Source organism: Corvus kubaryi, unplaced genomic scaffold (assembly GCF_017639235.1).
Source record: "Corvus kubaryi isolate FWS band 111438036 unplaced genomic scaffold, C.kubaryi_AGA036_p1.0 37385, whole genome shotgun sequence".
NCBI classification, from domain to species: Eukaryota; Metazoa; Chordata; class Aves; order Passeriformes; family Corvidae; genus Corvus; species Corvus kubaryi.
This window is the reverse complement of record NW_024581127.1, coordinates 5,641,217-5,713,305: the sequence shown is the minus strand read 5'-3', so window position 1 is coordinate 5,713,305 and position 72,089 is coordinate 5,641,217. Positions and strand designations below refer to the sequence as shown.

The 72,089-nt window shown below is 37.3% G+C and overlaps 1 long non-coding RNA gene across 1 annotated transcript; it reads left to right on the top strand.

The window, feature by feature from the left end:
* Positions 1 to 26,994: 26,994 nt before the first annotated feature.
* Positions 26,995 to 61,701, top strand: LOC121668575. Its single transcript, XR_006017463.1, has 5 exons — positions 26,995 to 27,095; positions 37,492 to 37,594; positions 48,323 to 48,358; positions 53,581 to 53,718; positions 56,285 to 61,701. It is a non-coding gene; the product is annotated as an uncharacterized LOC121668575 (long non-coding RNA).
* The last annotated feature ends 10,388 nt before the right edge of the window (positions 61,702 to 72,089 follow it).

Sequence of the window (72,089 nt, the reverse complement as noted above, 5' to 3'; positions counted from 1 at the left end):
CAGAGAAGAATAGTTACAATTACTCTCAGACTAAAAAAGCCTGGCTTTTTTAGTGAAACAAATTTATTGTGACAGTCAAATATAAACCTATAGGTACAACAGTAGGGTAGATATTAAAGAAAGAAAAGAGAATATTAGGTCAACAGAAAATCTGATGCATTTATACAAATAGTTTAATACATAATCCATAGGGCAGAAAGAAAATAGATTAAATAGGTTTGGGCACTATTTAAAATTATTTTAAAAACATTTTATTCCTTAAGTGTTGCAACCCCAAAGATATTCCAAATAAAATAACTCATGCTAAAAACAAATTCATGTATAACATACAAATATTTATCAAAAATCAGTCTTCTGGCTAAGCATTCCTGTTAAAATTTTTAAAACATATAGTTAGTTAATGATAACATATCTGCAAAAAGTGTCACCTTGTAGTTTCTGGGTTTGGATTTGGGAAAAAACCAGAAAATAAAAGAAACTGAAAAGGGAAAAAAACTAAGAGTTAATCAGAAGGCAAGCTTTGTTTATCAAACTAATGATCATATATCAGGTTACTGCATACATTTTCATTACACAAAATTACATCTTCTTAAATTAAAATTAATTAAATATGATTAATTAAAGTAAAATAATTCTTTAATGATAAATGGGGCTTCTATTGTTAATGTGACATTGCTTTTCTTCAGCATTTTGACCAAGGCATTATTGGACCAAGCATTTTTTTCTTTAATCTTTAACTATAATACATTTTCCAATTTAGATGCAGTCACCTCTTCAGTGATAGAAAAAAAAAGAGGAGACCGTAAAATCTCTGTCAGAAAACCACATTTGTATCATAACTGATACAGTGGAGTTCTGCATGTATATACCTGAGAAATGAAAGAGGTAGAGGTACAACTGACAGACGTGCTGATCTTCTGGGAAACCAAGAGAACAAAATGATACCATGCACTAAAAAAAGCCACTTAGTAGGAGTGGTTTTATGTATGGAACGCTACAGGGATGTGAAACACTGCACTTGGCTGAAATATGTAACACCAAACTTGTCCCCAGAAGAGACTATCAACTGTTATGTTCTTCCAGCTCCTACAGGCAGTTAAGTTCCATAATAACATTGCTGTTTGGTTATTTGGTGCCAGTTGTTCCAAGACAAAGCACTTCCAGGTTCTGGTTCACAAATGTTCTTCACACTTAGAATGGAAATTTTTATCATGAAATCAAGTCATAGTCTGCTAACACATCTGCCTATAGGATAGGATAAGACTCAGAGCCTGGCTGGTAACATTGCTTAGGGTTGCTTTTGCCAGGATTTTAAGTCCCTGATTGCCCCAGGACCTGGGATACCAGTGGGAATGCAAGGTATCAAGCAAGCATAAAGGTTGCCCCTGAGGATTCTTGTTTCATCCAAGTTGTACAGATGCAGTTGAAGGAGCTCTCAAGGAGCAAACAAACTCCAGATGACAGATAAGAAACATACCAGCCTATCTCTGATAGAAGTTATATAACAGAAATCTGCACAAGATGCCAAGCAAACTCCATATTTCATAACAGTTTTACTTCTAAAATAAGGAATAATATTTTGTTCCTCTTATTTAAGTTCAAATTTGCACCTTCACCAGAATGTAGTTCTAATATTTTTTACCACAGACTAATTACCTCAGCTGAAAATCCACATCTGTAAACTTTACCTCCACTGATCATCTGAGACATCCAGAATAGAAACCTGTTGCTAAGATTTTCTAAGTGAGTCAGTCTTTGGATTGCAAAGTTTGCTTACTCCTAGGGCAGAAGAGGGCCTGTAATTGCATATATTTGTTTCAGTTTTTAATATTTTCTTATATTTATATGTTTTAATTTATCAGAAATTACATACAAATTTTGTTTCAGTAGAATTTTGGGAAAAAACTGTTAATAGAATCAATTTCTTCTTAAATATTCCTGTCATAACCAAAAAAAGGAAGGAAGAAACAAAACAAATTCCTCTACATTCTCCTTGCTGTTTATTCATTCACAGCAGAACGCAAGAAGAATATAATAATCAATATGATAATTACAAATTAATCCTGAAATGAACAAAGTTTGTCCTCTTACAATTAAAATAGGATAGAACAAAACTGTTGAGGCACTCAGGGTATCACAGCAACATCACTACTGTGATTTATCACTAGACAAAGCAGAGAAACAGGTTACAGATATAAGCACTTCAGACATCCATGTACCACACACAATGTCCTCCGGGAAAAACTAAATCAGAGAAGTAAGAAAAGGCCCTATTAAAATATCGTGGTTGAGTTTTACTAACACTCTGGAAGAAATCTTAGATTTACTACCTTTATAATATTTTTGGATGAGATGTAGAGCAGTGAGTAAAGCAATTAGAAGAAGCAGTCAAGGGACATAAAGAGACATATCCACCAAGATTAAGAACAAATCAGTGCTCTCATTAATACCACTAATAAAGAAGTTGAATACAAGCCAGATATCTGAAGGAACCCTTCAGTAAGAATAAATTCACTGTCACATTCAACTGAAATTGCTTCAATGAAAGTTCCCAAAGAGAAAGAATGGAAAAAGAATTGTGATTACCAGCCCAAGCTCTGTTCTTTGATGAGATAATTATGAAAGAGGTGTAATCTATACCACTCTATTTTTTGCAGTGTTCTAGAAAAACAAGTTCCAATGTTAGGCATACAGTTTGCCAAAATTACTATTCAGCTTAGTCTTTACAGTATAAAAACCCCCATTGAAAAGAAGAGCAATAAGAACACCAAATACTTTACTTTCTCTTACATACTTGGAAGATTGAGCTCTTGATCAAAAATATCTAATTATTAGAGCAAGAGCACACAGTCAGAGAGACCAACACTGTTTACATTTAAATAAACCAAGAAAATACCCCAAATAAATCTCCATTTAAATATAAGAAAATGTTCTTCCTAGCTGTTGGATTATAAACAGTATGAGTTCAGAGCATTCATCCTAAAAAGAGATGGTTTAATGGCATTAACACTTTTATAAAGCCAAGCAGCAATTTCATAATGGCTGAAATATTACATGCTGTTTTTCAACTAGAGTGAATCATTCCCTATGTATTTTAAGTTACAATAGACTCAACTTGATGAAGTATGTAATTTGAAATTCTTAAGTTTGTAATTTGAATGATTACTTTGTCTCACTGTAAGCTGCTTAGGCTTTTTCATTTATAAAGCTGAAACATTTGGCTACACAAACATGGCATCAACATAACTTGTCATACAATCCTTTGTTTTTTAATCATCTTCTACTGATAATCTAAATGATGATTAGTCTTGTCTCAGTGATTTCTTTGCTCTTCTAATACACATTTTTATTAATCCCTACTACATATTTTGATTTAGTCTTAATTTTTTTTAGAACTAGACCATATTAAAATCCTTTTTAAAAACAAAATGATTAGAGAATAACATTTTAAATGTACATGAAATTGTGAAAAAGATTTTGGAAATGCCAGATGTTACACTTAGTGCAGAAAGGCACATTTAAAAATGAAGTGTGGCTTAATGCCATTAGTCGGAGAGACTGAAATTAAAATCTTTGAAGGCTGTAGAAGATTAATATAGAGAGAGAGTAAAGATTACTTTCTTACTGTACTGCACTACATATACTATATATATATTACCCTCTTGTCCCAGCACATACAGAAATTTGGCAATATTTTCTCACCATTCTGTTATCATAAAGTTCTAGGACTTTCTGGAAACTATTCAGGGATTTTTCTATTGTTTGATATTATGAGGAGGGCCTGGTGAGGTTTTTCAGCGACTCTGATCAATTGGCAGTAATAAGTATCAGAAAATCTAATGAAGCAACAGGTCCTGGGTCCCAAACAAATTTGAATATACAAGCTTACTACTGCTGAGAAGAGAGTCAAATCGTGTCAAAGCTCAATGAAAAGCAGTCAGTGTGCAGCAGATACTAGCACAGAAAATTAATTGTATGTCACCCTAAAAAGACATTGAATGTCTAGTACTTTAGATTAGGTCATTATGCACATGCTGAATATAAAACTTGCCACAAAATAGAGTTAAGTGAGTCTTGTCTAATTTGGCTAGCACAACTTTGCTGGAACAGTCATCATGTGAATCATACGAAGAAATACTCTGACTAGACAGAAAGCTGTAGACCAGCTGACCCGAGGCACTCAGTCTCTCTATGGATTTCTTTCGGGGCCATCTATCTGTAAAAATGGCTGTAAACACTTAAGTTACACTCTGTACACTCAAGTTACAGTAATAATGACAATATTTAAGAGAATTCAGAGGGTGTGCAGGAGGACAGATGCATATGCAGAAAGCAGAGGTATGTGGCAAGAGTAAATGCAATACCTACAGTTCAGCAGTAGCCCCCTAGAAAATGAGCCTCTTTGGATTCTGAATTCCGCCAGGAATCAGCAGATCAGCTCATCTCTAAGCTTTCAAATAACCTGGTCCAGATATATACATAGCCACCTCCATGAAGTAATATTAGCAATCATCAGAAAAAGATGAAGAAAACCAGCAAACTGACAAAAAATCAAATTAGTCTAAAATTGGTATAGTTGCAAAAGAAGAGAGAAAAATTATTTTGCTTTCTCCTAAGACCAAGATAAGATGGAGCTTGAACTTCATTCAAGAGAATGAAGGAAGTGAGCAATTTTACATTGAAACTCCACGGGATGATGCAAAGCCAGCAAGCTTTAAACATGCTTTCAAAGAGCAGGACTGAAGTCAGTTTGTCTGTGACAGAAACAGGTTTATATAGTCAATGACAGAAAAAATAAGATTACAAGCAAAGGTGGTGTGGAGACCATCGTGGTCATTAGAAATTAGAACGAGAAGGTCAGAGGATTTATTTCAAAAAGCGGGGTTCCAGAATAGAAAACAAAACACCAAAGTAAGAAGTGCAGATATATTGCCAACTGAATGACCAGGAAATGAAGGATCAGAAGGAAGAGTTAAAAAGTGAAAGCAAGAAGGAGTATTTAATTTCTGAATGGCTTTCCAGAAAAGCAGAGGCTTATTTAGGAAAGAAGACTGCAAGCAAATCAGTGGGAAAACATGCAAAGAGGTCAAATAAGGGATTTTAAAGGACCTTCTTAAAAGTTGCTTTTTCCTAAAAATTGACCAACCTTGATGGCACTTTCATTTTCAAGTCTTTTTTAGTCTTATAATCCTTCACATTTTCCCCCACAGAAGTAATTGGATGGAAATTTGATTCTTATGTGTACAAGCACAGGCACATACAGATACAGAGGTTCTTGGTAGTGGCTCCACCAGCGGACTGTGTTCTCAGACCGGTTTAAAATAAACATTCATTCCCCACATTTTCTCTACAAAATAAACAGTTGATTGGTGTGAAATTTCAAAAAGAGAATGTCTCTTCCATGTCTTTAACTTTCCATACATATACTTTTTCTGTATTTCCTCAACTTTTTGTTGTTCTTTAAATAAGTAACACATTTTTGAACGTGTGTTCGGGACTGCATCTTCTAGTCGTATCTATCAGGTATAACTTTCTTTAAGACAGATGTCTCCTACACAAGTAAAGAATCTTGAGAAAAAGTAAAATGGGGAGTTTTGGTCCTTTTTTTTATTATTAGAAATTTAGAGCAATTTTCCAGTCATTATTAATATTTTAAATATAAATGCAGACATATTATTCACAAACTGCCTTTGGTGTCACCAGGAGAGAGGTGAATACGCCATTGTAGCTGGTATACACCCAAACTCACTGACTGATATGGTGAGGAGGAGGAAGGGAATGAATGAATGGTGGTCTGTATAAGTAAGCAACCTTGGCAGAGTCAATGGCAGAACAGCAAAAATGCATCCACAGACTTTACTCAAAGGGACAGAGATTTTGCAGAAGGCTCCTGTCAGGAGCTCTGTTCTTCTGGAACATTATATCCTGTGCCACACACATATTTACATATATGTAACAAGGAGTGCAATGGTTTTCACAGCACCTTTTACCCACACAAAACCACCTTCAATTCTGTCTTCCAATTCAGTGTAAGAAAACTGCTAGAACAAAAAACACAGGGGAGGAAAGAGGCAACTTGCTAAAAAGCATATAACGTGCCTTAAATTTTAACAGAGAAAGGGGAAATTCCTCTGTTTCACCTCCTCACTTGTCCTTCAAACAAGTCCATTCCTTAGATATTTTTCTGGTGGCCTTCTCCTCAAACACCCTGTCCTGGTTCTGGCCAGGAGGACATGGTTAATTTTTGCAGTGGCCAGGAGGGGCATGGCTAGGACCTGGAGGCTATTCTATAACACCTCATGTCACTGCCAGGGGGCAAGGGGGTGAAAGGATCCCTTAGGCAGAGTAGTGGAGAGAGCAGTCAGGCATCGTCAGGGGTGAGCACTCCTGTGCAAATTGTTCACTTCATGCACTCTCCGTCATTAGTATTGTTGCTGTTACTGCTAAATTTTCTTATCTCAATTTACTTTCCAGTAAATTGCTCTTATCTCAACCTGTGAACTTTAACTTTTGTGTCTCCAATTCCCCTTTCCACCCCCCCACAGGGGGAAGGGGTGAGGGAGAGGGCTGATTGAGAGAGAAGAAAGTGATTTCAAGTGTTTCAGTGGGAGCACTAAATTGGGGAATACCATTCCCAAACCATGACACATGCTTCCATAGAGCATCCAAGATTTTCAGCCAGTTCCTTTTGCAAACCATGGCAGAACAACGCCTGTTTCAAAGATCTTTTCTTAGCAAGTGACCGACAATTTCTGTATTATGTCCTCTGAAGTATACTGGTCTAGAGAGCCTTTGGAATTTATGAGTCAAACCTGGAAATCCTGAGACTTGAGACAATCTCCCAATAAATATTATTAGTAGGGTGGTTACAGTCACTTTAGAAAAGGAAGAAAATAAATCAATATATGCAGTTTCCTGCTATTTTTTTTCACCACACTCTTAGCACTTACATTACAGCCAACTAGCATAAAAGGCTAAATTTAAAATAGACTAGTAGCACAGACACTGCTTTCATAAAATCTAGAAACTAGCACACCACCACCCCTATCCAAACCCAAAAGCAAAACAAAAAAACCCCATAAACAGAAACCAAATGGAAATTCAGAAGAAAAGAATCCAATGAGCTAACATAAACATGTATAACATACATTTGAAGAATAGTATGGCCTTAAACTTTTACTGGTGATCAAATAATCATGTAGAATCTGGTGCTCACCCTTATTAATGCACTGGCAATGCAGACAGTTCTTAAAGCAAGAATAAGAATCTGTGCTCGTGGCATTTAGTTGCACATCTCTTACATACTAAGGAAGCCCAAAACTGGCCCTAGTGTAAATTAAGATCTGTTCTAGGACATATGAGCACAGATACTTGTATTTGAGGGTTTTGGACAGATGAATCTACTATTCCATAGATACAGGGCCAGGAGTAACTTCTTAAGGCTGCCAACTCAAGTGTTCTTCCCCTGTGGAGTCCTCCCAGGGCAATGACCCTAATATAACAAAACATGTAAGTAGAGACTTAATTGTAATGTCAACAGAGCTACTCATGTGCTTAAAGTTAACCATATGCTTAAGGGTTCTGCTGACCAAGCATCGTATCAGCTTACCACTATTACTCTTTAAAAGCAGTGGTCAGAATCTCTGGTTAAACCTACCCATGTACTGAGATTTTCTGGCTCCTGATCATTCAAATGAAAGCACAGGAAAGCCTGTATGACTAACCAAATGCAGGTGATCACCTCTGGTATAATCATTTTAATCATTCCATTCCATTCAGTTCTTCATAAAACCCACTTCTTCCAGTTCAGCCACTGACACTTTGCACGTATAGGTAACACCTGGGGTCCTCTGAGAAGGCAAGATAACTCAGCTGAATGAAATCTAAGTGGATACTAATTCACAATTCATACTATTCTGTAGAAATTAAAACCATAAAGACAAAAGGATATTTACAAAATTTGTGTATGTTTTCTGCTATATTTCTTTGGGGGTTTTTTTTATTATAGCAAAAAGGCTGTTTCTAAAGTAGAAACTTGTCCTCCAGATTTAGAGGTTTTAGCAGAAATTAAAAACTTTTAGCAGACATGAAAAAAATAAAGACTTCTCTGATATGTTGCAGTGGACCAATCAATACAAATGCAAGTGACTGGAGTCATAAGAAAGACCATTGTGTAAGATACTAAGAAAGACTGCAACTTGAAATATCACCAGAAGACAAAAAATGAAAGAAGAGAAAGATATATGCTGTCATAGAAACCGATCCTTTCACCTACCAGAAGTCCATTACATCTTTTGGACTATGTGACTTCATTGTCTAGAGAAGACAAAAAAGTAATCTTACAAACCTAAAGAATTTCTAGAAACTAATCCAAGTGTGACATTTAAACCTATCCCTTCACAAGACTTAGTGCCATTATCAATTACGAGAAGAAATTGAAGCGCTTTCAAAACTACTGCAAACAGGACCATACATTTGCCATGTTTTAGGAATATTACCAAGAAAATATTTACACAGTGAATACCAATAACACACCAGTTTGCAATATGTCTATCTAGCATAACAGCATATAGAATAAAAAATAGAAAATATAAGTAGCAATTCCAAGATACATAAACAGTCTTCCTAACACAGGCACTAATGTCTTTGATGGAAGTTTTAAGGATTTAATTCTGCATAGTAACAGATAAAGCAGAACACAATAGGGTTCTAAAAAGTCCATGCCAGTCTTATTCTGACTACTGGAACTGGAAGAGAAAAAAATCTTAACATAGAACAAAGCACAATATTGAAGTGTGGAGGTATTAATATACTGTTTATAACTGTTACTAAATGCATTTGTTCAACATGTTTTATTTGGTTTCTGCTTAAATTATATTGATTGTAATAAGTATCATATTGTGCAATTCTTTTCCCTGTATCAGCACTAAATAATGTAAGAGCTGCCATGGAATAGTCTAATCTTACATTATCTATTTTTTATTTTCTACCTAAAAAATAAGAGCAGACATAATTTCCTTTCAATATGCATATTTTATGCATTCATAGCAGGTATAATGGGGATTTTTTTTAAACAAATAATATTTCTTAAGGTGCATCAGGCAAGATGCTACAATTCAACTATATAAAAATACACTGCAGCACAAGAACATTCACTTAGTCTTGGTAAAAACTTTAGTAAAAGAAAACAATTTTCCATAGACAATATACCATCTGTCTCTAAACCATGCAAAAAAAAAAGCTTTTAAAATCCAGCCGCTGCTAATGTGACATGTTGAAACATTAATCACCCCCTAAGGCCAGTATAATTGTAGCTCCATGTTAATTACCTAACAATTAACAGCAGTAATTTCCAAGGGGCAATCAATGAATTAGCTTGTGATTTTCCCACAGACTTCAGTCCCATACTGCCAGCCTGAATGCATTTCAAACTCTGAACCACGGTTCATCAATGACACTTCTGGTGTATGAAATAAAAATTCATTTGCACCCTCTCTAATTAGGCTCGATTATATCCCTATGTGTATTACAAACTCTATTCACTTGCACAAAATCTCTGCCACAGGCATTTTTCTCCATTTAAAAATTCGTTTTCTATTAAATTAGAAGGTCACCTAGCAGGAAAATGTACTAATCAAGATTTTATCACTAACGAATTAAAGGGTTTTAATAAGCAAGTTTAATTAAGTTATCCTAACAAGTGATAATGGTTATCTCTAACCTATCTGAATGTTTATGCAACTATAGGTGTAGTATATGTAAGGTATGTATGTATTCATGAACTTTGAAAGACATACCATATATCTGCATGAAAATAATTACAAACGAAAATAGTGTCTTAAAATGTCCCCACGATTCTTTTACTCTATTTTTTTACTACATTTCTGCAAAAAACTTTATCTAAACTAGGATTTCTGTCTGCTCATTCCTTTAACAATCATTTGACTTGGTGACATAATCCCATGGTAGATACAAAGGTATCTTGGTTGAATAGGATGTTATCACCTCCTACTGTCCATGCATAAACCTGCTCTCAGTATGCATCAGTGTTAATCTGCTGATTATTAACCATTAATATAAATAGACCAAGATGTCATCTTCTTAATTTGCTATCGATGCATTAACATTTATTCTTTAAAGTTTAAAATATTAAGCACTGTATTTATATCAAGTAGTATTATGATCTCCTTTTAACTATGTTTATGTTTTGTAAGCGTGAAGAAGGGCAAATTTCATAGCTAATCTGTTCAAGAAGCCAGATTGGAAGGAATGAATACATTACACTTTCCCTCATTAGACTTCATCCGAATTCCAGTAGTATCACCCTTGTTTGCGAAGAGAACAAAAATGTGAATCCAATGCACTAAATTTGCATCTTTGGTTTCAGGAAAGATATTGCAAATGTGATCTATATTCCACAGGAGACAATGTGCTCAGGTACAAAGTACTACCCCACTTTTTCTCCCAATATCTTGCCTTTCACAGCCCTTCAGGTGTTGCAGTGCTAGGTTTGGTTTAACAAGCTGCGGCTTTCCCAGAGAGCACAGCTGGGCTGCTTAGGGCAGGGCAGACATTCTGCCCTCCCATAGTCCTTTTGGACTTCCCTGAGCTCCTACTCCGGCTAGCTGGGCTTTACAACACAGTGACGGCAAAGGAGGCGAGAAGGGTCTCTCTATTGGGAACCTTTATTGTTTCATGTTGGTCCACTACTTCCCAGAGGCAGAGAGCCTGAGAAAGACCACCGGGTCAGGGAGCAGGGGGGTTTTCTCGGGGGCCCAGGGGCGGTACATGGGCGGAGTTGGGGGTACAGGAACCAATAGGGAGAGCCTGAGGGAGTGGCCAGGGCTAGGAGCAAGGGAAAGCGGGGAGAAAAATGTCGAATAAGAAAAGCAGTGGGTAAATACATCACCACATTCAGGAGAACATGGTTTGCTAAGCCAAAGGGAAACCACTCATCCTCATGCTCCTTAAGTGGTTCATTAAAGGGTTGCAATTCTGAACCAGTAGAAATTTAACATCTGGTCTATAACAAATACGAAATGGGTAGATAACACTTCCCAGCAGGCGTATTTTAGGTTGTGGATAGTAATTTCTGGATTATCACCTTTTTTGGTAGAAGCAATATGAGGCACCTCCAAATCAGTAGAGATGTATGTGATGAGCAGCTCCATGTTCCAGGTTGACAGTCTGATGGTTCTTCAGCTGCTTTCTCTTTCTCTCTTTTCCCTAGACACTACCTTTGTTAAGCTGTTCCCAAGGGAGTGAGGGAAGCCTTCCTCCTGCTAAGTCTGGTCAGCAGATCCACTCAAATTATAGTTTGGTTGAAAGTGACATTCCTCTCAATGCAAAGCAACTGAAACAAAAATTGAGGATACCTGTCAAAAGTCTTTGTAAGTAGACCCATTCATAGTTTGCACCCCTGTCTAAGAGACAGTGGGAATGTTTTCACTGAGGAAGGGGAGGCACCTTTCATGTCTGCCGTGAAGAGCCAGGCTAGGAAAAATCTCACCTCCATTGCACCTTGCTCCTTGTTTGTGAGGGAGGCTCACTACTGGAGACCACCAGGATGATGTGATTGCTCTTGTCCTCTGGCAGTGTTTGTAATTGTTTGGCCTAAGTCCTGGACGGAGTTCAAGAGACCTGTGGAGAGGAGCTGGGTCAGAGTGTGTGCATGGGGGTCAGGCAGTAGCAGCACAGTGGCAGCTGGAAGGCAGTGGGTACATACCCTGGGCAAGGTTGCAGCTCCATTCCCTGCTCTGCCTGCTCCTCTGCAGTAAAATGAGGATTTGCAGACATCTCTGCAAGAATCATAGAATGGTTTGGGTTGCAATGGACCTTAAAGATCATCTTGTTCCAACCCCCCTGCTATAGGCAGGGACAGCTTCCACTAGACCAGGTTGCTCCAAGCCCCATCCAGCCTGGCTTTGAAAACTGCCAGAGATGAGGCATCCACAGCTTCTCTGGGCAACCTGTTCCAGTGCCTCACCACCCACACAGTAAATAATTTCTTCCTAAAATCTAATCTTAACCTTCCTACCTTCAGCTTAAACCCATTGCCTCTTATCCTATTTTACAAGATGCCTTCATAAGAAGTCACTCTCCAAGAAAATCCTGTCTGAGGCTGATCTTTCTCCAGCCTCACAGTCAGAGCATGTCCATCTTCTGTTCAACACAATGCTGTTGTAGTTGTAACCCACAGTCCCTGGTTTTAGTCTCCTTTATTGTTTTAGATGTCTGACAACATTCAGCTGCTTGTGCTGTTGGGAGTGCTTACTGAAGAGACCATGGAGGTTTGTCATCCTCTCAGAACCACCCCTTAAAAAAGCTATCTGCGCTTTCAGAAGTGAAATTGAGCCTGAAAAAAACCTCATAAATCCATAATTCTACCCTGTACATCAAGGCCTCATCTCATATTCCTGATGCATATTTTTCTAATATTTCTTTCTTTAGAAACAACAATAGAGATGACAAAATCTTCCTCACTAGTCTACTCTAACATTTAGTTGTAACATTTATTAGAAAAGCCATTAAATTGCCTCTTGCAGTGTTCTATTTCTCACTGATTCACTTATTAAATGCCTTTCACATTGTTCCCCCCCCCCCCCCCCCCATTTTCCCCTGCCCCTAGCCCTGGCCACTCCCTCAGGCTCTCCCTATTGGTTCCTGTACCCCAACTCCGCCCATGTACCGCCCCTGCAAGCTGACAAAAACCTCCCTGCACCCGGACTACGAGGTGTCTCTGCTTCTGGGGAATGCAAGGACGAGATGCAGCCATGAAAGGTCCTCGGAAGCTGCCATGAGGGTCTTTTCTCTGCCTCTTTTGCCGCAACTGTGTTGTAGAGCTGATAGCTGGCCAGAGCAAGAGTGTGGGGCCATTCGAAAAGCACTGCGGGAGGACAAAATGGTCATTCTGCCCTAAGCAGCCCCGCTGAGTTCTCCGGGAAAGCTGCAGCTTGCTAAACCAAACCTAGCACTGCAACAGCCTCTTCTTTTTAGAAAAACACCCTTGTTGATTAGATATTGCCCCCTTCACTGGCAGATCCCTCAAATCTTCTCAATCTGCCTAAATAATTTTGTGAAGAAATAGATGGATTCACAGTTGAAAATATGTTTCTAATCTATGTGTCCTTCTTCCGGGAAATATGAAACTCTGGTTTCATACTAAAATAGTAATTTTCATGCTGTTACATTTGTAGTCATGTTTCTAAATTTAAAATCCTCATATTTTAGTGGTGTGAAAGGTAAGACACATAATAAGTACTTGCAACCTATAATTTTTAAGATACAATATTTAAACTCATCCCTTGCCTTTCTTGTGTCTGTGCGTATATGTGAATACTCATTTGCTTTAAGGTTGAAAATGAAAAAAACTCTTCAAAGCTTCTTTTTCTTGTCACAAAATAAAACAGACCACCTTAGGCTGTATATACATTTGACTTTGTTGTTCATGTTTGAGCTGAAGTTTGTCTGGCTAAGAGATGAAGCCCCTTGCATCCCTATTGCCAATAAGAAGTAAGTCTTCCCACTTGCAGAGAGACTCCCCCAAAGTAACACACCTCAACAGGCAGGCTGAGACCACTCCCGGGTCAACCTGACTACATATTGGTAACCTTCTCTCATTCTGCAATATTCCTTATTAGATAGGTAAGATTTTGTTCCTGATTTTGGAAAAACCCCATGAAGTTTCAAGGAAGCATACAAGACTGACTTTATCACCTATTCCAGAGTTAAGCCATAAAGAGTAGATAGCAAGAACAAGCTTTTTTGGACGATGAACATACCAGTTTTCGATGTCTTAGGCTGCAGGCTTCTAATTCTTCCCTTTAGAAACTATTCTTTACTATAAGAGATTGCTTTCATGGTCTATAAAATATTTCCTTGTCTTAGTTTCATCATCGTCCATTTAGCATATGAAAAAGCAGTTAAGGTATCATACTTCATATTCATAGATGTAAGGACAAGCTTTTCTCCAGACATGTTGAGTCTGCAACTCTAAACCAGTTTCTGGTCATCCTGTCAAAGAAATCAAAGGAAGCACAATACAAAAATGTCTTAATCTCTTCCCTGTGTGAGGTTGAGCTTTAAAAATAATATGCCTAAGACACACTTTTCCATTGAAGTATCTTACACATTTAGGTGATTCCTAAAACAAGGCAGCCAAGAAAACCTAATTGAATTAAACAAAACAGGGGGAAAAATTGTAAACATGTTTTGTAGCTGCAAATTCTCTGAAGAGATAGACGGAATATCACTTCTCCATCACATTCTAGGGGAATGTTACCAAACAATTTTTTTCCACATAACACATTTTAAGTTTTGAGCTTTTTGAAAAAACCCATCCCAAACTAGGAAGGAATTCTAAAACTAATTTCATCCCCCTTATCACAATATAACATTTACATTTATGCAGTTTACTCCACAGCTCCACATTTAGGTATTCACCACTGCAAAAACTGACACTTGAAAGGTAAGGAGAGTGTCAGAGCCAGCACACAGAATGTTCTAATACATTTCCTCCCAGTTTATGGGAATTGTGTGACACTTCTCAGTTCAGTGAGAAACACAACAACATAGCAGAGACTGGTGAAGCCACGTTCAGCTTTCACACTCAGTATGGAAAAAGTAGGGGCTCTAGGAAAGACAATCCTCCTCTTTTGAGAGACACTTACTGGAAAAAACAGAACTGGAGTGGAGGACCAGTGGAGGATCCAAAAGTGATGGTAGCAGGCACTCAGATTGGAAGAGTGGTAGTTTACGAGGGAAATCCTCATAATTAACAGAAGATGTAAAACTGTTTATGCCTGCTGAGCATACACTCCCAGTTGCCTTGTGATCAATAGAATCAATATTTCCCAATCTGGGAAGAAAGAAAGGCAAGAAGAGAGACAGAAAAGAGGGGTGTGGGCAGAGAAAGAGCCCAAGAACAGTGAACATAACCCAGCTTATGGCATATGAAGGTGTAGTTGGGAAGAAAAGAGATTCAAATGGTGCTGTACAGAAAGTAACAGGCAACAGTATTGAAAAACACCACTCCTGACTTTTTGCCTGCATAACTGTTAATTGATCTGTATTAATAACAAAGGAAAGTAGATTAAGAAAGTACCCTATCCTAGTTTAAAAAAAAAAAAACAAAAAAAACCAACAAAATAGAAAAATAAAAAAATAAAGCATTTCAAGGATGAGCAAACAACAGTGGTAAATGTCTAAGCAGCTAGAAAGGGAATAGTTTCAGTAAGTTTGGAAAAATATCCAAATATTCTGAGATTTAACCAAAACCAGTATTCAATCCCAATTCCCCTCTTCCTAGAGAACAGATAAAAATTAAAAAGTAGTATGGAACTGACAAACAGAGGTCTTCAATTAGTTTCAGTTAATTATTTCTAGAAAATATTTGATATTTTCTTGACTGCAAGTTTTATTCAAGACAATAATTTACCATTTCTGTCTTTAACCATGTCTTTATGAGTCACAACCATGAGACAAAATCATTCCTTTCATGTATTTGTCCCAGCAGAAACATTGATTAAACGATAAGGAAAACTTGGAGGGAACAAAGAAAATAAAAAAAAAAATTCCTTTGTGAATTTCACACACCACTGAATTCCGTAAACTGAAAACGTATTTTCTCTCTTCTCACTCATCTCTCTCCCCCTTCCTTGTTTGAAAGCAGTGAAAGAAAAAAATATATTGTCTTTAAACTTCAAAAGGTTTGTCCTTTCTGTTATCCTTAGAAACATTTTTCAGGTCATCAAAGAGTATTTAGCACTCAATGATTTCTCAATGAAAAAGTCAATTCTTCGTAAAGGAACACTTGTTTCCTATCAGTTTGCTTACCTGGGTGAAAGAATAAAGCAAGGAAAATCAGAACTTATACAATAAACCCCCTGTGCAGACTCCAACAGGCATGCACCTCCTGTATTTATGTGTATAGTGTACTCTGTATTCAGAAGAAAATAAATGTGAGAAAATGTTTTTTCTCTTTTCCTATTTTCCTCATCACAATTTGTATTTACATTCTATTTCGATTTCTATGAAAATATTACTATTTCTAGTGCAAAGTCTATTACTGGTATTAAGTTTAGTATAGATCTGTGTTCATCTACTTAGGTAACATCATCCAAGAATGCTGATTTAATCAGTTCAGAAATTTGCTTCAGATGGCTTAAATTCTTTATTTCTCTCTTTATTTTACACGTCTAGGAATTTATTTTGCTTCTGCTATTTTTACGCTATTTCTGTGAAATTCAGAGAGACATTTCATTGAGGCTTAAGTCTAAAATGACACAATTTATTAAAAGCATATCCGATGTTTCCTGCAATTTCACTTAGCATTATCCTGTTATCAGCAAGTCTTATTAACTTAAAATTTATTGACTTCTTTAACCCTCAAATATAAGTTTATTTTCACTGTATGTCTACTCAAAATCAGCCCTTGAAATCTTCATGTTAATATCTCAACACCAGTAGTTATCTTTTGCAACTAATTCACATTTCTAGCAGTGGTACATAACCTTATCTTGACTATGCAAATGAATTTAGCTCTTTTAATGTACAACACACTAAGAAATGGAGACACTAGTGTCCACAATTACCTTCCACAAAATCAACATTTTTCTGCCAAAGACATTGTTGCTTGTTGATACCATTTCAAGTGGCCTTTGGACAGTTCTGTTTCTGTGCTTCTGGACAGGCTTCAAGGCAAAAATCTTTAAATTTTTAAAATTTTTAAAAAGATCAGTGTTTTCCAGTGTGCTCATGTGTATTCTCGAGCACAGGTTTACGTGTGTCAAAAATCCTTCGATTACTCCCAGTGTAAAGGTGTGCAGGACCTGATTCTCCTACACAGCAACTGTTTGGGATACTTAATAATTTTTACTCATTTTGTCTTGGGTCATAAGCCAGACTGTATAAGTGTTTCATATGAAAAGCAAGTTCTGCAGCATAACATAAAAGAGCTTATAATGAGGGCGCTTCCCAGGACTGTGGAAGACCTACACACAACTCTACGTTATGGTTTTTGTGCAATATTCCAGAAACTGCTCCACATTACTTGGCTACTTGTTCTTATTGTTTATGTCTCCATCCATCTCTTGTATTGCTGAAAAAAATTATTAGGCATTATTTCAGTCTAAATTTTACGTCTTCTCCCTGGATGTTGAAGACTGATGTTCTAATCTTCACTTCAAGTAAAGGAAGGACTTGAACACTTTAGGTTGCACCTTCTGCCACATAGTCATTCTTTGTTCTTTCACCTTCCTGAAACCAGTAAGTGGAAGATTTTGGTTCATGTTTGTATCTATATACGTAAGTACACATATGAATAAGTAAAACATATACATGCATATATATTCCAGTTCAAAACTGGAACATTCCATTAAAAACTAAATACATTTAAGAGTTCTGACTAGTCTAAAAAAACCTGAAAACCCTGCAAAAAAATTTAAGTGGAAATACCACTAATCACAACTCTTGCAAAATTATAGCTCTACAGGAGAGCGACAGGTAGGGAGTACCTGCTGTGGAAAATTGGAAAAACACCTTCAGTAGGAAGAAAGGCTGTTCAAAGAAAAAAAATCAGAAGGGTCAAACTCACAGTAGTTTTAATAAAATCTCAGCTTTGTCAAATGGCCAGAAGGAACTCCAGCAAGGTAAGTTAAAGCTTCTTCTTGGGTTATTGAAGCCATCCTGTACCAAATAAAATATAATTTCTCAAGCAATTACTGATTTTTATCCCTTTAAACTCCTCCTTAAAAACCTACCTTTTCCTCTATCCCTACAAATCACCACCCTTTGGGAGTGGTTATTCTGGTGGCCACCTGTAAATATATAGGCCACAGTGAATAACCTAAGTGTGTACCCGTAGTTACTGTTATTGCATCTTTCTTCTCTTCACAGTCTTTGTTTCAGGTTCAGAGAAGTCCCAGATTATGAAGTGTGTCGTAGGTGGATGTCTCTGTAATTTTCTGCCTCGGCAGTAGAATAAAGCACAGACTCTTTTGTGGAGTTACAGGTGTTATCTGAATATACTTGTAATATGCAATGTGCAGTATCCAATTTGGCAGCCATCAATACCTTGGCATATCTGCTGTGAAAACAAGGGGAAAATATATCGGTCTGTACAATCAGGCATGCGTGTGCATTCCTGGGAAACTGAAGAGACATGCAGGAGTCACCATTACTACCGCAGCTTCTGCTGGGCTTGGAGGGGTGGTTAGAGCACTCCAGCATTCCCTATGTGCATTTCTCCTTCAGCAAAGAAAGAAGATTTTGTTCGTTTGAAGCTCTGTACTCGTCTTAAGTTTTCCCTCCTACTTATTTCAGATCTCTCTGACTACTAAGTCCACTTTGCCTATTCTCACCTTTATCTTTGGATACATATTTTCACACCTGATACTCATTTTCATACACTATTTTGTGGCTTCCTTGGTAACAAAAGATGCTGAATTCTCATTCACATGTTTAGGTGTAAACACCTGCTGCAAGTTCCTGAAGCCCATTCTGATGGAGAGTTTTGGCTCACAGTCTCTCAGCAGTGTTCCCCACACTTTTTAAGAGTGCCTTTGTTGTTACAAATCCAATCTCTTTTTAAGTTTACATTGCCACTGCCTCCTCTATCACTGTGCATTTCTGTTACAGGCACATCACAAACTGCTGGCTACTACAGTAAATTCAGATGATGGCTTGCCTGTAAATTAGATTTGTGTGTGTAAAACCGATGCTTGTTTACACACTGGAATGATGCCAAAAACCAGCTCAGATGAAACAAAATATTTATGAATTGGATAAACTGGAAACTTACATCTTCATAAGGTGTTCAGAGTGGATTCAGGTATAATTTCCCTTGCTCTGCCCCATTCTTCCTAAGGACTACTAGAAATACTGCATTTTTAAAAGACACAGCTTTTTAATTTATACTTAGTAATATTAAAGCAAATCTTAAAACAATCCTTTATGAAACAAGTGATCTTAACTATTGTAATTCACATGAATTTAATTACACCAATTTTTACAAGTAATTTAAATATTGCTTTAAGAGAAGTTGGTTTTTTTGCTACCATAATAAAATAACTTGTTTTATACAAGATACAGAAGAATATAATTTGATCATTTCTTCTGTTAGCCTTTGTTACATAGATTTTTACATAATCATTACTCATAATGTTCTGACAGATAATGCTATTACTAGCGTTACAATCTTTGCTATTATTATAAAAAATCTTCTGGCTTTGTGAAAATTTTAATTTATTAAAATGTAATGAAAGCACATCTAACATGAACCATAATTTATGAAAATTTTAGATGTGCTGCTTGACATTCATGTCATCAGGCTTCAAAAGTTTCACATCTGAAATGTGAAATTACACAGATTTATAAAGATCCCTTTTCAGCATGTTAGCTGGCACTATCTTCTGTAAAATGTATATGTTTGGCTTTAAAGAGACAGGCGCATGTAATTTTAATGTCAGCACCAGCATCACCAAAAAGTGCCCTGGCAATCAGTGGAAAGGTTTAATAGGTTTCCTGTCTTGTTCTTAATTTGCTGAAATTACAAAATCAATACTTTCAGTTGTAGCTGCAGCTACCCGTTTTACTGCTTTAAGATAAAGTCTACAATAAAGTAACCTTCACTTTCAATTTGTAGCGCAGAACATCAGGGTGTTCTTGGCCACTAACTAGTCTTTCTTTTCTCAGCCAGTATGAGACATTCTAGGTGTGTGATGTTGCCCTTCAAAGGGGAAAGATGCATTTTGTATTAAGCAGAGCTCTCGTCAGTGACTCGGTTTGTTTATTTTTAACATCTCAGTCTACTCTCTCCTAAAGTCACCTCTGCACGGGTTGTTCATTATTTCCCTGTCTCTCTGTCTTGATATTCTATACTACATAAATAAGTGATTGGTGTTGAAATGGCCTAATCTTTGTTTTACTCCATAGTCTCCCTTTATGACACAGGAGCATATTTTTCTGCTGCAGCTAAAAAAGGAAATTCTCCATAGTTAGTCACATTTTTAATAGTGAACGTGATGGCTGCATATGCAAAAGGCCTCTGAAAGAACCAAAATGAGGACAACCAGATCAGCACCACTGGAAAGGTCAAGCTCTAGCACAGAGCAAGAAGGAAAAACCAATAAATACCTTTCCATGGGCTGCTCTGCTATGCCTCCCAGCTCTTTAATGATAGAAGTGAAAAAACATATCTTTACACAATCGTTTAGTCTTCCAACTCAAGTCCAACCTGTTCAGCAAGTATTCTGCACTCAAAAATTAAAGTTGTAAGATGAAGTTTTGACCCTCTTATCCCTGTTTCACAAGCAATTAAAATGTTTTTAAATTTGTGGGGGGTTTTTTGTTTCTGTTTTTCTCTGATAACTCTCTTCCTGAAATACTTTTCAGCATATAAACTCTCTTCATCACTTAGCTGAGCAATATTCTGGAGCTATTAGCACTGGAGAAGGGCTTTGGCTTGGTCCTCTTCTAGTGAAGCAATAAAAAGAATGTTAAGCTGCTGCTCACAAAAGGTTGCAGTGTAAGATGTCTCAGTGCTTTCCAGTGATGCAAAATGTATTCACACCAAGGAAAAACAGCTCTCAACACCTGCTACCCCAAATGTTAACGAATACACACACACATGCACCCACACACACACATGCGCATTATGCTTCTTTCTTCTCAGCCACAGCAATTTCAAGTTGGAAATTTTACTCATAAACAGCACATGATGGAGTAAGGATACTGTAAAACAGAAAGCACAGTTGATCACAGATGGAATACAGCTCATCACATGAGGAAAACAGAGCCTCCAAATGCCACAGCTCCTTTGCTTCATGCTCTACATTTTTAACTAGCTGCTCAAGGTAAAAGCATGCTATTTATCTTGTGATGTACTCTCTGTAAATGAAAATTCAGAGTAGATCTAGAAACAATTTTGCACCAAAGAAAACAAAAGCATTTGTCTCTAAACAAGTCAAGAGAAATGCCAAACGATTCAATGAAGATCACTTGTGTCATTTATGTTTGTTTTGATTGGTCCTCCAGTGTTTACAGCACTCAACTCAGCAGGCTCAGAACCCCAAATCTATATTTAATTTAAAGCATTGCACCATCACTCAAATCTTTCAGCAGCCTCACTACAGTCTAAAGAACAAGAGCAGAGGGACCTGTTTACATGAAGCACTTTTACATGCTCCAAGGGATTGCAGAATAGTTTTAAACAAATTATATCAAGATATAAAGGAAATGAAGATTTTTTTGTGAAACAAAATATTTTCCAGTACATGTAGGCTTTTTGCCTACATTAAATTCTGTCCATTTTCAGGTGTTCTCAGCAAGAGATCATATTGCAAGACAATATAAAATATTCCAAAAGCAGATTTAAACTGAAAAATAAGATGAATCTCAGAAAACTTAATTTTTATCAGAACTAATATGATGATCAGAAAACATATTGTAATAAAGATAGTCATTGCTATGACATTGAAAGCTTTGTAAAAATTCACAGCAGTTTAGAGAGTTAAATAGAATAAAATAAATAATCAGCATATATTTGAGGGCCCAGTCCTTTCAGATGCAGAAACCAAAGTTTTACAAAGATAACCAGTTGAAGGGGAAAAAACCGAGTCCCCATTTAAGCATACACAGGTAGTCTAGTCTTAAAATATGTCTGGCTTGTCAAAGGGAATGAGCCCTCAATTTCTATTAACAGCAGCCAGGGTAGAGTCCACTAGCTGTTTTGCAAAACCAGCCCTGATGCAAATGGAGAGTTACTAATGTCGTATGCACGGTGTCAAAGAGCAGCAAACCTCGCTGTAACCATGGTGGTAGCATGCATCAGCACAGCATTACTGCAGTGGTTTTCAATCCTTGTCAGGCTGCTGGTGTAAAAGTCTCTAACTAAATTTAGGGGTCTCTCCGGGGAAAGGAAGCTGAGATAGAAGAGAGTTTAGAAAACTAGACACAGTTTATCTATGTTTATTATTCAAATTTTCCCGACGTGCCATGAGGTTTACTGGGGAACCTGTTACCTTGTTTGAAAATCTAGGAGCTTTTGTGCATTCACCCTACCTTATCATCTCCCTGGCTGCCAGTCTAGAACTGCTGCCCCTGTCCCTAGCTGGGCCGTTCCAGGTATGAAGTTTGATCAAAGCCTGTCAGAACTGTTGTCTGCAGATGCTACTCACTGTGAAGCATGTTTCCTCCTCAATGACTAAGTCATTTGTAGGACCCTGGGCATGAGGACTTGCTGCTTCACAAGCACACACAGTTAATGAGCCCGTCCAGCTCTTCTCCAGCTAGGATCAGAGTGAGGCCAAATTTGCAGCACCAAGTCCCAGCTTCCTCCAACAGGAGGAGAAGGGAGTGATTTGGGAGAGGGTATCCAGAGGTTTCAGCACTAGGCAGTCCCCAGCCTTCAGGAAAATGCAGAGAGGGAAGGAGAGCAGACCAAAATTAGCTTCAACCCTGGAAAAAGGAGACAGGCTTGTTATAGTTTTCTTCCTCTTACCAGAAACATTATTCCGGCATCTGTGTTTCTTTCAACCCTGTTGTGCTTCTCAGCAGACAGGGTAATTTGACCCAGAGGATTTTGGCTATCTAAGCTATGCTTAATCATTTGGCCCCATTACATCACTACAAAACAGTTCAAAATAGAGGGCTCCTTTTAATAGATTTCTTGCTTCAGTTAACAAAAATTATTCAAACTTCAGTTTTTGCTGAGCTTATTAAAGCAGGACTGTGTTTAAGTTATAGTAATTGTCAATAAAGTCTTTTATAGCAGATTTAACTCAGCATATTTTAGACCTTGCCAATTCGAGACAGTTTCCATAAAAAGGAGAACAGCAATGTTACAGAGTGATAACTCAAAAATGGAAAAAAGGAATTATTTAGCATAAAAGGAATTATTTAGCATAGTAAAAGGAGGTATAACTAGGAGTAATGGGAGGAAATTAATAAAGGGAATGTATCAGTAGGGGAAAAAGAAAAACCTGACAGTGAGTTAACCAATAGAAAAATCTCCCCAGAGAGCAAAGAGTAGCCCACTGCTAGCCAATTTTAAAATAACTGGCCAAAATACTACCAAAAAAATAAACAGGCTGGTAATAATTTTGCAACCATACAGATAGAAGACTAGGTACCATTCTGTCCCCCACTTCTAAATTTTATGAAAGTGAACAAGTCATTTGAGCTTTCTGATTGACAAATCTAGTGAAATTCAGCATTCTGGCTGCTGAGATGTAATTGCACAGCTTTTATCGTTGCCAGCATCAGAAGTCGAGGCAAAAAAAAAAGAAAGGAAAAGTGTTTGGTTTGTGCTTTGTGGTTTGGGTTTTTTTTTTTTTTAATTGACATTCCTTTTGTTAGTCTGAGTTATTTGATTTATCTAGTAAAAATGTGCTCCTTGACTGACACTAAGACAACAAAAATTGTACTAAAAAAATGCTTCATAACAAGAACTTAAATTATTATTTTTAAATCAATAATTTGTAACAGTAAAACAAAGCAGAAAAGCCAAAATGCTCTTATATAAATACCTCAAAATTGTATCAAAATATGATAATTTCTGAAAATTCAGAATAAAAATTAGCATCCATCTGTACTCCTTGTTTTGCAAGACATTTTATAAAACATTGTGTTTATTAAAGATAATTGAGGCAACAGAAATACGTTTGTGGGGTTGAATATTTTTCACAACTTTTTTAAAATCTAGTGAAAAATAAACAGTTAAGACTAATAGCAAGTTTGCAGGCAAGAAACGAGCTATCCCATACTGACTAGACAGCAATACCTGTTCAATAAAAAGGATTAGACTGTTCCCTTGGTGCTGGGCTTTTTTGGATAGGATAAAACTTTTGAGTTATTCAATGTCCGCAGTAAAATTTGGAAAATGTGTTAATTGAATGTGTGATTGAAATTAGAAAATGTAAATCTTCTGAATAGTTTCTGTATATTCATGACTATCACATGTTTTGACACAAAGAAATAAAATAATCAACAGATTTGGTTTTAGCATCATTACATGTGAAAACAGAACAATTTTTAAAAAAATGTATGAACAGTTTTATGTATTTTTAAAAGAATGTATGAACAGTTTATACTTAATTCAGATTTAAATTTTTCTTTTGTTTAAATAAAAAGTCCTACCTTTACTCACAAATTTACAGCAACATGCCATAAACCCTTGCATCTAATTATTTTTTAATCACATCTTCTGACACAGATGATTTCAGCTAGATCTACAATGAAAACAGAATCACAACAGAAACTCTGACAGACTGGGACCAAACCAATGTTAGTCTGCACAGCTGTGATTTTGTAGGATTATACATGTTTCAGTTTATTTCTGCTGTTTTTTGGACTTGCCATGAGCACATTATGAATTTGGTGGGATTGGAATATATTTTTCTCATTCTTATATTGTAAGTTTAAATGCTTATACTAAAACTTGTGCTCATCATATATTTGTCCTTTATTTTTTAAGAACCAAAAGATTTATTTCTATATAAGGCAGAGAACTTTAAAAACAAATTACTACAGAACTCCTCTACAAACCAGAAATGTTTATAGTACATTACACAAATACTGATGTTATTATTTAGCAGTTTAAAATAGAAAATTTTAGCATGTAAAATTATGTTTTAGAGTGTGATTATAATGCTAAAAGATTAAGACATTGATATAGGTAGGATTAGGTTAATGATTTTTTTTTACTAAAATCAAAGTATGATGTACATCAGTTGTGTGTAAACATGTAAAATAAATAAATGAATTTTTAGGTCTTCCTAGGCATTATTTCATTTAGTATAGAACTTCAAGTACTCTAAGCTTAGCATGTAAACACACAGCTAAAATAAACAAATTACAAAGGAAAAAGTCAATCCAACTTTAAGTAAGGTCATGTAGTTTGAAATCAGGGGTTTTTTTGTTAGGCATAAAATAGAATGATTTCCTAACCTGATTCTCCCTAGCAGTGTTGCCCATTTTCAAGTTACAAATGAGAAACTGGAGTAACAAATAGTCGTGTTGAAACTAAAAGCTTGTGAGTGCATCATAAAAATATTTAACTCCTTGCCATTTCTACATTTAAAACTTCTATTCAAATATGTTTGAGCATTTCAGGGCAAAATGATTTAAAAACCCCATAAATATTGCGGTTTAAATTTAAGCACTCCTCAGAAATGATTCAGAGCAATGTTGTGTTTGCATCATGCTGTGACTCACCATTTACTCTGAGCAATTCACGTGTGTAAAACGTGTGGAGGGCCAGGTGGAAGTTGGAGGTGCACTGGGAACAGAGCTCCTCTTCTGTCTCCAGCTGCCATGATATCCTAACAAGGGCAGTGTGTCCGTGCACATCCAAATAAACTTCAATAACCATTCACCCCTCCTGTTTATAGGCAACCACTATGTCTGGAGGTAGGGTATGTTTTCATGTATACACAGACACCACAATGCCAAATGCAGTAAGATGTACAAACACTCAAGGGAAGAATTTATTCCTTGAGCAACCTGCTTCCTTAAAAATAAGTAGTAGTATCAGTGCATGCACTCTCTTAAGACATGCTTTAAATTCACTGCTTTATCCCTTCGCTTATATCCACCTGGTAAGCAGTGCAACAAGACACTGGAAGCTGATTTTTTTAAAATATTTGACTGTTTTTCTAGCGTTTAAAATCTCACAACTTCAGAACTGAGTTAACTTACAACAAGAACATCATAAAATTAGGCAGGGAAACTTTAGATAATATTATATGCATTTAATTTTAAATATCTATCTATCGAGACAGAAAATTGTATTCTAAAAATGCCCCATATTTTAACAATGCACTTTAACTAAAAAAGAGTAATTGCAGAAAAAAAGTATTCTATAAGTTTTCTTCCCTTCAGAATTTAAGGGAAAGACAGTATTGTAATACTTCTCCATATCTCTCCCTTTCACTTTGTTTTCTTAATTCGGTTCTGCTCACTTCCCTTTGCTTCTTGTTTTCCTGCATTCTCTCTATTTTAACACGTATAGATAACAAGAAAATCATATTTAGAGCCATATTTTCTAATTTTTTTCATTTCTAGAAATTAGATACTTGGGAAAAATCATGTTATCACAAGTAAGATCCTTCTGGAAAGTGACAAAACCCAAAAGCTGTTTCAGTAAGGTACTGTTTCAGCACCTTACCCCTGCCCAAGAAGGTAGATAAGGGGATCTTTTACAAGACAGTTTAGTCACTCCCTGCCATGTCAACTACTGGGGACAGAGAAACAGTGAGGCTAGAAAGCAAAGCCTTAGGACTTTATCACTTTTCTCCTTCTTAAGATCTGCTACTTATTAGCATTTTTTGATAGTACAGACTAAGTTTTACCCCAAAAGAACAAAAAGGAGTCACAAATATTTGCCTCAGCTACAGTAGCCCTGTGCTGTGCAAAGCAAGAATACACTCCAAGTCTTATTTACCTACAGCCGTTTAGTATCTCATCTGTTGTAAGAAAGCATGATCTTCCCATTTGATTACACTTTGGTTTAATCACATGTAAGTAAACTCTTTATTGCTGATGCAGAATTTTGCAACTGAGATTTTCCTTTTCTGTAGTACTATAAGATTCAGAAGGCAAACCACGCACTCGATCTAACAAAGCAGTATAATAGGGATGGAGGGGAGAAGCAATTTGGAGTCTATAGGAAGGTTACCATAAAATTTACATTTTCCATAAAATATAAGTAGCCACCATTTTGCTGTAATCCCAGAGCAGCAACGAAATGGTGGTACAGAAGAAAACTACCCTATCAGACACATTTCATCATTGCTTCTATCCATCACTATCTTCTTTCACTAGCGTGATTATCATTTACCTTTCTCCTTCTTACAAGCAACCTCCTACTTTTAGACTAAAAATTGATAGACCTAGCATAGTAAATAGATAAGGTGTAATTATCAAACTAAGACTACATACTGTACAAGTCCTCTCCCCCTCACCCCACTTCAAACTGCAAAAAAGTACTGCATAGTGTTTCTATCACACACTGATGAACACATCCCTTGGAACTGCTACTGTATGAAAGCTGTATCCTAGAGGTAGAACACATGGTATGGAATATGGCTGCTGCATTGGTCAGTATGTATTTTAATTATTATATGATGAGACATACATAAGTAACACTCAGAAGACCAAAATGGCTTAAACTAATTATTTTAGATTGTAATGTACAACATTGCATTTTGTGAAGAATTTTATATTTAAATGAATAAATGTATATTGGCATACTCGATTTAGAAATTTATATTAAGGCATCAATTTTGATACGCAATGCCTTTGTTTTTTTTAATTATTGCATGCTTTTCAGAAGGTGTGGAAAGGAGTGCCTACTTGTACATAAAGAGGGAAACAGTATTTTTAGATTGGTGCAGGTCTATTCTGTGATACTGTGCTGTACATACTAAAAGAACTCATAAATTTTATCCTGTAATCTCTACAGAAGCACTATGTGCTATAAGCTTTATTAACTAGGTGCTAAATTTATAAATTTGTAATAAACTAGAAAAGTATATTCTGTAATATATTTTCTAAAAGCTTGCTTGGTGTTTATTACTATAAATATGTAATGAAGTTAAGATGGATCACATTTTCAAATACAGCATGTCATAGGAAAATGTTCTTGTTTTTCAGACACAAGTTGAATATTTTAGATTCCGATATCATTTTATAACTAATATATCAGAAAGCACACAAATGTGGGTCATTTAGGTGATAGTGCATGCTGAATTTAAATGTTTTTTCGGAGAACTTTTCAAAAACATCCTTAATGATGTGAAATTTGTTTTTACAAATCTGCAATTATGTACAAGTAAAACAAATGTCCTGTTCCTTCTTAAGTACTCCCATTCTTTTCCAGTACAAAGCAAAGAGTATTTAGGTAACACTGCCACCTATTGCTTAAAGGTCATAGTGACTAAAATCTGATCCAGTTTTTTTATCACTCATTGCTCATTTTGACTACTATGCTTTCATTATTTCTAACAACTGAATGAGACTTCCATGTTCTTTCATATATAATAAACATCTGCCTTCAGTACTTATGACTATAATTTGTCTAGAATCAATGAAAACTTAAGAGACTTTCAATATTGATAAAATAAATATAAAAAAAATACTAAAAAAAAAAATAATTTCAAATACCAAATCCATCCACAAAACGAACAAAAAGAAGATTCTTCCGGTTATAGCATGGCAAATACTGAAAAATCCAATTTCTTTGTTAGATATAAGTTGTCTGATAGAATTCAAAATAGCATAATTCTTGTAAACATATCATGGATATGCAAATACTCAAATTGTAAACAGACATCTGCAGGTCTTTTAAGGACACAGCTTTGGAAGCATGAAAATAAGTCACTATAAGATCAAACCTAATTCTTTTCAGTAAATAATTCTGTTTTCAGGACAACGATCAAAAGATCACTAATTCCACATCTGAACAAGAATCATGCCATAAGAATAACCTTTGTTAGCTTGGAAAAAAAAAAAAAAGGAGAAAGAAAATTATTTCCACTTCTTTCAAAGAAAAAGTGAGAAAAAATATATTCGATCATACTAAGGAAAATCATATGAATCAATCAGAAAGACAACACCAGTTGTATAAACTATATAATATAAGTACTGTCTAGGTTAATTTACAGCAATATAGAAAGATTACTTAGTTTGGAAGAAAATTTATTGTTGAAAGGCTCTTTTTTATCCTCAGTGTATTATTCAGTCTGCATGTATAAAATAAGTTGGCTTTACTTCTTCACTACAGGGAAGTAGCTGTATATTTTATAAAATCCCTTATATTCTCTTCTATTATTAGAAGAAAAAGTATGAATCCATTGTTCTTGTGCCCAAAAATGTTCAGAGTTACTATGCAGAATGCTGACATTTGTCCTACCTTAAAATATCTCACTAAGAGTCCAGCTCAATTTCTAAGATTGTGAAATTTTAAGGCAGATGGATGCACTCAGGAAGAGTAAAAATAAAATATATTTTTAAAAATAAAAGTGATTTTGTTTTGGTTTTGCTTTGTTGTTGTTTGTTTGATTGTTTGTTTGTTTTGAGGCAGGGGGGTTCTGCTTGTTGTTTTTCTGGTTTGGTTGCGGGTTTTTTTAATTAAATTTAAAGTATTTTAAATCTCAAATATTTGAAATATCCATGGTAGCAGAGAGAGTATTTATACAAACAGAAGGAATCTATGTGAAGTTTAAATTCCTTATAGACAATATTTTTTTCCTGTAATCATAACTACATCCCTTCAGAACTCAGAAAAAACATAAAACAAGACTTGTTCTTGCAGTTAGGGACTCCTGATCTTTTCCTCACTCTTACGGTTTTACTCTATGACATTTTTAACCATTTCTCTCCTGCCAGAATGCCTCAAAACAGTCACCTATCAAATCCAAGCAGTGTCCAGAGCTAATGTCAGAAAAGGAATGGCTGAATACAAATAGATATCTGCACACCTTTTCTTATCTTTCCTGGTTTATTTCTTATTTCTACACTTTCAACTCTAGTAAGAATGCATGATTCTCACACTGGTGAAAAAACCCTGAACTTTGTTTTCTCTTTTTTACTTCTTTGAATAAAATGAATATTCAAGACCTACAAATGTTATGTATTAAAGGAAAAGGTTGGATATTTTTCAGATTTCATTAAATGTTTATGTACCTAAAACAATTTGATGCCAGAGTATTCAACCTTAAATTCACTCAACTTAGTACAGTAGAATGAATTATTAATGACCTAATTGCTAAACATTGATTTGTAGTGTAATTACTTGTTTAATGCACGATTTTATGTAAATATCAGACCAAAACCTAAAAGTGTGGTGCTTTTAATAAATTTTCTTTGATAACACTTGTATATATTCACTTTCAAAAATATGCCTTTTTTTATTCCTTTAACAAACTTTCTTTTGGAAACTGTAATGTTTCCTAAACAAATGTTTGTGGCATCAAAAGTTTGCAGGTATATTTTTCTCCACCTCTTTTACTACCTAAATTCTGATATGACTAGACATAAATTTTATATCAGAAAAAATATTCATTAAAAATATAAGAATTTCAAATATGTGTGAAAAGAACAAACAAAAAAAGAAATACATTAAATTAAGGGTACGAAACCTAGAACAGGTATGGAGTAAAATGCAATGTCTAAAATCCAAAAGCTACAGAAGGCACTCATGAATAATTTGTTAATTTTATCTCCAAAATGAAATTCACACTTGCATTAAATCAATTATTTTCACAGATAGTCTAAAAATCAGTATAATTTTTGTCTATCATATATAGGAAGATTAACAGGCAGGCACATGCATACTGAAGTGTGAGTGAAAATGCCAGTATGCTTTGCCTCTTAACATCTGTGTGCTAAAATATACTCAGTTCAGACAAAGATGCAACTTAATGCAAGGAATAAATAGAGGTTAGGGGAAAAAAGTTACCTCTAGTTATCTGCTCTAATCAACTACACACCTCATGTCAGAATGCAATGCAGAGATGCTTATACTTCCTCAGCTAATATTATCATTACTTTTATACTTTGGCTTTACTAGATCATTGCTTCAAATGAGCATCACTGAACCAATGGAGCTTTAGTGTCTATGTTACATTTTCTTCATAATCATTTTCAATTTATTTTTTTCTTGCATGTCATCGTTTTAATGTAAATCTTTCTTTTTCTTTTCAATAAAATGAAATGATTAAGTAATCCTGCTTTTTGCATGATTAAAGATGACGGATAAGCTTGGGTGGATAAAAATCAAGGCTCCTAACAGAATCTGTGCACCTCGCATGTCAGAATCCTTCCAGCTTGTTCAGTGCTAATGACAGAAAAAATTAGCGTGTCTGTGAGTTGACTAAAAAGGATAACAAGCTACCTTTAAGGACCTAACCATACCTCTACACTAAATTTTAAACAGTTGTTTTCCATAATTTTCTGTAATAAGCCCTGATGAATTGTTTTGAAACAGCTTAATAGAGAAATCTTTATTTAGAGCAATAATAAATGTTCATTAATTCTATCAATGACTACTGCTGGGCTGTTTAATCACCACCTTTGTATCACCAGATATAACACATTTAGAAAATAAAGTGCAAGGGGTACAATATGCTGAATAGAGTATAAATCTGATAAAAAACAATGACGCATTTTAATTAGCCAGTCAGACACGACTCAGCTTTAAAGAACAGGAAAAAACTCCTAACTACTGATTTTTGCCAGTATCTCTTTCCTTTCAAGAGCCCTGTGCAATATGTGTTCAGCCTTTTCTGACTGAAGCAAGAAAACCAGAAAGGGGATATTACAATACAGCACATACATACTGCCATCGCCTCTAGACATATGACCCAAAATGATGCTAAGAAGTCTTTCTCTGACCTCCTGCTAACCAGCCTCTTGTGATTAATTCAGCATGTCCTTGAAAGTATCTGCTCGAGATCCTTGTTTTTTTTATTTTAAGAGTTTCTGAAGCCCACCTATAGTTTCACCGATGGATTTTTATTTATTTACTTTTTTTTCCTGTTTGTTTTATCAGAGGTAAAGCATTAATTTATGAACAGAGATCTGCAGTAACAGAAAAACACCACCTGCCTAAGCATTTGCCAAATAGGACCATAAATACCACAACATTTCCTGACCTAAGTTTCATAGACATCTGTATCATGGTAACACTGCATTTCCCTTCTTTGACAGATGAAATTACTATTCTTTGGTTTCCCCCCCCTCCCCCCCCCCCTTTTTTCTGATTATGTTCTGGATGGCAAAATTTGGGCCACAAAATGCTAATTTCTAACCTAACACCATGACAGCAATCACAGCCATCACAAGGATGGAATAAAGAGAGCAATCTAACATCCAGGGATATGAATTTCTGATCAGTGGCTGGCAGACTGCCGTGAAAGCTTACAGTAATCCCATTGGACAGCTAGGGTTGATGAAGCCTGGGAACAGGCAGCCACAATGTAGGTAGTTCACAATTGCAAGCATTTGTCCATAATTTAAAGCTATATGAGAAGTGGAGAGTATTCATCTGAACAACAAGCTGTAATTTAACTAGAGTAACATTTACACAGTTTTTAACCCATTAAGTCCACCTCTTCTTACACTGACATTCCCTGTGTTTAATGCCCATTGTAAACAAAACTCCTGCACATTAAATAACATATATTTTTAGCATTTGGAAAGCTCAGAATAATTTACTGAGATTAACTCTTATTGTATATTTGGCAGAAAATAAAGCATTTATTCTTAAATCCAAAGTCCAGACCATGTAAAACCTTACTGAAGTGAGTGGTTCCCCTGAAGCCAGGCCTGCCACCCCAGCTCGCACTGAGCAATATCTAGTTTATAGACTGATCACACGATTAAGGTTCTTTTCAAAGTGATAATGCCTCAATCATCCAGTGATGTTCCCACCAGAAGAAAATTAGCCCCCGACGAAGTAGGGAGGCTCTGCAAATGGTAGATATTAATGCAGGCTTTGAGCTCTGCTGGAAGAAGGGGTTTCTCTGTCAGGCTTTAAAACTGTAGCCCGAAACATAAAGTGTTGTCTTGCGCTTGAAAGCCTCTAAATGCATCTTTCTACACGATCAAAACCTGTTCCTCCTCCCTCTCCCGAATTCAGCCATCATTAATTGTCATTTTTCTATTTGTCACAAAGCCTTTGCAGCGTGCTTAGCTGTTGCCAGGATTTACAAGGCCCAGACATGATGCTGAAGCTGCTCTCGGTGAAGACTTGTCTACACAGACACGGTAGCACGGTGACAACTAATGACACATAAAAGTGGGCAGGTGAAACTGCCACCACCAAACACTAAATGTAGCACAACCACAAGCAAATATTATCAGAGAAATGATAGAAATATGCAAGAGATGCACTTGCAAACATTTTCTGATTTCCTTTGGAACCTGCACAGAAAAAACAAGAAAAATATTCACAGCCCCAAGGCCCCCAGCAGACAGAGAAGGAGGAAAGCTGGACCACCCTGTGGGCACAGAGTTGTGCCAGTGACTGAAATGGGGCAAGTTCCCAGAAACATTTCACATTTGTACATTACTATTAATATGCACAGAAATAGTAACTGCACAACACACTAAAAAATGCTAAGGGCAACTGAAAAACATTAACACGCAAGGAGCAACAAGCCCAGGATCTGTGAATAAGCTCAAAGAAAAACTTGTCTTCATTGTTTGTTTGTAAAAGAGAGATGCTGCTTCAAGTTTAGTGTAATATGAGGACGAGTCAGTTCCATGTGCCTCCCAGCACTGAGAAGGAGGAAAACATCATTACAGTGATGTGGATGCTGGGGAGTGAGTGCTGTGCTTTTAGACACAGAACTCACTTTTTTTCAGAGTTTCATCTGTTTTGGAGATTTTACTGATTTGTGAGCTGCTTCTGAAAGGAAAAAGGGAAGGAGAAGTGGGGAAATAACTACTGTAACCACCTGCAAATATTTATCACCAAAATGCAATAACTGCAGAGTAAGACAGGTTTTGTTCTTTGTTCTTTCTTTTGTTCTTCCCTCAGTCCTTTCTCCTGCCCCCTCCCCTCCTTCCCCCTTTCTTGCTAGTTTCCTTTCCATAGCCCATTTGGCGTGTTTTCCTTCCAAATTAATTTTTCACTCACATTTGTAAATATTGAATCTACCTCCATCAGTTCCCTTTTCTTGCAATCTTTAAAATATTAAAAATATATCCCCACCTCCATTATTCCATTTTTTTCTTTTTTTTTTTAAGCTCTTCACAGTGTTCTTTGTGACCTTTTTCTTTCACCATTCTCTCATGATCATCTCCGTTTCATGTGTCTGGGAGACAGTTTTTCCAGTTTTGGTTGTTTTTCACTACAACTCAATAAAATATATTTACAGTGGCTTCCTGATCTGAAGTTGAGTCTTCTTGGCTTGTTAACAGGAGAGCTTCACTGTAGTGCGGATATATTTGTCATGATAGTACAGGGTGGGAGGAAGCAGGAGATGGATGCCAGCAGCAGCTCATGCCAGAGAGCAGAGGGTTCACTTCACACCTTCCCCTGTTTACAAGAATGGAGAGATTACCTCTCTTAAAGGGTGCCATTTGGATGTACATAGGGCTCTGAAACCTGTTGTGGTCCTTACTGAGCCCCTCAAGCTACACTCAGAAAAATAATGCATCTGTTTACATTAGAAACATTTGCATCTGTTTGTGCAAATCCCTCATCATGCATGTAATCTACCACTAACTGGTCCTGAACAATTTCACAACTTAAGAGATGCTTACCAGAAACCCCTTAGCGAGAACAGGTACATGCAGGACTCTGAAGAGGGTGGATAGACTCTACCTCTGTTCAGCTATTTTATCATTCTTAGACTGAACAGATCTCTGGGGACTAAGGAGAGGAAGTCTTGATATATAACAGTAAATTGTATTTATAACTGTTTTCTTATATTCCTCATTACTTCTAGAAATCACTTTTGCATGTGCATGAAACCACACACTTTCAGGACTGTGCCTCAGCAAGCATGAGCCATCAAAAGTAAATGTTTGAAGGTGTGCTGGATAAATACCTCAATCAGGACAACAGCACCCATTTCAAATAGCCGCAAATTACTGTGCCTTGTCTCCTGCAGAATGTGACGGAAGATTTGAGAACTACCATCAGCAGATTTGCATACAGCCTCTCATTTGCTTCTTCCCTTCTATTGCACAACCTAGCAAAAGAGTCAAGCTTTGGAGAAGCAGTGTAGGCAGCAGGGAAAGGGGTCACTACAGATACTAAGTCCAAGACTGGACTAAGTGTGGACACAAAGTATGTTTCAGAGGTTTCTTTTTATTTTATCCAAGCTGCTTAGCAGTGTCTGAAAAGTATTTCCATTTCATGTTATCTGGATAATGTTTTACATCTCCCTAGGTGCAGTTTGCTTACTCTGGGGCATGACTTCCCAAGTCCTTTACCAATCCCATTGTGACTGGAGGATGTATCTATGAGCTGTTTAAGGAGGAAAGACCCCAGATTTTTCTTGAACCAGCTTCCACTTCCACAGTGTAACTACAACTAGATCCTGAAGTAGCTTGGCTATCACCAAATAGTATATGCAATTTATTACAAAAAATGTCTGTATATGTATACGTGCTGACAGTGAATATTTAATGATTCCAAGAATAATAAATACGCAGGTACAGACACACACATATGCCTAAAAATCTGAATGCAATCAATACATATAACCTGTTATAATAAAAGCTAGGAATCCCAAAGCTGTTTCCAAGAACCAACACATCATCCCTGCTAGCAATCCAAAGGAGCCACTGGCACAGAAGTCTGAGGCATGTTTCTACATGGACACAAGAAAAAAAAGGAAAAGCAGATAAAGCCTCAGACACTTCAGCAACTTCAAAGTTTTCTTTGAAACTTTCTGTAAGTCTTAAAATCTTAGTTCACTCTTTGTTAAATGGGGAAGATAATATCCCTCTCCATTCCTTACAGCTAAGTTGTCAGCCAAGATTCATTCACACTTGTGTAATGTGGTGATGGAATAAATATAAATGTTTAGATAAATACATACAGAAGAGACAGCTAGACACACATGCAAAATGTCGTCCCCCAAAACAATCTGCCTGGCTAGCTTTGGGAATTAATGAGTGGGGACAAGTGGGGTTGAACGGCTGCTTGAACCCAACCCAAATCATGGGGGTTGCCATTGGCAACCAATGCAACATATGTCTGCTATTAACCTTCCAAATGCCTACAAATCTGAAGAAAGTGTACACTTCAAAGTCCACACTTGTCCATCAATTACACAAAGCCCTAACATGAAAAGCAAGTTTTGATGCAATACTTTTCCATTTTTCACCAGAGGTTTTATTTCTATTGTTTCCAACTCTAAAGTATTCTGCAAGAGTGCATATGCAGTATCAGAAATTAGTAAAGCCATTTCAGAGACAACAGTTTTTTGCCATCTTTTGGGTTCTCCTATCACTCCACTAAAGGCAAATTTTCTACATGTTAGTGGCCAGCTGCTTCTTCAAAACATTCCCGTGAAAGAGAGAAGGTAAAAATCAAACAAAGGTAGCTTGCCTCAGACTACACAACCTTTCTGCTGGCTTGATGGCAGATCAATTATTTGGGAAAAGAAAAAAAAAGAAAGTTAAAAAATCAATTTAATAGCATTCCTTTTAATCAGGGTTTCAGATTATCATGCAATGCCCAGGCACATAATGAAATGTTCATTTTGTCTATTTTATTGGAGGAACCACTACCACAATCTTTTCTGTCTTTTACAACTTCCATTTTCAGTGCTGATTTTGTACTTTGCTTCCAATTATTTTAAGCCTGACAAGATTTCTAGCAAACCTTACTAAAAGGCAAAAATGCAGGAACTAAAGAATTGCAATCTCTCTCAATGCAATTCCCAGGCAGTTTCAGCGGATGCAGTTAAACTGAAATGAACAGTGTACACTAAGTCATGCCCACAGTGACTTCCACCATATATTTCTAAGTCCAAAATGATCAATTTCTCTAAATACACATTTTAGCCTCTTTCCCATATAGGAAGCTTAATTCTTTCACATGGCTGTTTGGTCTGCAATTCAAATGTCACAGCTGCAGATCTTATTGTCAAAGGCGCAATTCTTTAACAAACACAGAATAAATGCAAATTTGAATTATTAAATAAATGTATACAAGGATACATGACTGTATGTGTTCTTATGATGGATGTATGCATAATATATATTAAAACATAAAGAAAAAATTATCTCTATACCCACAATATCAACCCAGTTTTTATTACTTCCCCCACTGCTTTTAAATGCTTCTTATTGTTAAGGGCTCTTGAAAAGCAATAGACATATATAATTTTTTAGAAGTTTGTTAAACTGATAGTATCCTTTGCAGTACTTGTATTTCTTTTAAAATGATACCTGACTTACAAACTCACATAATCATTCAACACAAATTTAGCTACCCAAAAGTAACACCCTCACATGTTTGAAAAGCTCTACAAACCACAAATAACACTAGGAGAAAGAGAGACAGAAATCAGGAAACAAGAGATTTAAACACATCTCAGGAACTGAAGATTTCACGGCACAGCATAAAATTTGCTGGAGGCCCTGCTACACCCAAAAAGTTAAATCCTTGTGCAACATGGCTGTGTTTTAGTCCTTCAAACTGCGGTCAACAAATCTACATAGAAAATTCTGTTACAGACTGCACTAATATGCAACATCCAAGAATCTTACCACCTGTTTTCTCCTTCTGTGCCATTTCTCTGACATCTGGGAAAGCAACATAAGGCTAATAATATTAGCAGAATCAGTTGCATAATTATGCAGTTATCACCCATGTTAGGAAAACACATTTTGTTCCTATTCTAGGTCAAGTCATTATGAAAATTTGTACGCTTGACTAGCAGAATAATTTGTAGATTGTTGTTTGCCCTGACATTTTGCTATCATAGTACCTCTAAAAGCCTGTTAAACTTCACAATTATGTTTCAGCTCCTGGGTGCCATTGGACAGGTCACGAGAAGCAGACAAGCGAGTGGTGTGTCTGTATTTCAATCCTCGCAAAGGAAGCATTCCAGAAGCTGTTGTCTCCTTGGTAGGTGTTCAAATGGCATTTCAACAGTGGGTTGGCACAAAATAATGGTCAATAACAGTGCTTTGCTGTAGGGAAGCCTTCCACTCTGTCACCATGGTTTCTGGATCTGAGAGAGCCTTAAAAGTAGTTTTCAGGAAATGGGACAAAATCAGGAATTGGATATAAATATTCTTTGTCCAGTATGTTAAATCTGTGTGGGAGGTTCCACAGCTCTACTTTACAGCTGAGACCAACATGCATACCCTGGTTTGTTCTTTAAATAAGAACCATGAAAATGCACGTGGCTTTACACTATTAAGTGGTATCTAGAATGTTATTGTACATTATTATAAACAAAATACAGGAATGTCACAGCTGACTAAATTCCTATCAATTATGAACTTAATTTTTACACACATTTAATACTTATCTCATTTCAGACTTTTCTATACTGAGAAATTTTCTTTTAAAGAAAAATGGTTTATACAGTTCACTTCCTGCCATAATCAAGGTCTTTCTAACCTGATATCTGAAGGTTATGCTTCAGTGAATAATTCAGTAGGTTAGTGAAACTGTGGCAGCAAAGAAAGTGCTAATCTTAGATAGAAGCTGTGCGGGATATTAAGAAACAATTGCAAAAAGTGACATATTTAATAGAGAAAGATTACTCTGTGCTACATCTATTTAATTTGAATTGAATAAATTTTGCCAGTATTTTATGAGATGCAGTCTGCAAATTATGTGAAACTTCATAGTGTCACCGAAGTCTAGAGGAAAGAATAAAGGATTTTTTTCTCCCTCAACCATTTTATAAGTATTGTGATTTTTGAGGACTTCTCACTCTTTCAAAAGAAATTTCAAAGGAACTGAAGAATCATTCACTGCAGGACTTTATTAATTTGAATTAAGGAAGAAGAAAGGGTAGTAAAAGGTGATAGTACTGAAAGATAAATAACAAGAGGCAATAGAAGGATCTGGTGTAATGAGACTTCTTGAAATAACTGAATTCCTTCTGGACTGTGACTGAGTGAGGCTGTATATGTTCTCAATCTTTCAGGGAAAATTTAGTTGATCTAGCTGAGACAAGTCTGAAAGTATGAGTAAATGCAAGTGTGAAAAATGATAGGGGGCAGTTTTTTACCCTTAATCACTAAACAGATCCTTAATGCAAAGGCAGTCCTGACAAGAATAATTTAAGTCTATGTTCATATGGTTCCTTCTATGACTAAGTGGAATAGGAATATGATGCTACTACTAAAAATATTAAACTCATTCTATGTCATTGTAGAGGTAATTTAAAAAACCCTGTTCTTTCAAACAAACATGTATACCTTTTTCTTTTATACTACTGTTTTTTTTCAATAACTTACAAGACTATTAACAAGTTGTACAAGGTGTATCCCCTTGACATATTCTTTGAAAGAAATTTAAATAATTGCAACATCTGGTGAAAAGTAACCAAAGCCTTAATTACATAGCAAACCTTTTGAAAAGAGGGGAATACATTTCTGCATGCCAAGAAACAATTTGAGTGAGCAAAAATATTTAAAATGATTTAAAAAGAAAAAAAAAGCAAAGAGATCTTGCCCAAAATTTTGGTCAGAAAGCTGCTTTCCGGGAATTTTGAACTTTGTGCCTGCACCGCCACCATCCCACCCCAGGTATTCTGCTGCTCAATGCAAATTGCATGAAAGTTATAGATTTATTATGTCGGGGGCTTTTATCTGAGGACTGCAACTTTTTATTTTTTTGAACTTGCACTATTTTATTTTTAAGTAGATGATAGACAAACATGAAATATCTCTTTGGAAAATACATTGGGAAAATTCCAGCTTCAGAAAATAACTATACATTTTGAAGTTAAGTTTTGCAAGTTTTTGGTCCTGAATGGGGATTGTTTCATATTTTCTGTTTCACTACAAGCTCACATTATTAAAAACTGAGAGGAGACAATAACTCCTTCCCTTACATTCTTCTTCCCTCTAAGTGCAAGAATGGTAAAACCATTGGAAGTCCATACTACAGGCAAAATTGTTCTCTCTGATCTGCATGGTGGATCAAATATTCCCAATGGGAATTCTCTGCTGTGTGAATAAAAGCACAAATTTCTTAACTATGATTTCTACTTTGCCCATTCATAATCCCCTTTGTCTGCTCCAAACAGATTGAAAGGACAAAAACACACATCTACTATACACTACAGAGAAAAAAAAATTCTCTTGTATGCATGATTAACCTTATACTGAACAATTCATATATGAGCAGGAGTGGAAATAGGATATGGAGCATTCCACCTGTTCTATAGGTTACCAGATCAAGTCTAGTTCGGGTCACTGGTAACCTAAAGATATTACAGCCTAATGGACAGTTTGTGACCCACATGAAATGAGCTGGAATTACTTAAATTCATGGATATACATTTCTGTATCACAAAAAAACCCACAAAACTCACTCAGGGCAAGCAGCCTTCCTGATAATACTAGCAGCAAACAGTAACTGCAGAGCTTGGACCATGTTTTCACTTGAAATGGTGGTCATATGAGAAAGCTGCAGCGAGAAAGCAGTTGAAGCGTAGGAAAGGCAGAGAAAGAGGCAGAGAGGGGATGCTGTGTTTGTCTATGTATCGTCTGATATGTGTACAAAGAGAAGACTTCAGTCTCAAGGCCTGTCAGTTCAGCACCTTTCACGAGTACAAAATGTCATGTACTACATAGTGATGAAATAAAAGACAAAGGTGTCAAAGGAACCATTACACTATATTCTAGCAATGATCAGAGGATCAACAGTCTCTCTTCTAGATTGACGCTATGTTAAACTATGCCAGCATATTTGGCCTGAACCTCTCCTTGTCTGCCCCAGTTTTATACCATGGGTGGAACTTAATTTACCCCAATAACCTCACACTCTTTCAAGCGGAAGAGAAATTAAATACACAGGTATTTCCCTTCTAGATAATCTTTTTGCTATTTTTCAATAGAAAATATGGCTGCATACATTCATATGCATTACTAAGCTTACTGTTTCTTCTGTTACCAAAAATAAAGGGTGTATGTTTACTCACCATATGGATGCAGTGAGTAATCACAGTAGGCAGAATAACATCTTGCACCAAGAGGGTAGCTTATAGCTGGGAAAGCAATGTGTAAAAATACCACTGTTTCAACTTCACCTCATCCTGTATATTTGGCTATGCATTTTTTTCATCAAAATACCCTTCTGGAAGTCCAGATAATTATGGAAGAGCTCCGCATCTTTGCTAATGTGGATTGTGATGGCCTCATGATACCAGAATGCATTATCTTCTGCTCTATTCCACCCACACCACACGATACATGTTGAGAATTCTCTGAGAAACCAAACATATGAAGGATGTTCCTATGAGTACTAGTGACCTGAAATGTCACAAGTGACTTGACATGACTTGCCCAACTGATACGCCAATTAAAACTTCTTGTTTGATTACTTAACTTGGATAATCAGCATGAAAGAGAGGACCTCTCTGATTTTGGCCTTTATAACCATAACTGCTGCTGCAGCAGTGTCCAATTGTTGAGTTAGGCTACCAGATCCAGTCAAAATTAGATTAAATAACTCTAAAATGTTTAGATACTTGCTTTCCTCACAAATGTTTTACTAGTTTGCAAGCCTTCAACAGCTTTGATTATGCGACGAACATAGGCTAATTGCCTACAGGTCTCCCTGTATTATACCACTTACATAAATGCAGGTACTAGTCTTCAAAGAGTAGCGGGTTAGCTTTTACAGGACCTAAAGTGAAATAATATGTAGCTTAGTCTTTCCCAGATGCACCTTTTTCCTGGCAGGAGATTTCCCCAATCCTTTCCAGAAGCACAGCTATAATGCACAGCTATAATGATGGTTGACTGCTGTGTGGAGCCTCCTGCTGCTGAGCAGCACGTGTTCCTGGCAGAATGGCATCTTCCCACCATCACAAGGGGTTACTACTTTGGCTTATGGCTTAAGAAAGGCAGTCTAAAAAATTGTTCCATTTTAATTACATTATGTAATGCAAACCTTGTAACAACCATTATTTGGACAGATGCCATTCCTAGGGCTTTGTAGCTCAAACAGCAGCCTGAAAACAAGAAAAAGAAGGAAAGAAAGAAAGAAAGAAAGAAAGAAAGAAAGAAAGAAAGAAAGAAAGAAAGAGAAAGAAAGAGAAAGAAAGAAAGAGAAAGAAAGAAAGAGAAAGAAAGAAAGAAAGAAAGAAAAGTAAGTTACGTTACAGCTAATCTCTTCCTACTTTGTTCATCACCATTGCACACAGTAGGAACATCTGTTGGTTCTTACTCCATTGCCTCACCATGAGGTACACCTCATGCATAATTTTCCATCCTTTATTATGTTTGCATAAAGAAACATACCTACTTCTCTATGTAAGATTAATATTCAAAATTAACATGGGTTGTGAATAAGTGCACAGTACCAGGAAAAGTCACTTCTGAACTGCTCACATAGCCTACCTTATTCTTGTTAGTAGTTTACTTAGTCACACCATGAGAGTCTCAGTTTCACAGATTTCTTCATGACTGGTCATTTTTGTTGGGGCTCAGAAAAATTTCCCAAAATTTTTCTCCCTGCAGTTCTTTCATCCATTTTGCTGCAGGCAAAAGCCTCTAAAACCCTCTAACCTTATCTTAACCTTACAGGATTGTTTAAAGTAGAAGAAAAAAAGGAGAGAGACAGGCACTCTCCTGTTGATAGAATGTCATTTTGGAAGTCCTTCTGTGCTTCCTACTTTAGTCTGACTGCAACAGTTCAGCAACTTTGCCTGAAGTTTAAAAAAAATTCTAGAAAGAAACATGGAGGTTGGAAAGGATCACTCTGCATTCTTTGAGCACAGAAATTGGTGTTAAATTCCAGCTCTTGTTTTGTCGTACAAGGAGACATGCAGTCACAGGAAAAATTCAAAAGAGAAACACCTAAGCAGAAACACAACCCTGTGTTTCTAGGCTGAAGGTGCTCAGGTATGCTGGCCTACAAATTAAGAAATCACTGTTCAAGGTTTACCACTCAGAAAGTATACAAAGAATCCCTTGCATACTCAAGCAATGCTGAGCAATGCAGGAGGGATGGCACATCCCTCAGATGGACATACTTTAGACAGGTATTTCTAAATAATCTCATAGGTTTTACCAATCACATGTAGGCAGGAAGACATTTGATTAGGAAGAGTATTAATTTCATCATAAAATCCACCTGTGTAAAGAGATGACAGCCACTTCATCAGCGAAACAAAAATTTTTCCCAGTGTCCCTCCCTACCTCTGCATTCGTAAGACATAGCAAAATCTAAAGTAACCAAAACAACTTAGCAATGGAAATCAGACTAACTACCTCAGACTGAGACCATGCTGCACAGCAGTCTGGGGACACCCACCCACACCCCCTCACCATGCACACACACTGTCATTGCTATCACATAAAAGGTGCTGCTGGCTTATCACCCCTTGGTCCTTATGTTACACTGTAAAGAAGGGACCATCCCCTGCATAGAACGACCTCTGATACCTTACCAGGATTCTTAAAACAGGTCACAAGATTTAAATACTTTCTCCAATGTCATCTCAAAAATCACCCAGACTCATTTTGGGAATGTCAGATAATAGTGTCATGCTAGATCCAGCATTAAAAGAGGAATAAAGAAATTTGCACAGGGTCTAAACTACAGAGGACTTCATTAGTCAGAAGTACATCTCACAACAAAAAGGAAGGCAGTGCAGATTCTGAAGAATGACTATCTACACTGCTTCCCCTGATCATGCACATTCTAAACTTCAACAAAGTTGTCCATGAGCCAGCAATATGCTCTTGTGGCAAAGGGGGCCAAGGATAACCTCAGGTGCATTAGGAATAGCATTGTCAGCAGGTTGAGTGAGGCAATCCCACTCCTTTACTGAGACCTGGTGAGGCCACATCTGGAGTGCTGTGTCCAGTTCTGGGGTCCTCAGTACAAGGGAGACATGGAGCTTCCTCAGTGAGTCCAACAGAGGGTTACAAGGATGAGAGTTGTTCAGTCTTGAGAATAAACAACTGAGAGGGGACCTCGTCAGTGTATATAATTATCTGAAGGGAGGGTGTCAAGAGCATGGAAAACAAGAGGCAATGGGCAGAAACTTATGCAAAGGAAGTTTCACGTGAATGTGACACAGAACTTCTTTACTGTGTGGGTGACTGAGCACTGGAACAGGCTGCCCAGAGAGGTTGTGGAGTCTCCCTCACTGGAGTTATTCAAGAACTGTCTGGACACAACCCTATGCAATGTGCACTAGGATGACCCTGCTTGAGCAGGGAGATCGGACCGGATAACCCACTGTTGTCCCTTCCAATCTTAAACACATTCTGTTTCTCTGATTCTGTGATTCTGTGATTCTGTGAATACTATTTGCTGAACCATGAAATACCTACAGGCGCTCACTGAAGCCAAGCAAGCTAGAGGTATCAAATGTTTAGACAGTACCAGCAGGTCTTGCATCTGAATTAAAATTTTGCAAATCCTTTGCCTAAGAGGGAAAAAAAAGGACATGCTTACCCAGTTCAAGTATCCTGCCCTCTACAAATGGCCGAGATCTAAAAGGAGATGTATGGTCATGAACCTGATTAACAAATTACAGGCAGCTCCTTTCAAATAACAGTAGCCCTGAATATGCTGTCAACCCTAAGCACAAGCACACTTGTAAATCTACCACATCTGAATTTTCCTTATTTTTTCTCAGCCTTTCAATGTTTAGAGATATCCACCATAGGGGGTCTGGACCCTTTAAAAAGAGGATGTGATAACTAGATGCTAAAAACTGGCATGAGGATGTTGAGCTCCCACTTTATTAAACTGTCCAAGAGGAACACACAGAGAAAAAACAGGGTTTGTGAACACTAAGCACTGCCCTGTCTCAATTTTGGGTACTGAGCACCAGACCCACTGATCTGTACATAGAAGACAGTCAATCCTTAATCCCCACCTGGCTCTGAACAATGTATTTGCATTGTGTACAGACTAGGCATCGCTCTGTGCTTTGCCACTTCGTTCATGAGAATAGCAACGGTGAAAACACAGATTTTTCTTCCTGCCTTTTATATACCCACCCTGCAAATGCAGAAACACACACACACACACACCCCCACGCACATGTATAAACAAATACGCACAGGTACACAGCCACATAAAAATTCACAGTAAGGCTCACAATCAAACAGAAAATTTGCAAACGCTCTCAGTGTAACACGCGGGCTAACTGGACACACAACAAAAGACTCCTGAACCTTTATCAAACACAAATTAACAGGAATACATTTGAATTGTTAAGCCGAACGTCGCCTTTCAGCGCGGCTCGGAGCTGACGCCTCCTTAGCATACGGAGGGGAAACCTATTGCTGCAGCTCCACCTAGTGGGGAGCGATGGGAAGCGCAGCGGCCCCGGGAGCGCGGCCCGGGGGCAGCCGGGGGCGGCCCGGCCGCGGCAGCACCGACCCCGCCGCAGCCTCCCGCTGCTCCCAGCGGGAACGAGCCGTGGAGCGGCCCTTTTCAACCAGAACACATGCTCTGTTCTCGGGGTCAAAGCTGAGAGCTTGGTTGTTTCTGTTTGTTCCTCAGGTGAGGCAGCTCTCTCAGAGAACAGCACCCTGTAATACTGGCAGAATCAACTATCTAAACAAAAGATTGAGCTGCCAAAATTATATATGTTTATAATCTAAAGGAGTCTGAATTTTCATATACATTCAGAATTTTCACAGAATGACAGAATGGGTAAGGTTGAAAGAGACCACAGCTGTTCATCTGGTCCAACCTCCCTGCTTGAAGTGGGGTCATCCTAGAGCACATGGCACACGATTGGTATCTTGGTGATTCTTGAGTATCTCCAGTGAGAGACACTCCACAACCTCTCTGGGCAGCCTGTTCCAGTGCCTGGTCACCTGCACAGTAAAGAAGTTCTTTCTCATACTCAGGTGGAACTTCCTGTGCATCAGTTTCTGCCCAGTGTCTCTTGCCCTATTGCTCAGCACCCCTGAGAAGAGCCTGGCTCCCCCCGTTTTACACCCACCCTTTAGATACTTAGACACATTGATGAAGTGATGAGGTCTTACAACCTCTTCCAGATTAAAGGTATGGGAACTTATTGTGTCCCCACTTCATTTCAGTATTCATTTGTGCTTGTGTAATATATTTAATTGCTTCAAAATTCTTTCCAGATATTCACATGTTGGTATTGTTCATGCAGCTAGACATGAGTGATGTCTGGGGATGGTTATCAAAATCTCTCTGTGTCTCAGTTTCTTTACCTTTGCCTTACATTCCCAAGACGACAAAGTAAGAAAATCATGGTGTCATACAAATGCATCACTTCTTTCCAGCAGACACAAAAAGTAAGAACTTTGGAAGAGCTGTAGGCAGGATAAAACAAAACCAAACCATGCCCCCAACCCTTTCAATCTTTCCTGAAAGGTAGTGAATGTGATGGCATGTTCACAGCTGAACCCCTTGATTTTTATTTTATATTATTCGCTTTAAGCATTTTCTTGCAGCTTCTTTACAAGCAGTCTCTGTTTCATTGTGGCCCATTAAAAGCATCACTTTTTTCCAAAAATCAGCACACTCTGAGGCCCACTGTGCAAGCAGCATCATTTGCTTCTGTATTTTTTCCAAGTTGCTCTGCTACCCAGTTTCCCTGCGCTGCATGGGATAGTTTGAACTCACCTTATATTTGAAGGTCTCTAAACCGTTGGCACTAAGGTCCAGGGTTTGACTAGTGAGCACTCCAGCCCTGATGCCAGAGAGGCAACCTGACGCTGTTTCCTCCTACTAGAGGAGGTGAAAGAAGAGCCAGATCTGAAAACAGGAGAGGTATTAATGGAGAATAGTCTGCAGATGGGCTGGGCTATACTGTTTCTGCTATCCAAAGATTAACCTTAAAGCAGCAGTATAAAAAATTTCACCACACAAATAATTGAATTCATTCCAAAAACTGTAGTATACGTTGTGCATGGTAGGGAGAATAATTGCAATTTTGTGCATATTCTTACAAAAATGCTTGTTACCATATGGAGCAAAAATGAAAAGAAAAAAAAAGTAGTGAAAATATTTAGTTGAAATTGAAGCTTGCAAATTTTCCTGTGGCAGCTAATTCACAGATCTTAATTCAGCATATCAATATATATTTTCAGAACAGTGGCTCTACATAAGCAACCAAGGGAAGGGATCCATCTACCAGAATGATTTACTTCAATATTTGTATATATTCCAGTTTGTTTCTCCTGAAAATATAAATATTTTTTTTCTGAAGAAGAAACCCAAAAGGTGCATAATGATTTCACTAAATTCACGTTAACTATACAGGGTAAATTAAGCAGAAAACATAAAGGCCAAACACTGTACACAGTAATTAAGCTCAATATTACAGGGCTGTACTGTAATAATTACAGCCAGCATTGCATGCACACTCTGATAATTCACTTAAATTGCCTTCAGAACATGCCAAGAAAATCTCCGTTACCCAGAGAGCATAAAAAGATTTCAAAAAAAGGCAAAGAGAAAGAAAAGCAAATTTGTACTTTTCATTTTGAAAACCATCATTTTTCCTTTTCCTATCTTGTTTCATCTAGAAAAAAACCAAAAAAAACCAAACCAAAAAAGACCTAAATATAAATAGAGCATTTGCTGTTGTCTTTCTACTAAAGCTTTTAAATTTAAGGAATAATAGATGCCTGTCTAGACAACCCTAAAATTGTTTTAGTTACTGATGTATGAATGACTGATAAATGTCATCTTTTCTGCCTGCAGTGCATTTTCCATCCAGTCTAGTGACATTTGTCTATAGCTGACCTGAGTCTGCATTTTTCATTTGCATTAAGCATTTAAATTTTACAACTCTGGAGCTTCAGGATTCACTGTTTACCGGAAAATACAATACCATTCCCTCCTCCCCCCTCCAGCCCAAAGGAGAGACGCTTTCTTTGCTTGTCACATGGCCATTTTTAATTAAACCAGCAGGGAAGATTCTAATCAGACAAAGGCAATGGAATTTGCTTCATACCTTTCCAAGTGAAATAATTATTAATTCCCTAGTTTCACATTTCTCATACAGATAAAATGAAACATGCTGCATGGCCAATGAAAGGAGGTTTCTATTTAACTATGGACACGTCTTTTGAAACAATGCAAAAGACAGTTAAGTATTTCATGGTAAATGACAAAGACATGGAGATGTGGAAATTAATAGGTTTACCAATTACTTTTAAAATATGCTTTATGCTATTAATGTCTTCAGGCATGTAATTGCAAGATGGTAGAATTACCTCATAGACAGATATCCATTACAAGACAGATACTGCAGTTTTACTCACTTCTACTGAGAAATGTTTGTTGCTGCCTACTTTGCAATACAGAAGATTCTGGTATTTTACTGTGTGAACTGTATTCTTCAATCCACCATTGCTCAAACAAGGCATGATCTTTGAAATGCATTACCTCAAAGGACTGAACTCTACTGAAAGTCTGTGCAACCTGTAAGTGGTCTCCTGATTTTGAGCATGGTTTGTTTTTCAAAGGCCATGCAAATCTCAAATTGCAGCAAGCTTTTGCTGCTCATGGTTACTGCAGGCTTTTTTAAGGTTTGAGCTTCTTAAAGTCACCAAAATAAAATTCCATGGCAATTACTGTTTTCTCTGAATATGTTTGGCAACAAAGCCTGAATCTTTTTCATTATAAATATTCAATATTATTTTTCCATTTCAGATTTTTCCTACCAGTATTTTTGCAGCTGTAGCCAAGGTAAGAGCTGGAGGAAATGCTTTGCTTTTTTGTTGAACTAACAACAAAATGTCTCGGCTGGGAGGCCGAATGCACGGTGTCCACCTTTGCATACATGAATAGTGCCATTAAGCCCTATGGATTTGCATGCATCCTATTAAGGTGCACATAAGTAGTCCACAATAGACTTTTTGTTCTACTGATTAAGCTACATCAGGGAATCTACCCTACAACAAAACCCTTGGGCAAATATTTTCCCCTGCTGATTGGTACCAGTACATTTCCTTGCAGCTTTGGGAAAGTCTCACTCCTATATACCATTTTTTTTCGATTTATGAAAAGGTTTCTTTTTGATGTAAGCCTGTCATGACTGTTCAGATGATACAGAGAAAGGCAACTATTTCTCCTATGCCTTCCCTACCTGTGGCAGAAGTGCATCAAGGCAAGACAGAAGCAGGGGCTCTTGTACCTGCCTCCGTGTTAGCTAAATCTCACGCCACCTGGTACAAGACTCCCTGTAATTCCCTTGGTCTTGGCAAATTTTCTCTTGGTGTTTTTCTATCAAGCTATACCTCATCTGCTCCCATTCTGCAGAGCTGGCTTTAATATTTTCACCTCTCTAGCACAAACCAGCAGAGAAAAACAACTATTGAGCATCCTCAGAAGTCACAGCTACAGTGGGAACAGGAGTTTGGGACACATATGCTTTTTTTTAACCACTGCTGCTAAAAATACAGCTGGATCCTAGAAAACAGAACTGAACAGAAATGGTTGCTGGGTTTTTTAACAAGCATAGAAGATACAGTTTTAAAATGGGGCTTTTCCCCAGGTCTAGGCAAATATCTCTGGCCCCACAAAAACTAACCCAAGGGTTCTTTTTAAATACTATCAAGAAAGCATATGCTCTGAGGTCAGAGGAAGTCGTAGCAAAAGGAAAACAGAAAACAGTTAACCTCCACCTTGTCTATAAATCAGAGCAACAGATGTAAAAGTAAGTGTACATCTGGAACCTACTGACCCAGAACACCAGCACTGAACTTTTGTTTTCTCTCCTCTCCAATATGACTCCATCCTGTGATTTTTGCTCACAAGGCAGAGAAGACAGAGTAGTTTTGTTCTTTTGAAAGATTCACTGAGAAACATTTCTGCCTTGTCTTCTAAAGCATCTCCTTTGCTCAGGAGAGGTGAGGAAAGGTGGCATCATAGGACAACATCCAGTATTCAGACAATGTAAGCCACATGGTGTTCTTAAATGCCGGAATCAGGTACTGCCAGACCCAAAGAGGAAAAAAAACAACCCACAATAACACAAAATCACTCTAGGATTGGCCTAAGTACTCTCTCATCAACATTCAGCAGCAGTTCGATAGCAAAGAGGAGAAAAAAAACACCCCACAGACACATGAGACGGAAAAAAGATAAAAGGTGTCCTGAATGAAGAAAAATGTGTTATTTCTTAACTGAGCTGTGGATTAAGCAGAGGGAAGGGGCTCTGACATGGCCTGCAGCTCTTTGTTTATACGAACATCATTCCAGTGATCTGAACCAACATCAGGTGGGAGTATATAGCTACTCCTCATCTATTTTCAGCGCTCTGGCTCCTGTGCAAACTTAGAGAGGTACTATGGACAAATTTGTGTGAAAAGGCTAGGAAAAAAAATATTTCAATGCTTCATACAGAATCTTCAAATTTGATGCCAGGAAACAAACTAGAGATTTGCAGGCTCACATTTACTATACATCAAGGTCCCAATCCTGCAGTTAAGCCTCTGTGAGCAGCCCTTTGTGGTCCATCCCAACCTTAGGAACACAGAGACTTATGGAAAGCTGAAAAGCATAGCAAGAAGACTTCAGACACTGATTTGGCAGCTAAAGCGGGAGGTCTGCAAAAAATAAGAATAACAAAATATAAAATATTTATATAATTTTATAATTATATACATAAGTACTTACAAATACATATATATATATATTAGCAAACTGAAAATTAGAAAAGCTCTTACAAGCCTTGATTTGTTTTCTTTCTTTAGAAAAGTTTTCACAAAATTCTATATCCTTTTTAAAGGACTAAGAAGCCATTTTTTCTTTGTGAGGCTGGTACACCCTACATTGCAAACTAAACTAAAGAGTTTAGTTTGCACAAAAACTGTAAAACTGTCTTCCTGTGACTTAAAAGTTTTTCCTTCATAACAGCCGAGCCTTTTCAAAAGATTTTGGTCTTAGGATCCAGCTTGTATATGATAGAGTAAATTTCTTAATAGAACAGCAGTGTTAAAATGAAAGTGAAAGCAATTGCACTGCTTTACAGATCTCATTTTATATCATTTTCACAGGCTGAAAATTATTTTTCTGAAACTGCTCGTGTTACACTGATACAAAAGTGATCCAAATTTGACCATTCAAGCTTTTTCAGGAGAAAATGAATAAATGTGTGCTAACCTGCAAAGGGGCAGATTATTCTCTTTCCTTGGGCTTTTTTGTTGTTGTTCTGACAGCTAAAGAAGACAATTATTAGGACTTTCGTCTATAAATTTCTGCTTACTGTTTTGGGGGCTTTTTAACTTATTTTTAGTTTTTTATTTTTCTATTTTTAAGCCACCCTTCTATCTCATTTGCCTTTATCAATAGGGTTTGCTTGACACCTGCAGGGAGATTCTTCATTAATTTCTACACACTGTGCACCCATTTATGAATATAATGTGGCATTTAAATATAGAAATAATGCCATGCTATACTGGAGAAGATTGCCTCCACCAAATATTTACCTGGCAGAGATAGGGGGCTAGACAGATGGATATTTGGAAATTACATTAAGGGAAGGACAGGTTGCAAATTGCTTGATCAATACAGTACAGCAACGGAGAGAACTACTGAAAAAGTCTATATCCTATAGGGATAAGGATAAATATGGGTCAGTGATGAGAATTCAATTGCTGTAATAAAGAGATGTAAATGAAAATACGTAACTGTCAATAATTGCCTTTACATCCAATGGCTAGTGCTTGAAATAAAAAACAAAGATATAAACCAGAAAAATGACATGAAAAGTAGTAAGCAACAGTTGGGTCCTACTATGTGCAACTGCTCTGTGTGCCCATTTTGCATCTGCAAATTCCTGTCTGTGCCCAAACTCATTTCTGGAGCTGGTCCACACAGCTTCTAACAGCACTAATATTTAGTAGATGCGTGCACTCAACTGTTGCTTATTTTCAGATGTCTTCAAGGGCTACGGGTATCGCATGGACTAAATGTTCTCTGTCTGCAGATAGGGAAATTGAGACCTACAGAGAGCATAATTTGCATATTTTCCCCTGGGGACTCAGGGGCAGGGAGGAAAGGCCACTGCGTGAGCCTCCTTAGGAATGGGCGATATTCGAGCCCTCTCTGTCGAGAAAAGCCCAGTCCCTATCCCCACATGGGAGGATTATAGAAGGGTTTTATGCCATAAAATACAAAATAGCTCAAAACAGTCCTTGCCAGGCAAGGAGGCACAATGCCTCTTGGTTCTGGGGGGTGGAGGGCTGCCCCTGCAATCTGTGAGGTTTCACAAAATGTTTGTCCGTGGCTGGGTGTCCCCACCCTTCCCTGGGTGACCCCACTGTTTGACTTCTCCATTGAAGCCCACCGTTAGCTGTGACCTTTAACAAAATCCCTCACACCACATAGTCTCTACCTCAGAGTCGTAGCTAGAAAAATGACTTCCTCTACATCTTTTAACTCCTCACTCCAGACACTGTTCTTTTCTCTCAGAGAAATTTTTTTACATCTCCCTTGTTCAACTGCGTGACCGTAAAACATCTCTGTCTTCAAGAGTGTGTCTTTCTTGCCATCATATGAATCTGATGTATAAAACATGAGTCTTCCTTCTCAGCATGGGAGGCTGTTGGTACAGACTCCATTACAATACAGCATGAATAACAACCCTTTTCATGTTCATCATATCAAATTCAGACCTTTATAACTTCCTGACATATCTATTTTGCTGTCTGAATTTACCTGAGCGTTGATTGTTCCTAAAATAAAATTATTTAGGCTGTAAAATAATTTTTCCAGATATTTCCAAGAGTTAGTTGAAAGACACATAAAAAGAAAAAAAAAGGCCCCGTAAATTTTAATTTTGAAGAGATTGAGAAACAAATAGATCTTGATAATAGCAGAATTTTGGCCTAAGTGAGTAACTGTTCATAAATTAGTCTCCTCACTGCAGATTAAAAGAATAAAAGTAAAAATATTTGTTATCTTTTTAAACTTTTAAATTGGTCATATCTGTGGGGGAGGGGAGTGCATGCATTTTAACAAAGCCCATAATATATAAAATTTTCACATTAATAAGCCTTCCATTATACTTTGCAAAAGATGGTAACAGGATTCCATACTGAATGAGGTTCACCAATCTCATGTGAGATCATGATAGTATTTTTTTCCTTACTATAAATCTCCTCCTTTCCAAATGGTGTAGTTAAGTCCTCCACAGAGTTCTAAGATGTAATATATATGTGAAGCTATTTGAAATTCCTAATTTCAAAAATCTTGATGAGATGAAAGACATTAAAGAAATTAAAGGTTTTAAAGGTTGTTTGGAGTTTTTGGGTAGGTCAGCTGGGAAAAAGCTATTAAACTGCTATTTTGGGCTAATTCTCAGTTGCCTTTCACATCATACTGTCACACGTGTTTCATGATAAAAAACAAGAGCCATGTAAGTGCCATCACGTAGAGTTGGAAAATATTTACAATTATTTTTCACTGGAGTATACAGCTAAAGGAAGTTCAATACAACTGGGAACAAGTCCTCTACCTCTATCTGCAAGAGCCCTTAGCAAGGTGTGTGTTGCGTGAGATCTTTGTTTATTTGGGACACACTGTAAAAAGCAAAGACAAAAGTCAAGTGGTTCTAGTCAGCCAGAAAATGAGATTACCTGTGAAAACTATACTTTTTTGGCTATTATTGCTTTCACAGTCCTTTGTTTCCTATTTGAAACAAGGCGGCAGCAGTTGCTCATGACTTTAGTTTCTACTTCCACTGTTTCTGCCTGCTATTAGCATATTACAGTTTGTAGCAGTCCAAAAAACCTTGAAGTCTAACTACGGGTGACTCCCCAATCCTTCACGTATTATTTTCATCAGCAGTACATACTCAGTTCTGTTAGGGAGGCTTTATTTCTGATGCTTTGTGTTTGATTGTTTGTTTGTTTTTTGGTTTGTTTTTATATGGGATAATACCAATCCTGTTTCTCCCTCCTCAGTTCAACATGACAGTCAGGGAGCTCTACTTTCACCTCCCCAGAATATTAGAAAAGGAAGTCTCTTGCACCCAGCAAAGGAGGATGTGTCACTGCCTTGGCAGCAAAGTCAATGGGAAACTTTATACTGGCTCCATAAAGGTCTGGATCCCACATCTTAACCAATCTGCATTTTTCCTCTGTCTAGGTTCTTAAATATCCTTGACAGCATTGCATGGTAGCAAGCAAAGACCTCAAGTAGCAGTTAAAAGTAGTAAGATTTGATTATATTTTGTTCAGTGAAAACTATGCGCCCTGCTTACAACTCAAACGCGAGTTAATGTCACTTCATGGAAAAGAAGGAAACCAGATAATTTGAATTACATGATTGTTGATGGATTAATTTGTGACAGAAGAAAGTGAAAATAAGGTGGTGACAAGAGGATTAGTTAACAAGATGCAGTAAGAATGCTAGGAGAGCTGCACTTGCTTTACAAATACACAAGACTTTTTGAAGATGTTGCTAGCATGACAGATAAAGGGAATGTAGCTGCATTATATATTTAAATTTTCCAAAGGCATTGGAAAAGATACTGCAAAAATGGCTTATTTTGAAAATTAAAGCCCATGTGATGAAGAGAAAGATGCAAAATGAATTAAAATGTAAGAAGAAAGGAGGGAGAGGAAAGGAATTATTAATATAATACACTTAAAATGGAAGGTATTCTCCTGAGAAGTATCATAGAGCTCTTCAGGCTTAAACCAGGGTATCTGAACCTTGTTATTTAATCTATGTAATGCTTTACTTATAGACTGTTATTTGACTGAATTGATGAAAATACTTTATGGGATACAGATGAAAATATTTTTTACCTTTCATAGTATTTATACTATATTCAAAGTATGAAGCTTCTTCCTTGATATCACAGAGATGGGAGAAGAAATTATCAATAGCCTTTTCATTATAAAGCCCACATGCTTTACTGTTATAGAAAACCTTTCCCACTTCTCACACAGAAATTATTTTTCTATAGTACCTCTGGTATGGCTCTTCTTACACTGAGCACCTGGAACCTCTAGAAAAGAAGTACCTAGTGGAGTCTGTAACTCAGAGGTGTTTCTTTCAATTAGTTTCTCTTTTCAGCCTTTGTAAATCACTGGCTCACTATCTTCATGAGCTATTGTGTTATTATATATCCATGCACAGATATTACATGGTCCCATTACCTGCAATTTTATGATTACACACGTAGAATGTGAGAAGCCACTATCCCATTCTTTATGGACAAGGGAAAAGGGACAGAGAGAAACTTAAAGGTTTGTCCCCTTAAAAGTAACAACATGAGGTATTGCAAAATTTAAGACATCACATAATCAAATCCCCAGTAATTAACCCTCCATGACATTCATGAACCTAAACTTGGTTTGTTCTTTTTCAAAGAATATGACAGAAAGAGCAGAGTAAATTGAAGTCTAAAGCATTCACACAGAGGTAGGCCTGCATTCAAGTTCTGCTGCTTCTGGAACTAGACCATGAATTTCCCTCATAGCTCTGCCGGTTTCCATGTGTGTACCTTAATTGCAAAACACTTAAAGTGTAAACTTATCTTACTGGTGTTATTCTGTGCTTTATAAATAATTTAGTAAGGAAAAAGAGATTGTCTCTTTCTTCTAGCTCTTTTCATCTGTCACATGGGTGTACTTGTCTTAGGTCACTTTGCCATGACAAAGGCAGAACAAGGATCTGAATCTAGTTTTTCCCACCCCAAGGAAAGTGATATTAGCACTTACTCAGTCTTGTGTTGACACAAGTCAAAAAAAAGAGATCTCATTAAACCCAGCTCTAAATAATGTGTCTCTTCTGGGCAAGTGTCCTTCTGTCCGTATCCTCCTATACGGCTGTGGACTGTGATACAGAGGGTAGTTCCTAAGAACCGTCTAAAACCTACTTTGAGTAACACAAGATCCATCAGGGCAAAGACATTTATCAAAAGATACAGGATGAAAAAATAGAGAAACTAAATCTACCGCTCCTAAGTTCATATGCTGTGTAAAAAATATTTTTTGCTAACATAGAGAGAATGCCGTGGTACTTCTTGTCATTAGGCACAACACAATTTGGCCCCTGCCACAACAAAGTTATGGTATTTTACCATCTCTTCACATTTGTTAGCTAATTTTTTCTCCTTTGTAGCCACAGTTTTGAAAATGCTGAAATTTGCTGAAGAACATAGTAAAGTTGTTTGGTTTTGTGGTGGCAATTGCAGAGAATAACAATTCAGAGGACATTCAATCAGGTTAAGTGTGGTTTCCCAAGAGGGCAGGAAGTTTCAGCCTGAATGCCATCTTCTGTTTCTAAGCCATGTTGCTTTAAGTAAGATCAGCAAAGGTGGTTGAATTCCATGGGCCCTGATCCAATAGACAACCTCTAGTGACTTGAACAAAGCTGTGGCAGACATTACATAAATAAGACAAACAGCCACTGTGTCAAGGATGTTCTTGCCAGCCAAGTTCAGGAAAAATATTCAGCACATCTCAAATTTAAACCACTTAATTCTTCTCAAATCAAATACTACATGCAGATACTAAGAAATTTCTTGGAAGGCAAAGGGTGCCTAAAGTAAATTTTTAATATGTCCAATATCAAGATTTACTGCTTCCTTAGGGAATGTGGACTTCAGTTCTTTTCCAACATGAATCATATAACCTCTTTTTTGTTGATATCCAGGCATCTGCAAAATCCTTCAACGGACAAGAAATTATGGAAGTACTTTGCCCCAGATATTATGAAGAGAGAATTTGATATGAAAGATTGCAACTTACAATATATTTTGGATTGGTTTTTATTTTGCAATTGGAACAGGATATACTTTACTTTGGGTTCTTAAAAATTTCTGAGATTTAGCTTTAAAATTCATGAATTGAAGTACATAAGCCACAGGAAGGCATTCTTAAATTTGTACTCCATCTCCAAATAAATGTGCTGTAGTTGAGAGAAAGAGGAAACACTTATGGCCAATAGAGAGCTTCTAACTGTCTCCAAACAGTTGTTTATTGTGACCATTAGTGGTTGGAAGACATGGTTCTACTCTGCTATGCACAACTATATTAAAACCAATAATATTAATTTGGCCCTGAATTAAATAGGAAAATAAACTGCAAAAACCCAGCAACAATTGGAAGGGAAAATATCAGGAAATGAATGGAAGTGAATTCTGGAGACAATAGAAGATATTTCAATTCAGAAGATATTTCTGATGTGCTCTGCTCTCCTTGAATTTCCTGATCTGTCTCCAAGGTCATTTGTGCATAATGCCTATGGATTGTGGTTGCTTTAATGAAGGCTATCATGCTCATCAGCATGACTTGAGGAACAGTTACAACATCAAACTGCAAACTAAAGAAAGAATACGTTGTTGACCATCATATCTGCCTAGAAATTCAGAAGGAACAGAAATTTCATCAAGACTCAAAATCCAACCGGCAAAAAACCCCCAAACCTCTGGCTGCATGTCTACTGGATGGCATATAGTGTATTTTGATTCATTTGTTGTCTCTCTCTCCTTTCCAACTCCAGAAAGCCTCAAGGTGCCATGATTTCTGTGAACCTGTTCTACTCTTCACTGAGGATAGCTTCAGGGCTAATATAGCACAGACCTTGCACAGATCATCAGAAATCTACTGAGGGAAAATGGAAAACTTGAGAGAAGGCAGAATAAACCCTCAGAGGAAGAACTGTCAGGAAACTATCCACCCAAAGACTTTCCCATTAAAGACTCAATGGTAAAAGAATAAAAAAAAAAAAAAAAAAAAAAAAGCCAGTGTTGGTTGTGGGGTTTTTTTCCTATTCTGGATTACTGGCTCTGTATTTGATGCTCCTGGCCATGACATGCATATTAATTGCTTTGTCATAGTCCACTGGCATTTTAGGATTGAGAACCCAAACATCAGGCCAATCAAGGTTCTTTTGTAACAAGCTGCAAATGTGCACCACACAGCAGAAGGGATAAAGGTGTATCAATATCATCAGCTTTTATTTTGGAATGTGGGGAGTGTGTTAGGTATGGAATGGCTTTGCTGTTCAGGAAAACATTAAGTACTGAATAGCAAAGAAAATAGGATTGGCTAATTTTAACATCAGTATAGATGCAAAATTGTTGATGCTGGCTTATTGCTACAGGGAGGTGTTAGCTGTCAGATCCTATTGATTTCAGCTTAGATGTCTTAATTAGTCAATCCTATTGATTTCGATGAGGATGTCATGAAAAGTAATTACATTCAGCATAGTCATTTTTCTATTTTAGCATCTTTTCTCCTTCAAAAATCAGACTTCTTAAATTGCTAATGGCACTAATACCAAGAAGGCAACCAGATTATTTGGTGTAAGAATCAAAACTAGACTCCCAAGACCACTTATCATCACTTTGACAGGTTTTGAAACAGACCACCAGAGCTACACTCAAAACTGTCAAAAAAAGTTGTGTTTCAATACTGCTTCTTCCCCAAGGTCTGATTACAGTTTGGTATTCTTAACTTACTTATTGAATTTTCCCTCAAGTAGTCTTTGTGCCTGAAAATTGTTGAGCTGTTCCGTAATATTAGCAAGAAGTGCTTGTTCTAGTAGTGTACAGCAGGGACAACAAAGCTCAACCAGTGCTATGTCACCTCATTCATTTTTCCACACTTCTCACTTATTTATTTCATGTCTGACATCTTCTCTATGTCTTTGTATGATCAAAGTCAGGAAAGCTAGTTTTTGGTGCACTGACTATGGATCAAAGAGTATTTTTATCAAAAAAGATTGTGTTTGGCTAAAATCAATAGACATATTTTACAACACATTTCAGTTTAGTCTCAAGTGTTTGGGTCATGTTTAATTTAAAATTAATCACATTTTACAGACAAAAGACCACAAGTAAAAGACTTAATTCATAGAATAATACTAACCACACTAGAATGTGAATGTAGTTATACAAACTGCAAGAAAAGTTCTCCAGAACTAGGACGGCAGGAAAAATGGCTTCTGCTACTTTTATCGAAATAATAAATAAAGAAATACATACATACACACATAAATAAATATAATAAGGCCCAAAATCTTCATGAAAAGTACCAAAGATCTTCAGGAAGTGTTTTTAATATACCAAAGCAGAGCACAAAAGTTTGACCACACAATGGCCCTATCTGTGTGATTCTGTCTTCCCAAGTAAGGTTAACACAAATTTTAGTTTTTCTCTTTTACTGACCCTGTCCCAAAGCATTCCAATCAAGGCTGGTTGTCTACCAGTAGTTTTCCAATGTGATTACCAAAAGAAGGTCTTGAGTTTAAGAGCTGAGTAGGTTATTTTAGGGACTAAGAATGCTACTTTTGGAAGAAAAACTGCACAGAGATATGAACATATTTACAAACTAAGGGAAGAAACCTGATGTAATGACATTTGACAACAAAAAACAGAGTCCATAGTTCAACAATTTCTTGCCCATTCCTAAACAGATTTTTCCCCTCATAATGTTGAGATTGGGGAAAGTAAAAGAATATAAAATGGGCAGAGAAAAACGGAGAAAATGTTTCTTGACACTGGCTCACTGCAAAACACTATTCTCTGCATAGATATGAGGTTCCTTGGTTGTTGTCTCACCAGTCCTTGGAGCATCATTGAAATAAAAACTCATCACCTCCTATTAGTCCAGAAGTAGCACTGGTGAGCTGCAAGTCTACTTCACATACTCTTCTCGCAGTTGCTTGTTTTGAGAGGTGAAACAGACTGAAGAGATCCCTTGTAGCTTATATCTAGGATATTGTGATCTTGTGCAGATGCCCTGCTTTCACCGAAAAATAATATAATTTTTCTAGTAATTTATACAACAGAATGAGTTGAAGACAATTCATTGACTAATTTCCAACACAAGAAGGGAAAAGACTGTATTAACACCTTCTTATTTTAGATTGGATTTTGGTAGTTTAAGAGGATAATATTTGGTTCACATAATGGTACTGAATGCATATCAAAGATTCTGGTAATCATGTAGTTTACAATATCTGCAAAGACAATGAACATTCTGTAAAGTCTGCTGAATTGGTTTTATATCAGGAGTAATTGTCTGACTATATAAACCTGTGCCACATCTACTGTAATAAATAGTGGTTTATCACAGAATTGAGAATGACTTCTTAAAGTATAAATTTTTATAAGGTCACTGTTAAAGCATCATTTCTTTCAATGTTTTAGTGGGATGTTATGTAATCATATTACTATTTAATTATAAATCAGCAATTTCCTGGCATGGCATATTCTACTTGCTTCAATACATATATTTCCCTCTTGAAATCAGGTGGCTTTTGTTTTTCAGACCTTCTGAGCACCTGATGCCTTCTGGGATGAGCAGGAATGGAAGTACCATTTCCTCAGTACCTCAGAAATTAAGGAAACAACCAAGGAAACAAACAAATAAAAAACAACCCCAAGAATATCTATAGGAATTCAGTTCTGAGAGATATTTAAAGGAGCTGGTGTTTTTTCTGGGATTTCAAAATTTAATAATCTATACATTTATTTTGTGACACTTTCTCTGAAGGTCATTTTTGAATCTTGCTGTATTTGTACTCTATTGCTGTATCAGCTTTTTCTTCTGTGAGGTGTCAAATCTGCCCCCTTCTCTTTGTGCTTTAAATGTTCAGATTTGAACCCAAAGTCTAAGCTGTGGAAACTGGCCAGAAAGTTCAATGATACAATAAATCCTTGGTGAACTTTGTGACTTTAATTTAAAAAACTTTTTATATCTATTTTTTATTCAGCTATACAAGTTAAGTGCAATGTGGTCACTCAGATCTTCACAGATACAGTGACTACTGTATTTGTAGTGTGCAAGATCTAATAACCAAGAGAGGATTTTTTGCATTTCAATATACCCTCCTGAATACCAAGAGTATTGTTTTATATCTTGGTCTGCAAAGAACAGTGCTATAGGAATGAAAGATCTCATACTGCAAAACGACTAGGCCAGAAGGAGGTTTCTTTGTATTACCCACTGAATTCACTCCAGATGATCCACACAAATTTGAGTTTAGTTCAGTGTGTATATTAAGGTGATAGTCTACAGCATGCTAAACTTTTATGATTTTGAAGGGGGAAAATAGTGTCTTCAAGTGGCATATTAAGCTGGAGTTTCTGTGGGAGAAGGAAGATGCATTTATCTTACTTTGGATATCTAAGTTAGTGTGTACGTAAGATGTAAAATGATACTGCAAGAGGCAGTTTCTTCCTAAAACTGATGAAGCAGTTGGAATATTTCAATGTCTATTATATAATTGATAGAGAACCAATAAATTGTATCTGCTAAAAATTCCTAAAACATTGTGCCAGTCTTTATGTGCATACAGCAGTTGATCACTGAAATATAAAAATATATACATATATAACTCCTATGTGTATATACCATAATCTGATGCTTTATTTAAATAAGCTTACAAATATACACTTTTAAAATAAATAAATGTCTAAAAATTTTTCAACAGGACCTTTGCTGTCAAAAAATATAATTCTGAAGGCTCTCAATATCAATATACATCACAGCTCAATTTTTTCTAGCAATCTCAAATTTTTACTTCTCTTTTGCTTTTGTCACACTAAAGTGAATTGGAGATGTGGGTTGTGTGCTGATGTGTATGAGGGTTATGTGTTAGAAATATGGCATCTCAATTTCTTATTCATCTCCTCTACAAACCTCTGGCCTGTGGAGTTCTTATGAAATTTTGCGTTGCAACAGAAAAAAAGAGATTATCCATCTGACATCTTAGCATGAATAAGTCAAAGATCAAAAGCAGCAAATTTAAAAATCTCCCTTTTGTCTTTGGTTGGAAGGATATTATGAAAAATGGGGACGGTCAGAGGTGGCTTTGGGTTAACGAGCAAAGTTAGAGAAAAATACTGTGGAACTGTAGGCAGGGGCTGTATGTGTCCCACAGGTCCTGGACTCTCCTAATTGTTACAGTTTCATCCGTTTCATGCAATCTTTAGGAATATATTAAACAAAGTTTGAGGTAGGGAAGACTGTGCCTTGCATAAGGAATCTTCTGGGTGCTGGGCTGCAGCACCATCTGACACTCAATGGCCACTGCACTGCCACAGCCCTCCCTGCCTGTGGGACCCCCCAGAGATGCTGGCCAGCAAGGCAGGCACCCAAGGAGCATGCTGAGTCCCAGAGATGAAAAGTGGACATCACACAGAGGTGAGATGGGAGACAAATGTATTTACAGAAAAAATAACATGCTCTCATGAGCAATTCCTCTTTTTCCTCAGGGAAAACTTGGTTTAGTTTTACTACCATAAGTTACAAAGATAATAAATGCAGGTTTCTTCCTCTCCTCTGCTCCCATTTTCATATCACCAAGAAACATGAGAGCTGTTTTCTTACTCATCCTTTCAACTGTACTAAAATTTACTTGTTCTTTTGCATTTATCTTTTTTTGCCTTTTACTGAGAAAAAATAAGAAACCAAACCTGTTTATTACCTTCACTCTTATAACTTTTGACTTACTTAATAGATTAAAAAGTTTTTTGGGTGACCAAATATATTTCTACATTCCTTTTCCAATGTTTTGTTAGCATGCTCAGGAGAGCTCTGGTATATAAAGCTTTGATTCATCAGATCGCTCAATCCCAGGTTTAAATCTTTTTGAAACACACAATTAGGTGGGTGTTCTACTGAGTCAGTTCTTCAAGATGTGATTTTCTTTTATGAAAGTGATGTGACTTATAATAAAATGAAGGGACCATTGAACTGGTTCAAAATTGCTCATTTAATTTCTGTGGGGTTTTTTTTCCCTTTACTGTGCCTGGTAAGATTAATATACTTGTAAGTCTCAATATAATTTTATACAGTTTATTCAGAAGAAAAACATATATTGTCTCTTTGTCAGTTGTGTAAGACCTAATACAAAGAACAACAGATTATCATGGTATAGTTCAAGTATCCTACTGTCAATGTGTTAAGCTGATTGACCTCAATGTGTCTATCTTGCAGGTAATGTAAATTTTATTTTGCCTTGACCACCTCTCTGAGCAGCACATGCAAACTAGGGTTGTGCAGTCATTTAGCATGTGTGGCCAGATGATTCCCTGACCTCTATCCTCCAGAGGAGGAATAAACAGTCTGGCCTGTGCTGTTCCCCAAGGCATGTCCAGGTCCTATAAACCCCTGGAGGGTCAGATATACTTCCTCTGGAGCTCAGTCTCACATCAAAACCCATAGGCTCATGCAGAAGTTCATACTGAAGTTGGCAGAATGCATGAGGCCAAATACATTATTGCACACATCTAGTCCTTTTTCATGGTACTTTGAAGGTCTGGCTAGAAATAAAAATGTTTCCCATTCGCAGAGAATATGTACAAGCCTGTAAGGGGATCACAGTAAGTTATTGGTACTGAGGTGGTCTTGGTTTGCCAGTGTATCAGCCCTGGAGACAAACTGGCTCCAGACAATACCCTCTCCTGAGGCATTTATAATTGCAACAAGTGATAGAATCACAGAAGTGCTCTCCTTCCACTGAGCACTTGCTCCTTCAGTTTTCTGACGAGCAATTTAGCCTCCTATACATAATATCAGTGCCCTGACTCCTGCTTATACACTAAATAGAAGAATTATACAAATAATGAAACATGCAAAAAAACCCCAACCAACCAAAAAACCCCCAGAGAAAGCCTCATCCTATTCAAAGCTAAATCCAAAATTTCTCAGTGCTCATGAAGCTTAACGTCAAATTTTGAATAGGGTTTCATATATCCAATAAGTCTTTCCTCTCAAGGCTAAAAATTGACCTTCCTTTCTGAAGAAAGAACAGGGAAAGGTGTCAGAACATCATGAAAATGCTTTTTTGGTTACTCATTTCTGTCTATTTATTTCAGCAATTGTGCCCTTAGTACTTCTGGACAATCACTAGATGACATCTGCCATCTCCCCGCACTCTGACATTTTAAAGGCTAGTTTAGTTGTACTACATTTTATTACCATGTGGGAGACCAATACAAATCTACACTGTGGGAAATGATAAGTCCTGGGAAGAAAAGGATCTGTGCCAAACATCTTGACGGTGGGCACAAAAAGATGTTATTTCATTCAGTATATACTTACTGGAAATACAGTAGCACCAGTCAGCTGAATATTTGTTGGAGTGATTCTGGCAGAGATCCTTTAAATCACCTTCCTATTCCTTTGTTACCTCACCTTTTAAGTATATGGAGTTTAGTAGATAGTTATGAAGAAGATCATATACAGTTTTCTGCAATTTTTTCTACTACTAGCATGAACTAGGGCATCAGAACAAGCAAATGACTGGAGAATATTTTTCCCAGTTTGTGCTAGGTTCTGGTTTCTGCCCATTGACTTCAGTGCCTTGAAGTATTTTGTAGTTTTATTTCTTGAAAAAATAAGCTGCAGCGCTATATTTCTCCAATCACACTCGCCTAGCAAATTCAATCAGCAGAATTTGCTCTGCAGGCACTTGTTTGTTTTTTGGTGGTGGTGGTCAATTACACAGTGACAATTGTCAGGACACTGGAACAAGACTGAGTTCCCTAAAAGGCAGGTCAAATGATATTTCAGCTGGTAAGTCGTAGAAGCTCAATTAGTGCATGAATCATTTAAAACCAAAATGAACAGAACAGTCAATAGCATTCTTTTGGGAGTAATCTTGCACTTGCAGAGGGATCTGTCTGTTTAGCAAAGCTGTCTCAGGGCTTCTCTAACCTTTGCCTGAGGGCTGGTCCCCACTCAGCAGCCCAGGACAAGGGGAGGGCTTAGGTAACTGTTCTTGTTGTGCATTCCCACCCTCCATCCCCAGATTGAACCATGCCCTTAATCATCACCTGGCACTATCAGCATTTTGCTCCTTAGCCACTTCTTCACTATCCAACACCTTAAATCAAAAGCCATGGGAACATGAAACCAAGATCGTTCATTTTACTATAATTGCAAACCATTTTTTTTCTATTATTTTACTATTTTTATTGCAATTTTTGAACTTGCAGAATTGGGACAATAACAGCAAGCTGAGAACATTCATAGCCATCAGACTTAGGCATGTACTTACTTCTAAGCATGATGAAACCCCATACATGCTTAAGTCTCACAAATTTCACCACACTATTTCCCGTTAAAATTATTGCTGTCATCACATTTCATTCTCTATCAGCTTGACTCTAGATTCATGTAGCAGTTATGTCATATTCAATTATATTTATTTTTAGAATTTACTTATTTCTGTCACCATTTCTGCATGCATAGGATAATTAAGAAATCAGACTTGGGGAAGTGGCAAAGAATGCTCCTAAGATAGCACTGAAGACAAGGTCTACAAAGGAATCCAACATAAGTACGTGCCTGTGCTGCACAGTGCAGCATATGTGAAGAATGCCAAATTAGCACAGACATACCTGAAAATGCAAACGTGGTTCTAAAAGTAGTTTAGTCATATCAGTGCATTATATCTTTGAGATGATGTTGTACTGACACAGGTATCATGTCAGCTGATGACAGCTGGCTTGACAGTGAGAGCCCAGAGGTGGTTCAGAGGCCACAGTATCATCCTGCAGCATGTAGAAATTGCTGAGCAGTGATTGTTCAGCATCATCAAGTTTTGGAGTGGGATATCTATAGGCTGTTTTTTGCCTGTTCTCCAACATCAGACTAGATATAAGGAAAAACTTTTTTACAGTGAGGATGGTGAGACACTGGGACAGGTTCCTGAGAGAGGCTGTAGATGACTCATCACAGGAAATAATCACGGACACGTTGGATGGGGCTCTGGGCAACCTGATCTAGTGGAAGTTGTCCCTGCTCATTACTGGACCAGAAGACCTTCAAAGGTCCCTTCCAGCCCAAACCATGATATGATTCTATGACCAAAGAGGAGCTGTGGTGCTAACTGCCATCCTCCAAATTCTTCTCCATCTAACACCATGGTCCTGTGAAAAAGCTCCTAAATTTTTACTTGTATAGACAGCCAGAAATGTCTTAGCCTCAACAGCTCTGAACTTGAACAAATTTCCTCAAGGAGACCCAAAAAAGGGAAAAGGGATGAAGAAGAAGGAAACCACCTGTTCTGCATTTTAGTAGACAGCTCAGTGGTTAGCACACATGTGAATTCCCACAGGAGAGATATCTGCACTAGGAATGTTTAACTTCCTAGCTCACTGGCCACCTGTCAAATTCTCATTCTTGATTTGGGTTCTCTGTCTTTACCATATTGGAGACATACTTTTAATGATAGCCATGGCAGTCTAGTAAGATAAATTATGAGATCCCTGAGTTACCCAGCAGTAAAGGAAGGTTTCATGCTTGTTCCTCAACAGGGGTTTGCTCAAAGAGGCTGAGTGTCTCCATTCAGGATGCATCCTTCCCCAGAACTGGATGTTTGAGATATGTCAGTCCTTTGTCTTAGAGAGAGATTCTGTAGATACAAAATTGGGCAAAGGCTTCCACAAGGGAAAATATATCACTGCTACTGTAAAGATCTCAACTTATTCTTTTCAGTGATTTATATACTGCTAGTATATAAACCTTTTTGTCCCTATATGTACCGTAAATGGTGGCCACATTTTTTTCAGATATGACAGACTCATGTAATAGGTTATTTTTTTCCATTAGAACACATGCCATTAAATCCATTATCCTTTCTAGTTTCTCTGTCAAGGCAATCAGTCTCTTTGCTTCACTACAGTTAATGCCACTATTAATTAATCTTATCCTTAATTCATAACTCATTTTTTTTTTAAAGTAAATGTACAGCTTGTAATGAGCTGGACTGGCAGATTTTGAGATCAGAGGCACATATCCTCAGAGATACATGCACACTTAATTACTATTTAGGTAACCAGCTTCCATTGATTTCTGTGGTAGTCAGGTGACTAAATATCTTTGAAGATCGGTGCCAAAGTTTAGATTCATGAGTTATTTATAGCCCAAAGTTCCCATCACTAGATCCATTTTGAGGAAGGCTGTGTGAAAAGGTGTTAGAACAAAGTGCAGGCTCTCATAGTCCCTTCAGCCTCCAACCTTGCTGCAAAAATGTGAGTGCAACTATTTGTGGGCACAGCTTTGATTGGACAAAACTTTCTACCCAGCTGGTGGCTGAACATTCAGTCCCAACAGTACTTCTCACACAAATCATAGAATCACAGACTCATTAAGGTAGGAAAAGACCCCCAAAATCATTAAGTCCAGCCTTTGACCAAACACCACCATGCCCACTAAATCATACAGCAAAGTGCCAACTTACGTGGGAACCATGTTCCAGTACTTAACCACTCTTTCAGTGAAGAAATTTTTCCTGATTTCCAACCTGAACCTCACCTTGAGCACCTTGAGGCCATTACCCTTGTCATATCATTAGTTGCCTGGTGAAGAGGCCAACCCCTACCTCACCACAACTTCCTTCTCTTGTCCCGGCTTAACAATCCCAGCTCCTTCAGCCACTCCTAAGACTTATTTTCCAGACCCTTCACCAGCTCCATTGCCCTTCTCTGGACATGGTCCAGCACCTCACCGTCTTTCTTGTAGTGAGGCGCCCAAAACTAAACACAGGACTTGAGGTGTGGCCTCATCAGTACTAAGTGCATGGGGATGTTCGCTGCCCTGGTCCTGCTGGCCACACTATTTCTGATACATGCCAGGATGCCACTGGCCATCTTGGCCACCTGGGCACACTGCTGGCTCATGTTCATCCAGGTCTTGACCAGCACCCCTAGGTGTGGATGGAAAGAGCTGCATGTTTCCTTCAAAACCAATGTCCAAGGATTAAAATCACAACTTTCCATCTGTGATTAATCTTATATTCAAAATAAAGAGGATTTGAGAGAGCCTTTGTGATTCATAGAGGACCCTTATCTCAGACTAAACTTGTCTTCTTACATTATTTCCTGTAGATGGGAGAAAACATCCATTCTGCTGAAAGTAGGTGGGGTCTTTTTACAGCTGTGGCTGAAGCAGCAATAATTTGTATGATGGGCTGCAGCACTGCAGTGCTTTCTGTTCCACAGGGTGGCACGCAGTGGCACACTGTCTATCCCTACGTGGTACAGCACGTCACAGTGTGCTCGCCTTTAAGCCTACCAGCAGCTCCAGTGAAGTCAGCCATGACTCTAAGTCAAGTTTTGCTCAAGTGCTCTGTTAGATCAGGTCAGAGTGCTAAAGGTTGTTTGGATTCTATCTTAAATATCCTAGCCTGAAGAGCTCTACCTTATGTTCTGAAGGCAGGTACTTTTATACACTAGGTTATAATAGCAAATGATACCCAAATACTCTTAATTTCTAGGATCCCTATTATCTTTCCTCAAGTTGGCTTACTCATTCAAAAAAGTGTGACCAAACTGTAAGGTAGGCTTGCTATGGCCTTTAGTAAAATTTTCCTTTCAATAATACTATAATGCTTTGTATTATGTCACACTGTAATATTTTTCATATAAAGAAACAAAATGCCCAGCGCATGGATAATAATCATTCCAATGTAGCAGCATCTTTAGTGGAGGCTGAGCTACCTTTATTCCACAGAAAAAGAAGCAAAAAGTAACTCCCTTCCAGTCACAGGGTGATGTAGCCCTACAGACATGCTGGAGCAGGCACTCCGCTGCTCCCTAGCATTAGGGGTCACCTGTGCCACTTAGCCTCATTACCAGGGAGGACATGTGTCACGTGGGACTGACCAAGCACTCTCAGTGGTATTCCTCATCATCTGAAATGAAAGAATATTAAAGGAACTCGACATTTTACTTCAAAGGTCAACAAATAACTCTCAGTGTCTCCATATATAAAGCAAATGACAGTAGACAACGGGCACAGCTTTGGCCCTGCAGCAGTTGTAGTTTAAAACAAAGTGACAGGAAATAATGAGCTTTAAATTGGTGAACTGGTTTGTTTGTACTGGGGATTAACCTGTAATACACAGTGCACCCACATTACAGAACTTCGGAGATGAGCCACTTTAAAGCATTGTAGCATACACTCTGACTGCAATGATGCCTCATTTACAGAAATGCTGGTATACCTCATTATTCTCCCACAATCACATCACAAAGTTAGACTAAAATCTTAAACTACCTTGCAATGAAATCAAGTAGTTTTAGAAGATAAACACAGCTGAAAACTATTTTAATAAGGTGCGTGATAGAGAAAGTGAGAGGCATCAGCTGAGGTTTAAGTGTTACATTTTTACTAATATGTCAACATCAGTATTTATGAATGAAATGACGTGCAAAGAGCCAAAGGATGACTCAGACATTTGTGGTTTTTAAACAAAAGAACGGGATGAAATAACTGTGTTGTTTGCATCCTTCTAAACACTCCCCATAACAATCCAGATGTGGCTTTCACAGAGAAAATAAGTGGCGGCACGTAGACCTTTGTGTCACCATATGTCTCCCTGTGACGTGAGGAACTACCGTGCAGTCGCTAACATGTGCAGAGGTCATACAGAGTAGGTAGTGAATTCAGCAGCAGTGAGTAATAGAAATGACAGGATGCTCTGCATCCTTCTAAATCTGCTGCTGTTTTGTCTTTCCTTTTCTAGATATTCTAATAGGTGAGGGGATTGTTTCAGGAAACAGCCTGAGTTCACATGAAATGGGGCTGGCATTGTGACAACACAAGTGTTGTAAGCTTGATGGGTTCAAGGATTCTCAGGCACAGGATTCAATATAAATTAAACTGTAAATAAATAAGGACTCTTACTGTGAGAAAGATAAGATTCACGTGAGAGGGAGGACAGGGCAATGCAATTAATAGTTATTGCACTAAAGAACCTTTATCACCAGCAAACAATATTATTAGGGTTGAAGACAGCAATTTGAGGAAATGGTTCTGTTCACATGCTTTAGTTGAAGTAGGTTCCATGAGTCTGTTTATTGTGCTGGAGAAGGTATATTCTTTGGATTGGAGAGTTTCCACAGCTTTGGCTTTTTATTGACCTTTTTATGTCTTCATTCACTGCCCCCACATCCCCTTAGCAAGCAGAACACTAAGATGACATCTGACATATCACAGTCAATTCCAAGCATTTAAAATCTGAAAAGAGCACTCAAAATACCAGAAAGATTGATGTGTATAAAAAATCAATAAACTGAATTATTTCCAAATCAAAATAATATTGCACCTTATTTTTCTGCATGTAAGTTTCATTGTTTGAGGAGGTTCTCTGTTATCCATGGTGCCTTCAAGCTTGCTTTGACCATGACTAAAGAAAGATCCCTTTCACATATTGACATACCTCCAGAAGCTGAGGCATTGCAAAAGGCAATAGCACCGTGTTAGTTCCTTGACTAACTGCCCTTCTGTGCTCTTCAAGCCTTCTTGAATCTATCCTAACTGGGTACCTTTGAGACTTAGAGCACTATACTTCTTTTTCCCACTATTACCCCTATCTTCAAAGTGAAAATTTCTCCTTAAGTAGGTGTCTCCTTCTACACATCAAAAGCTGAAAGCTCCAACAGTACCTTCCTCATGAACAGGGAAATGGGGATTCCTCTCCTGCCCTCCAGAAGGACTCCATCCCTCTTTTCATTTTCAAATTATTTGTTGGTTAATGAGCAGCACCTCAGGCTGTCAATCTCTGAAGAGGCACAGTGTCACAGGGATGGAATATCTGCCTCTATGTTTTTAATCACACAATGCAATTTTAATCAACCTGCAAAAAAGCCCACATTAAAATAGAGGACAGATCATGCTACAGTTAAATTGTGATTTTGGTGTTGAGATAAAAAATGGATATTAATGTTCATGTTGCAAAAGAAAAGTGTACTTCACAGAATATAAATTAAATATGTAAACCTTGTTATTTTATAGTACATCTGTCTGCATATTTTAGAGTATTGTTCCATTTTATTACATTTCTGATCAAGACTAATGCTCATTAAAAATCTAATATGACAATGAAAAATTTTATATGGAAAATTCTTGTCCTCTATTATAATTGCTATCTGCTCCACTTTTTGGAAACCACAGTAAATTAGACTTGGGCCACAGTAATCTTAATTATATCTTGAAACAGATGATGTTGGAAATATATTGAATAAACTCTTTTGGTGAGATTGCCTTTGCCTCTTAATTCAAAATCTATGTTCATATGCTTACATTATTTAAATTACAAAAGGGAGGCATCTGAAAAACAGGATGCTTTGTTGGGCAGTCATATTCATGAAAATTCATTCAATTGTGAGGAGGTCAAAAAAACAGGGGAGAAAAAAACTGCTTGCTGATCAAAACGTAACATAAGCCTCACCATTTCATTTAAGCAGCAAAATGCATAGACTAAAAAAAGACAGTTCAGTATGATCTCAAAACTGTGTTCTGTGAATTTGTCATAATTTTAGCTAGAGAGCAGTTGTAACCCAACCTATTTAATCGCTTTATTTGAACAAGACAAGAAGTAGGGGCCATTCTAATAGGTGACACAAGCATATTGGGCAGCTGATGTGAAAGTGACAGATGAGAATATCACCAGATCCAACACTGGTTTTTTCTCCAAAGTTGTATCAAAGTGAAATGTTGACTCTGAATGCAACTAAAAACCTGACCAAATTTTTATCTTGTCTCAGTTGGCCTTGTGAGAAGCATGAAACAGAGCATGACATAGCAGGTGATACAACTGGCCTGTTCACCTGTGTCACATGCAACAAGGTGTGATGATAAAAGGGGATTGGTGACAGTAAGCACTGCCATGGGCTACATGAAGGGTATTGTTTCACTCCCATGGCATTACTGCCCTTTGATAAGGAATGTATTTACATAATACTGAGAGGAAGGGTCCCAGAGCAATGATGCAGAATGTGGCCAGACCTCCCTGTAGATCAGCCCTGTGAAGACCCAACAAGCTGCCAGTGGGAACTTGAGGGCATGTTAAGATGCTGGGATACATTTCATCAACTGCTTAATAAAAACTGTAAATAACTCAGCTGCTCCAGCTGAGTATGAAGTTTGCAATCTACAGGTGATATACTGAACCACAAACCAAACTATATTGAGCAAAGCTGTCTAATGTTATACCTCCAGTGAAGAGGTTTTCTTAATCTCTTCATGGAATCAACAGCACATGCCAATTTTTGCATGTCTTCTTTCCTTCCTCCTTTCACTGAAGTCCCTTGAAACACTGAAGTACACCTTATTATGTACTCTGTATTTTTCTAACCCATCACTAACTCCTCTAACTTGTTCAGGTGATTTCACTCCCAGAGACAAATCTCCCTGCACAATCTTTATGATTATGCTTCCTTGAAGACCTTCAGTATTCTAAAACTGAAACAGCAACTGTTGTCTGTTTGGTCAACCTGCCAACAAACTGGCAAAGGAGGTTACGTAGGAGGCCAAACCGCAAAATGTCACTGAGCCTAATCAGACACGAGACACTCAACTGTTCAACTCTTGCTCCATTAAGACTCAAAGGGACCAGCCAGTGCTATTCAGATCAAAACCAAAGACATTTTAAAACTGTGGATTTCTAGGCTTTCTTCTTTAGTCTCAGAGGAGAGTGCTAAGCTTTAGCTGAA